Consider the following 72,089-nt stretch of genomic DNA (forward strand, 5'->3'; position numbering starts at 1 on the left):
ATTATTAATTTATTTTTTTTAAATTTGTGACCTTCCAAGTTACTATTAATTATTTTGGGTAGGGCCCTCTAGCGTAATTACTTAACTTTTCTATGTTGTGTGGGTTGTCTGTGTTAGCCATATGAATTACATTTACCCGTATTTGTTTAAAAGGGCTGGTCATCCACTTGTTCAAAGAAAAGGGCTTGTTCTGAACATACTTTTTGTCTATTGTTTTAATCACACAAAAAATCTATTGTTTTTGTTATTTCTTTAACTAAACAAGGATAAACATGGAACCTAAAGCTGCTCCATTTTTGAGGCAGATAATAAAAGACTTCTGTTTATCTGTGCACTGGAATCCTAAAGGCAGGAATACACTGTGAATCATCCACTTTCCTTAGCCTGCATTTTGTATGTTGGAGGATAGCGGATCCACTGTCATACACCTCTTCATGTTTTCCCATTGATAGGCACTGTGTCAGCCTGTGTGGAGCTACACTGAGCGGATGTTTGGATTGAAAAATTGTGTTTCTGTAGCAAAATATGCTCAGTGTAGCTCTAAACAGGTCAACACCATGCCTGTCAATGGGGCTACATTAAGAAGCGGATGACAGCAGATCTGATTTCCTCTACTTGCATACAAAATGTAGACCGAGGAAAGCGGATGATCTGCTCAGTGTGCCCATTACTAAAGCTAGGCAGACAGATTTAAGATGTTGAAGCTGAGTCAGCAGCTTGTTTATACATGTATGGGCCTTTCCTTACTGCTGCACTAGAGATATCTGGGTGAGAATTGACCAGATATCTATCATGTAGGTATGACAATTCCATCAGACGTGGACCACATTGGTTTGGGCCTGCATAGGTCTCATTGTATGATCCAATCATTGGCCCTGATGCCAACAGTTAGATCAGTTTGATTTAACCCAGCATGTGAGTGGCCAAATTAGGTTCAGACCCCCTCCTTTAGTGACCTCTCTGAACAAGCATAAAGGCAGCATAACTATGTACCTCGCAAGACCTTCAAGGATAACAAAAGTTAGGTAATAAGCTTATTATCGGTGAAGAATCAATACTTTTGGCTGAATCTCCATTTCAAGCAAATCGAAAACCAGTTTTCAGCTCAGAAGTTCTCCCAGTTATCTATATGGCGTCAGTGACAACAGCATACTTACTTCCATTCTCAGAGCACTGAGAATATATATATGTGGGTGATATCTTCTTCCAAACGACATCAAGTTCCATCCCCTGTGACTGTACATGGTTGGGAAAGCATCTACTCTTCCCTAATGAACACTTAACTAATTTATGAAGTGGGTGAGGTGAAAAGGGAAGTCTCCAACATTAAAAATAAGAATTATGGCACCACGCCAAGGGGCAGATTTATCAAGGGTCGAATTGCAAAGTAATGGGAGTTTTTTTTAACTCCCATAACATCGAAATTTAAATTTAAAAAAAAACAATCGAAACGTTATCAAAAAATCAAAGGTTTTTTTGTTTGGGCCAATAGCCAATTTCAGTTGAATTCGAATCATACGAATTGAAGTAACAAATTTGATTCAAAGTTTTTCCAAAAAAAAAAGTCCACCAATTGTCAGATAGGTTCTAGGAGGTCCCCCATAGGCTAAAACAGCAATTCGGCAGGTTTCAGATGGCAAAATGGTCGAAGTAGAATTTTTAAAGAGACAGTACATGATACATTTCGATATTCGAATTTTCAAATGTTTTTCAAATTCAAATCGAATTTGGACTATTCCCTAGTCGAAAAACTCTAAAACAAAATTCAAATTTTTTTCATTCAAATTTTCACTTTGACCTTTGATAAATCTGCCCCCAAGTGTATTCAGGAGTTTAAGTACAAAGTAGAAATAAGATAAGAACTCACTGTCCACCCTAGTCTATGGGTGCATGTTATCAACCGAAAAATGAGAAGTGAAATAAGTGAAAGAAATATGTATATCAAATAAGGGTAAAAAATGGCAGTATACATCAGTATATGCACATAGCTATATTAAAAGTATGCTGAAATGTGTAATAGCTTCAATCACGTATTGTAATACTTGTGCAATACAATAGTCATTATTATGCTAATGACAGACCAATACTGGATCTAGATAGGGTGCAGTTGATATGCAGATTTCCATTAACAGGACAATTTAAGACAGATACTAATTGATTTTTCTATATCAACATGCTTATTCAGCTGAACACTAGATAAACTTCCACTCAAATAGTATTGACTGGGATTAAAAACCCCTTGCAGTCAATCATGAACCATACTAACTGTATAATTGGTAGGGTGCGTAATAATATAAACTATTGATTGTTGGACATCAATTATTTGAAAGTTCTACTATTTTTACAAAAGATCATAATTTTCCAACCCCAGAATGCACTCTATGGGGCAAATGTCCTTACCTTCGAAGTTGCGCCAGAGTTGGCTTTGCTGCACTTCGCAAGGCATAGATTTGCCAGGGCTGCACAAATTCACAAAGATCCGAAGTTGCGCTAGCGATGTTACAATCAGCGGTTTGAAGTTACGCTAGTGAAGGCAAATTTGCATACGCGTGCAGTTAAAATACAATGGCCGTACATGCAGCAGCAAACACATTACACTACACAAGGCCAGGGAACCTTAATAAATGTGTTCTAATGCTCTACATATGTGCCCACAGTATAGTTTAGGTGCCATATGTTATCAAATGTAGGGGGGAAGGAGGGTACCCTAAAAAAAAAAATTGGATCTTTTTCAGCCTATCACCCTATAAAAAGTAAAAGACGCCTGCGTTTTTTGGGAATTCGAAAAAATGTCAACTTTTTTTGGACCATTCCTATCTACTCTATTGCACTTCGCCTGGTCTGAGGTGGCGAAGTAAAGTCTGGCGCAAGAGGTAAAGTTCACGAAAATCCTGACGTAAGGGTGTTAAGTAGCGCTAGAGTAGGTCCACTTCGCTAGCGAATTTATGCCAGCACCCGTTAGTAAAGTGGCAATATGACGTCACACTGGCAAATTTTCGCTAGCGTCCACCCTTTAGTAAATTTGCCCCTAAAAGTTATCTCAAAGGTGAACAACCCCTTTAACTACATTTAAATTCATAAGGACACATTCAGCAATCACATTTGGATAAACTATTTTTTCTACAGTGACATGTGTATTCTAATCTCTACATGCAGTGCAGTATATTTTAGTAAATCCTTTCTTTCTGTGAAATTATCTGTGATTTGGGCACTAGGACAAAGAACTACAAGAGCGATTTGGGTTAAACAGAGTGGAAAAACTTGCCCCACAATTGAAAAGTGGGGTCTGATGTGTTAATTGTGAGCACTTATAATGCTTAAACAACCTTTGAGTTACAGTTAGAACCTATTATCCAGAATTCTTGAGATCTAGGGTTTTTCTGGATATTCCATATTGTAGATAAACTATGTATAAACATTTAAAAAACCATAACATTGTTTTACCAGCTACAATATATGCATATGTACAACAACTCCTAGTTTATTTAACCAGAACAGCCCAGTTCCCTGGCAGTATATCTATATAGATTTTGCTCTACAATTAATATTTAGCCGCACTTAGAACATAAAACTCATGACTTTTCATAATCCCATTGCACAAGCTATTCACCACACACCTGCTTTTTGCTTCCTTGGCAAAGAGCTCCAGCCACTCCCATTTTCATCTGGTGCTCACTCATCACTCATGGCACCTGCACTGATCCCCTCATTCTGATTTTTCACAGCTTCTGTTATTCTTCTCATCTGCTGGTTTTCAAAAAGCATTCTAGGAGACATCTGGGGGCCTGCTAGATGGATGTGGCTAACAAAAAGACTTTTGTAGCCACATGGGTCATAACCGGTGCTTTTGAATCTTACCTGCATGCTAAGGATCAATTGCAAACTCACTGAACAATTATGTCCCATGTGGCCTACCTTAAAGTCGCTGACTAACTCAGTGTTACACATCAAGTCACTCCAGCCTCTATATTTTTGGCTAACTAACTGTATTAGAAACATTTTCTTTTTGTTTTGCACAGCGTATCTATTTATCCAGTTTTTATTTTTACACTGAACTGTTCCTTTAATCTGGCCCTCGAACATGCTTTATATTAGGGATGCACCGAATCCAGCAGGATCCAGAATCCTTCTGCCCGCCCGAACCAAATCCGAATCCTAAATTGCATATGCAAATTAGGGGCGGTGAGGGAACTCACATGACTTTTTGTCACAAAACAAGGAAGCAGAAAATGTTTTCCCCTTCCCACCCTAATTTGCATATGCCAATTCAGATTTGGTTTGGTATTCGGCCAAAGTTTTTGCGAAGGATTCGGGGGTTCGGCTGAATCCAAAATAGTGGATTTGGTGCATCCCTACTTTATATGAAATTATTGGCCCACTACATGTAATAAGTTGAACATCACTGGTCTAGGATTTCCCAGTCACTGTGCCACAATACATATGAGCACAATTGATAGGGTGTAGTCAGTGAACTTATATTAAAATGTTGCTTTATTACAAACTGTCAAAATTTCAGTCTAAGCTTTAGAACTTTTGGACTAAAATGCTGACAGTTTGTAACAAAGCATCATTGTAATATATACATGTAGTGCACTTTATCTATAATGAGGATATGGTTCCTGGACAATGAGAGAAGTGCCCACACATTTAACCACTTGCACACAAGTATACAATCCCTATGCACAAGATATTGAAACAGAAAACAATACTAGTTCCTTGTAGTGAAGAATTCATCCTTCAATTCTGCATTAGTCATCATGAGGATAAAAGGTTACAGAGAAACTGTGTATGGCACTAATAACATGTGCAAACGATAATAAAAAATCAACCCATCACAATGCCATATACAATAACAGATTGCTTGAAGCAGACAATAGCTACTCAACTACTAATATGGGAGAGAGGAAGAGGGTATTTAGGAAATGTGGACTATATGTACAAATATGGGACTTAATCACCAACCATAAGCCCATGCGTATTCCAATATTATGAATAATCGAAACATCAAGACAAAAAGGCAATATTTATTCACCACCATGCCATATTGTTACAATTAAAATCAAATTAAAAACAAGCAGCGCTGCAAATGGGAGGAGGGATCCCTCTCCTTTGAATGCTTGACCCCACCAGCCGATTTTAAGAATCGGATGTGAGGAAAATGCAGACAAACAGAATGTATTGGAAGTTGTTCTATCTATATGTAATGTACAATAAAGGGTAAATCAGCTTATATGGTGTGATATATATTATACACACATTCTTACTGCACAGTAGAGTACAAAACAGCATATGTTGTGCTATACAGATTATTAATGATCATGAGAAAAGGGGAAAAAAAACAAAATAATTCACAGTTGACATAAAGATGGAGGGTTTTCCAAAATGGTTGTTCACACAATTAGCGCATTTGAGTCAATGTTGGATTTAAAAATAGGTAATTCCCATGGATATTTCAAGTTTAAGCAAATCTCAGTTTGTTGGGAATGCAAACCCGGTACTCGTATTTGGTGAGTGCTCTTAACAATATAGTCTGTATACTGTGAACAGTGCTCGATTGAACAGGGTTCTCGTGGGCAAAAAGTCCAACAACAAAATTAGCGGCTCAGCAGTCGCAATATTGTGAACAATGGTTCTACCGTTTAGACCGAAGTGTGAATACTGGATCACGAGGTTACAGAGAAACTGTGTATGGAGCTAATAACATGTGCAAAAGATAATAAAAAATCAACCCATCACAATGTCGTATGTAATAAAGCAGAGAGTGCTTGAAGCAGAGAATAGGTACTCAACCAAGTAATATGGGAGAGAAGAAGAGGGTATTTAGTAAATGTATAGCTCTTTAATATTTAACAAAGGTCAGGTACATGTCTGGCTTCTATACAATGCCCTACTGGCATTATTTCATAATACAGTGTAAAGAATCACATACATACAACATGTTCTACAATAGCCTGGGGATAACATTGTCACAACATCTATTAACATATCCAAAATATTCATGATGCTGACATTGTGCTGCAGCACTTATTCACTTTATTCACATTATAAACACTTACTTGATACTACAGGCCAGTACTGTTTGCTGAAAGTGCAACACCCCCGGAAACATCTGGATCTTCGTCCGTTCTGGGAGTGCAAAAAATCTTTTCACTTTCTGTCTAATTCTTTTTTCCAGCAGTTATTCCTCTGTGAATTCCTGCTATGAAAAGTATTACAGGTATGGGATCTGTTATCTGGAAACCCGTTATCCAGAAAGCTCTGAATTAAAGCCTGTCTCCCATAGGCTTCATTTTATCCAAATAGTCCACATTTTTAAAAATGATTACCTTTTTCCCTGTAATAATAAAACAGTGCCTTGTACTTGAGCCAAACTAAGATATAATTAATCCTTATTGAAAGCAAAACCAGCCCATTGGGTTTATTTAATGTTTATATGATTTAAATTAGACTTAAGGTATGAAAGTCCAAATTATGGAAAGATCCTTTATCCGGACAACCCCAGGTCCTGAACATTCTGGATAAGAGGTCCCATACCTGTATTATATTGTGTAAATTTTAGGCATCATTTTTATGTTTTCATACTGATTTGTTTTGCATTACATTCTTAGAATGAAACCTGTGATTAACGGGCCAAACATACAGTAATATAGATATGTTGGGCTATATAGATAAATGGCATTTGTTTTCACCTTTGACACAAATAATGGGAAGACCCTTATCTACATAAAAGAGTATCCATAGCTTGGAATATTATTAGACCATAACTATTATTATTATATGCCAAACTGTAACACACATAGGTTATTTGTAAATGATATGGCACTGTTTGAGTGCCCTAAGGTTGTCTTTGCAATCCTAGTCTTGTAAAGTATCTCTTTTTTTCTCATATTTTGGGGCTATTTATAGTGTTTTCTAGCAGAGACCCAGGTAAATGGTCAGCATTGCAGGCATTACAAGAAGCAGCATTACAAGCATATTATGCATTACAAACTGATATGTTAAAACATGCATTTAAATGTAAATAGCAGTGATGGTTTTCCAATTATGTTTACACTATTTGTAAAAAACAAATCCTCTATGGTTCTTACTTATACCTGAACAGCAACACAGCTAGGGGCTATACCACTATATGCACACTAATATAAGTGTATCAAAGGTCTTTGATCATGAGAGATTACAGTCTTAAAGACTGACCTTGGCTTTTTGTCATCTCCTTAATGACTCCTTAATCCACTTGTGTGTCCTGGTTCATGTTTTCTAGTGTTCAACAGCTGATCTTAATAGCAACAAAATATAAAATACATTTTAAATTATTTAATGCTGCGGTCAGGAGGCACCAGCAGAAATATGCACAATCAAATGTATGCAGCGAAAATAACACACATTCTATCCTTTAAATCCCAAGTGTAGTGACATTTTTCTATTTTTACAATATGATTTTTTTTCTTGCAGTGCTTGACAGACCATCACATCTAATGAACTCAGCTGCAGGATTAAGGCAGAAATCTTACAACATTGCTCAGTTCAGTGTATAACTGTGTTCTCTTCATAAACCTGCTGGATACACTAAAAATAACAGTACTGAAACTGGCAAAATCAAAACAGGGTTTCATTGAATAAATACCTTTGATGAAGATGTGTCTTTCTGTTTAATTTGAGAGTGAAAATTGTAGAGGAAACAATGGGCATTTAATGCTGTCAGGAATAATATTTCAATGACAAAATTACACCTTAGAACTGGAAATATTTGAATCTGGAACTTTAATTGCCAGCGTGCATTGCCTATTTTTCATTGGTAGTGGCAGCTCCCAAAATTGGCTTTGCACCAAACAATATTTAAAAGGAATTAAAAGGGCTTTAAACACTGTATCATTTTCATTATGTCAGATTTACAGCTGAATATTTTTTCTGTGGCTGCTACTCCAGAGAACTGAAATGTCTGGCGTGCCCTTATGAGAAAAAAGCCACAATCATGACATTTTGTGGTAGGTTTTTTTTTTTTTTTTAGACATGGTACAGTAATCTTACCAGGTAACAACTAAATTATTTCATGAGATAATTGTGTAAAAAAAAGCTTTCTTGGATATATTGCATAGATAAATATTCACTTTAATAGTGATTAAATCTTTGCTATAGAAATATAAGCTTTATAAGATCCTTCTATTGTTTTGAAAATAGACTAGAACTCATTTAGCAGGACTGTAGCTGTACATTGTGTCGCTAAGAGAGAAGCAGTAATGAGCCTCGGGAGACCGTTCATTTCCAATGTTTAAAACACAGAACAATGTTGAGAGCAAAATATGTCCCTAGTAAGTGCAGTGTTACTGCTGGCTGGCTATGGAATTTTCACTGGCAGACAGTAAGACGACAATTTTTCCCACTGGGCCGTACAGTCCAGACAAGATGAACACTAGTCCACCATTTTGGGCATCATCTTCTCTGCAGTTTATAACATCACTTTCTTTTCCTTCCTTAATGTCAGCTAGGGAAAAAGAATGAACGATATAACAGTGAATTCTATGTCACTGAAAGGAAATGTGAACAAAGTTTTTGAGGTAAAAATATCTGCAAGCTTGTTATCTACTGTAACAATAACCGAGAATTATTAGATTCTGAATAAGTAATGGTAAACCAAAAATGGAGCAGCTCATTAAATAGAAATGTTTAAAATATTTAACTTCGTATTTTTTCTCTTTATTCTTTTCCTCTTTATTTCTTTCTGTTCTTAAAGGAGAACTAAAGAAGTAGGCTAGCAACGTTGTACATTATGTTTTAGGCTTCTATACCAGCCCAAGACAACCACAGCCATTTAGCAGGGAAGATCTGTACCTCCAAAGATGCCCCAGTAACTTCCTGTCAGGCTTTGCTGGGATTTGAGCCAGGGACCTTTGGGTTTCTGGCTTGGTGCCTTAACCATTGGGCCAAGGGAGCAGCCTGCAGGGCTGCTCACTATCTATTAGAGCAGCCCTAGCCCAGCAGCAGCCTGATTGGTCGTTTGGGGGGTCAACCAATCAGGGCTGACCCTGTTTAATTTCTCAACGGTAGTGATGGGCGAATTTATTCGCCAGGCGCGAATTCGCGGCGAATTTGCGCGTTTCGCCGCCAGCGAATAAATTCTCGAAACGCCCGCGAAAATTTGCGGCAAAAATTCGCCGGCGTCCAAAATTTTTTTTTGAAAAAACAGACGCCGGCGCCAAAAACGGGCGCCGGCGTCGGAAAAACGGGCGCCGGCGTCAAAAACGAGACGCCGGCACCGTTTCGCAAATTTTTCGCTGTTTCGCGAATTTCGCAAATTTTTCGGCGAAGCGAAACGGCGCAAATTCGTCCATCACTACTCAACGGCTGCTCAGAGCCCAATGAGCATGTGAGTGTCACAAACACTTTCCAAGTTGATGACCCCCCTGTGACAAGTCTGAAGTCATTGCTGCTATTTAGAAGCTGAAACTTTAAGCTGGTACAATAAGTTCAGTATGTCAAATAAAAAATAAAATATTTTTAGCCATATTCATTTTTAGGGTTTAGTTCTCCTTTAATGTATTTAATGTTCTGTTGAATTTGCCTTTCCTTTCTTGCCATAACTTTTTCATATCTTCCATTTTTGCTCCTACATCACCTTTATTTGATATAATGTATCCCCCCCTTTTACCTATAATTGTTCTTTCTCTGTTTAATATCTATTTAGTTTCTTCATTTTCTCAATTCCAATTCTGTCAGCTTTCTATCTATCGATCGATCTATGTATATTCTACTATCTTTTTGGCAATTCCTCCAAACGTTTATATTCTCTTAATTAGTTATTCTGATATAGTCTGTGGATATTTCAGCACTCAGGCTACATAGAATTCCATAAGTATAAGTAATATTGGAGAAAAAGTTATTTTTTTTCAAGCACAAATGCAAACTTTATATTTATGATAATGTTTCTTTACTTTTCAATTTGCTACATGTCTCATTTTAGCCTATTCAGTGCCTATTTCTCTTTACCAACCATTTCAGATGAAATTATACAATGGAAGAGAGTTGAAAATGAGTTCAGATGCAATCTTTACAGGCACTGACTCTATCCTTCATGATCATATTGAGGTCAACTCAAAAGACAGTAGAGATATATAAAAACTATTTCTATGCCATCTACTTATGATATAACACAATGGTATTTAATCTCTGAATATCATCTGTAATTATACTGCTATAAAATTAATGAGCAGTTGGCTACATATTTGTAAACTTCTGGTGCCAAGCAGCCTTTGCTATCACTCAGCTGGTCCCTTTCATGACCATGTGGTGATAGCATTTCTTTCTGTTCTTGCTGTTTTTCCTTTTTATTCTACTTTTGTTCCAACCTGTAGTTGGAATTGGTGTATCAGCAACTAGAAAGCAGATTAATAAAGAGCTAGCATCTTAGGGTTAGTTCACACAAGGAGATTCGGGGAGATTTTGTCACCTGGCGACTAATCGCCTCATCTTCTGGGCGACAATCTCCACGAACTGCCTCCGCGTGTCTTTACATCCGCTATAATGAAAAGTCGTCTGCGCTAAAGCACACGCAGTGATTCGTTTTCCGAAATCGCTCGAAGTTGCCTCACGAGGGAAAAAAAAGGAGAATTAAGTATTGGGATAGGGGTTGATGGTCAGCACTGCTGCTGAGCTGTGCACTAACATTCCATAGAAAATGAATTTGTTTTTATAACTGATAAAATAAAAGATCAAACTAGGTGGAATTCTTCTAGATTTCCAAGTTTGATCTTACATAAATGCTGCCCATTCCCAGGTCCTAAACTATCACTCAAAGTTTTTTTTTAAATATTACTATTAATTTTATGCACTTTTAATTAGTCTTGCCCAGTTGTTGTTATTAAGTACATACCATTTACATAAATTCTAATGTTTTAAAACTACAATGGAATTGTTTTCTTTGGCTTGTCTTAATCACTTTGACCCGTATTAATGAAAACAATGGATTTCAGACAGGACCATCGGTCTGAACGGCCGGATATAATGATATTTATAATCTGAGCTATAAAGCATGACAGAAGTGCTGCTACTGTGTGATCTACATGGTTACATTTAATACACAAGCAGTTTCTAATAATCCTTCTTCACTGTTACATGTTATTGTACATTGCAGATTATTTTCAGGTTTCATTTTTTGGATGCTTCTGTCCATCCAACAGACAGTGCTGAGTTTTTAAAACAAATTAAATGATAAAAAACCACCAACAACAAGTCCAATATTAAATTGTCCCAGAACACTATCCTATGGTTTTCCTCTTTAAATATCCCACTAATGTGGAATGAGTGAACAGTCTGTATTGCTTTTCCTACATTGGAGATATCATGCCAATACATAGTTAGTGGAAACACTCAATGGACATGGCTATTTTGTAGTATATTATATACATAAAAACTTATTTTTGATCTTTTATTAAGGGGCAGATTTATCAAGGGTCAAAGTGAAAATTCAGAAGTAGAATTAGACTAGGGAATAGTTAAAATTCGATTCAAGTTTTTTAAAAAAATTCCAATTAGATTTTCAAAATTTATCATGTACTGGCCCTTTAAGAATTCAAATTCGACTATTCGCCACCTTAAACCTGCTGAATTGCTGTTTTAGCCTATGGGGGGGAATTTTTTTTTTCAGAGAGAAAACGCAAATCAAATTTGATTCGATTCGAACTTGCGGTTCAATCCCATTCCCCCTAGTTTGATAAATTCAATTTTCTTGATAAATTTCGATTGGTCTTTTTTCCCCCGAATTTCAAATTCATGGGAGTTTCTACAAACTCCCATGAACTTTAAATTTGACCCTTGATAAATCTGCCCCTATGTCCTGAAAACAATTTGTTATACTAAATACCCACAATTATGGATGATCGAATTTGACCCGTTTCGTTTCAGCAAAATGTCGCTGACGCCCATTAAAGTCTATGGGCGTCAACATTTTTCTTGACGCGCAGTGACATTTTTTTTTGACGCAAGTCTTTTTTTTTTTGACGCACACCGCCATATAACAAGGTGAAAAAATTCGCCCATCCCTACCCACAATGTTTTATTTTGGTGTTACTATTTTAACCATTCTTTAGAAAGTTTATCTTTAATTAGTTTAGTTAAGTTTTAAGGCCATTATTTTTTGTTTTCTATTTTTCCTCCTATATCAAAATAAGTTTCCTTTACCCAGTCTAATTCATGTACAATAGCAGTCTAGTTACTTCATCACTTCCACTGGAAAAATGTGAGGTTGGCACTTTTGGCTAATATTCACAAGCAGCATGTTCTTGCTCTTCTCTCTGTAAACTGAATCCTTACATGCTTTTCTAAATGCACTTATTTTAAAAATATCCACTTATCATGTTGTGCAAATAATGCAACATCTTCATTAGCAGCAGTCACTACTGACTGACTCTTCTATATACATTTTAAGCTATCCTGGCTCTAGGGCTGAAGGTAGGCTGGAGCTAATGTCATAGATTGAAATTAAAGTCAGTTTTACTAATAAATTATGCATTGCCTTACTGATATTATCTGATGTCCTTTATACTATACATGTATCCATGGGCCAACATTAGCTTCCAACTTAGCGACTACAGTTCGGCAACTTATTGGTCCATGTGTGGGGCCAAAACTATGGCTTCCTTACCATTCAACTTTAGTGTGATAACAACAGAGCATTAAAAGCAAAATAGCTTTCTCCAAGTAGCCTTGCGTTTAACAAAAGAGCACTTTAATGCAAACGTCCTCTTTGACTATTCCGGTTTTAAATTCAACTTCAGTTATTGTTGCTATAGTTGCACCAATCAACACTTTAAGATATACAATATAATGATTAAAAGCTGAAATAAAAGGAACAAGGGGGTTCAAGGAGCAGATGAAATAATAGAATGGAAGAGCACTAATAGATTAATAAAATACTCCTCTTTACTTTTAATATTACAATCACACCTTTCATTCTTTTATTTAGAATACAGAAAATAACTAACAGTTAAAATAAATCCTTTGCACTCTGTAACCAGCATCACCCAGGAAACAAATGACCAATTTTACAAAAATCTGATTCTTCTCACTGTGGTTAATCAATTACAATCTCATTACTGATGCAGTTGCTCCAGGAGAGATGAGGCTTTCCACTGCAATCAGTTTGGATTCTGGCAGAGGCGTTACCAAGGATACAGATCCAAGGGAAATGGGGACACTGGGCTGAGATCAGTTTTCTGAATTTGGAAGCTGTAATGTGGTTAGAAAACTAGTGAAATTATATGATAACGGGTTTGTCACACTTTTCCAGTAGAGATTAGTATATATGTGGCGGAGTGCGTGCTTCTACTATAATACATAAAATCAAGGAATCTGTGCGGCTGACATAAGGATAACTAACAATATAAATAGCAAAATATATTCTGAAGTACATTTAGGGTTGTACAGAACTGTACCATTCTGATAAATGTCTCAGACTCTGTCATTGTAACATATAGATGTAATTATTATTGTTCCTATAATAACACAGATTTAGGTCTTTTATAAAAAAAAAAATACAGAACGCCTCAAAATCTCTAAACATATATACATTCTGAATCTGTAATTAATAACCTTTGATTCTGGAACACATTTCTTTTAGTTGTCTAATTTTTCTCAATCAGTTGCATTATTTCCATTGTACTGTTCTGTATTTGGCTTGTTTATGAAAATGAGTAAACATGTTTTAAAAGAGTGATTCAGAAACCTAAACTCTAGTGATGTAATCTTCTCAGGAGCGGAGCGCCTCTCTGGGCATACTTTGTAGTGCCGCCGTCTTTTCAGTATTTCCTGAATTTTGCTATTCGGCTTGTTCGGACTCCTAGACTTGCACGGATATTACTATAAAGCATTTGTGCAAGTCTGAAAACCTCAAGGGAGCCTTGGGAACTAATAAAAAGATGACAGTGTGGTGCTAGGCGTGTATAAGTTTATTTATAAAGTGCTACTAGGATAAGCAACAATGTACCATTTTACAATACAGAAAAGTGCACATAAAGATGACTGCATTATAATAAATACATAGAAATATACAGAGACTAAGTCTCATGTGTAAGAGACACAGTAGGAAGGAAGTCCCTGCCCTGCAGTGCTTATGTGACCCCAGTAACATAGTATCCAGGAATCACCTTCAGTCTATGGAGATCTGAGAAAAACACTTCTCCAGTGCATGCACACACATTTGCTCAGTCCATGCAGTGTTCTCCCCAGACCTTAAGCCCAGACAACTCTCATAGCAACCAAGCAGACTCAGAGAAACACCAACAATCTGAGAGAGGAATCTCCATAAAGGACCTATGCTTCCTTCACCGCAGAGAGTTTATAGTACATGGAGGCCAGATTAATGATGACACATCTGATATCACTTACAAAAACATCTGCAAAAAATAGATGAGGGAATAATGGAGAATTTCAGTGAAATGGTGTCCCAGGTCACAGCAGCTCTTCAACAAGGGGGAAGAGGGAAAAACTATGCTTGCACAAAGTGTAGTAAACAACATCTGTCAAATTGCAACCATTGCTGGGTGTGTGGTGAAGAGAATCACAGAGCTATTGGTTGTTTGAAGAACCCCAGGTTACAGGGAAACGAGAATCGGTCACTGAACAGAGACAAGCAGTGACCAGGCCATCACAAAAGTCCAACATGATAGTTATAGACGGTTAGCTCTGGCAAGAAGTAAACCCCAGGGACAATTCACCACTCTATCATCAAACTCATCAGACCCATCAGTAGAGAGAAAGGATCAGATCATCAAACTTACTGGAAAAAAGGCCCTGGTAATTTCAATGGTCTCACTGTCACAGCCTTATTAGCCACTAGTGCTCAGGTCAGTGTTATAGATAAGCAATGGAAGGACAAACACTTACCGAACTTGACAGTTAGACCACTTGCTGAGCTCACTGTTGGTGAAGATAAACTGCAAGTGTATGCTATAAATGTAGAACTAAAACAATTTGATGGCTGGGTGTGATAACTGTAAACATGCCAGGGAATGAAAACCCTGATTTAGTAATAAATGTTCCTTTCCTAGTGAGTCACCACCAGATGGATAGACCCCTGCTTGGGTTCAACATAATTGATGAACTAATTCTAGGGCAGCCAGAAAAAGTAATACATACCCTTATTAGTCTTCTATGTAGTGCTATCTCAGTGCCAAGTGATAAAGCCAGAAACACAGTGAACCTGATCCAAACCAGGAAAGATGAAAACTCACATGAACGCTTAAGAACTGATAAAAGAGAACATCCCAGCTGGGAAATTGACTTGGTTGAGGTGTAGACTTCCTCCAAACTTTGAAGTGACTGATTAATGGTTCTGTTTGAGCCAGAGGAGACTAGTTTTACTCTGGAAGAATTGGGCATAGGGGAAGGACTTCTGGAAGTCCAGAACAACAAAACCTATGTGGTAGTGCCTGTGGAAAATCATACAAAGCATGATGTCATCTTCCAACCCAGAGCAGTTATTGGCAGCATTAAGGACATTAACAAGATTGTAGAGACAGATATGCCAGCCCAACAGAAATGGGGAATGGAAACACTACTTCTTTATGTCAAGAGCAGGGCAAGGCATCTATTAGTTAACCTAAGTCATCTTAGTGGAAAACAACAAGAGACTGTAAAAGCATGCTATATGAGGAATCTGCAGCTTTTGCAAGATATGATGAGGACATAGGCTGCATACCAAGTTTGCAAAGTCACAAAATCTTAAAGATGACACACCAGTACAAAATGCTTACACATTGATACCAAAACCTTTGTTTAGGGAAGTCAACGAATACATCCAAGTCCTCTTGCCAAAGGGATGGATAATTAAGTCAAAGTCACCATATGCTGCTCCTGTGGTGTGCTTTCATAAGAAGTATGGATATAGAGGTCATAATTTCTCTAAAGGAGAAGATTCACAAGACAGTCGGTGATGTGCGAAGATTGTTGGGGGTTCTCAGCTACTATTGCAGCTATGTTCAGGACTTCTCACAAATTGCTAGACCAATTTTTGAGCTTTTGCAAATGAAGCTAATGCCAGCATCAAAACATTCCCAACATTCCAAAGCTAAAGGACCCATTGGCTTGTTGAAATGCTTACCAGTCCTGGCCTACCCTGACTTCAATCTCCCATTTATACTCTACACTGATGCTTCAGAACAGGGGCTTGGTGCAGTCCTATATCAGCATCAAGATTGGAAGCTGCGAGTAATAGGATTTGGTTCCCATACATTAACTCCTACAGAAAAGAACTACAGGCTACATAGTGGAAAACTAGAGTTTTTGGCCTTAAAACGAGCTGTGTGCGAGAAGTTATTATGCACCACACTTCACTGTTTACACCAATAAAAATCCTTTAACATATGTCATGAGTACGGCAAAGCTAAATGCAGTAGGCCATCACTGGGTCTGGGAATTGTCCGATTTTCACTTCAATTTAAGATACAGGCCAGGAAAGACAAACATTAATGCTGACACACTGTCTTGTATCCCATTGGATATTGATAAATATACTGTATGGTACAGTGTACAGAAGAATTGTCACAAGATGTGATTTGTGCCACTTGGAATGGTAGTAAAGCAGCCCAGAAGGGAGTTGTTGCTTGGATTTCTACTCTCAACATCGATGCAAACACACATGAGACTTCTTCAACAGTACTATCAGAAATCAGCCATGATGAATTGGTGAGAGCCCAGATGTAAAACAGGCCGTTAATGGAGCAACACAGAAATGATTGTATGAGTCGAGTACATTACACCTGGAACAAGGGCTCTTGTACAGGATAACCAGTGAAAGGCGACAATAAGTCCTTCCAAGTTCAGACAGACAGTTTTGAAATATCTTCATGATGACATGGGTCATGCTGGTACTGAGCGAGTAGTATGGTTAGCAAGAGAAAGATGCTACTAGCCATTTATGAGAAAGGAGATTGAAGATTATGCCACCAGAAAGTGCCCTTGCATCAAACAGAAGAAACCAGTCACTCATGTTAGAGCCTGATGTGAAGCATTAAATCCTCAACACCTTTAGAGCTTGTTTTATTGACTTTCTGTACTTGGAGACTAGTAAAGGTGGATATGAATACATTCTAATAGTGGCGGACCACTTCACAAGGTTTGCCAAAGTTTACCCCACAAAAATCAAGTCAGGTCGTACCGCTGCTGAGCGTATTTTCAATGACTTCATTCCACGCTTTGGATATCCAGCAAGGTTGCACCATGACCAAAGGCAAGAGTTTGAAAATTAGTTGTTCCGGCAATTGGCAGGTATCAGACATTCCACAACATCACCTTACCATTCCCAAGGAAATCCTGCTGAGAGATTCAATAGGACACTGCTACAGATGTTATGAACACTCAGAGATAAAGTGAAAGAAAGGTGGAAAGATTACCTACAGCAAATGGTACATGCTTATAATTGTACCCGGCATGAATCAACTGAATATTCACCATTCTACCTATTAATATTACTACCTATTATAATGTTACTAGGTGAACATCCCATCATCATGCCTTGGACTATGTTCTAACCACTATTGTGTCACATTTAAGCCACTTATGATATCCTACTGGTAAAATTTGACCCTACATTGTTATTGTTATTACACTGTCCATCTTGCCACTCAACTCACTACAAGTTGCCCACCAAAAAAAGACCCATTAACACCTCCCAAAGGGACATTATTCCAAATTGCTTTGGTGCTTGCAATGAGATATCATCATGTGTCTATCTTAGGCCTTTTGGAGGACAGTAATCCTTAAAGTATTTTTTTTATCCAGTTTTAGTATATTTAGTTCTTAAAGATGTAAAGTTAGCCATGCACAATTATAAAAATGCATTGTAACATTCTCAAGGTAGCAGTTTATGCCTTGAAAATAATTTAGTTCAGCTATAAGCAGTATATAATACATAATCTAAATGCTAACACAGCCAAAATTACCATGAAGCTTCTCCAAAGGAAATCAAAGGCCATGCCTTCAACATGTACCATATTCAAGTCACTGGGGGAAAGAAAATCATGCAGTTAGTAAGCTTGTTACAGGAATAGAAGCATTATCTTGTTAATAGCAAATTAGTTGTGCATGAAGAATATATCTTCAAATAGAGCAGAGGTCAGTTCATCCTATTGCATGTTATATGAATAGTTATCCTGGCATTAATGTATGTTCTCATCACAAAGGGTAAATATTTTATCTGCAATGTACACTGCTACACTTAATATTGATTAAATGTCACAAAGGCATTTTCATAAAAACACGACTTGGGATTAATCCCACCTGCTCTCATTATCCGATCACTGTCATGGATCGCTGCTGCACTTTACTATGTCTGTTATCTAGGAAGGTCAATGTATGGGGTGAATGTCGCCAAAACAGATTATTCCTTCCAGAGAATATAGTGGGTTTTTTTTTTTTTAGAATTTTCAGGCTGTGCTCTAATAGAACCCATTATGAATAAATAAAGTAAAGTAAAATAACATTGCAATGCTTCTGCAATATGCACTTTTACAATCCATTTAAACCCAAGAATTTGCAGTCAAGTTGTATTTATTATAAACAGAAAACAAACAAAGTAATTCCTATCGATATAAGTGACTGGTACACAGGGAACAATGTATACTGTATATAAATGTACAGCAAAAACACATAAGCTAGACAGAGATACTGTTTTATGTCTTTATTCTTACGAAATGATTGCCATCTGGATTTAGCCTTCTCCTGACATATACATAGGGCCAGATTCAATTCAGTGAAAAAAGTTTCATCACTTGAACGAGATTCAATTTGAGATACAATTCAATTCAGAAAAACTGTCACTGTTTATCATGTGAAAGCTCTATTGAAGTCTATGGGGCAAATTTAGTAAAGGGCGAAATGACTAATGCTGGCGAAAATTCACCAGCGTGACTTCATTTCAGGACTTCTCTACAACTCTATTTTATTTTATTAAGGTTTCCTGAGCTTGTGTAGTGTAATGTATTAGCTGCAACATATACGTCCATTGAAATTTAACTTCCATCTGTATGCAAATTAGTCAACGCTAACGCAACTTCACTTTGCTTACCAAAATAACGCTAGCGAAACTCCACCATCGTTTGGCGCCCTGGACACAACTTCGAATTTTAGTGAATTAGCATTGTCCTGGCGAATTTGCCCCTATGGGAGGAGCGGTGGAGGAGGGGACTGCCCCAGTCTTACCCGTACCCAAACCTAGCCTGAAATGGTTGGCCAAATTGCAACCTGAACCTGCTCAACCAGTGGTCAACCCGCACATTACTACTTTCTTATGTTACTATAAGCACTTTTTATCCTTGGGGAGAAGGAAGAAAAACAATAACAGTATTAAACTTTTCTTTTAAGGAATCCTGAGTCCCTTCTGTGGCATTATTATTTTAATATTATGGGAACTGAAATATTACTCTAAGTTGTTTCTATACCACTTACGAATGGCTCAGCAGCTTAGTCATTTAATTCTGACTCAGCTATAAAATGCTGTATGGAACGAATCAATTAATTTAGCCAGTTATCAAACTTATACTGTAAGCTCTATGACATTGAGACTATGGGGCAAATTCACTAAGATCCGAAGTTGTGCCGGTGACAGCTTCGCCGCACTTCGCCACACTTCGCCAGGTGTAGTTTCGCCAGTGCTACGCAAATTCACTAAAATGCGACGTTGCGCAGGGAGGTGAACGGTAGCAAAGTTGCGCTACCGTTACTTCACCAGGCAAAGCGAAGTTACGCTATCGATACCTAATTTGCATACGGTGCAAAGTCAAAATATAATGGACGTATATGCTGCAGCAACTACATTACACCACACAAGCCCAGGAAACCTTTAAAAAATAAAATAAAGGTGTTCTATTGCCCTACACATGTGCCCACTGTATCGTTGAGTTACCATATGTTAGGAAATGTAGGGGGGAAGGAGGGTACCCAAAAAAATGTACCCAAAAAAATGTACTCTATTTTTCAGCCTATCACCCTTAAAAAAGTAAAAGACGCCAGCGTTTTTTGGGCCTTAGAAAAAATTTAAACTATTTTTGGACAAACTCCTATCTATTGTATTGAACTTCGCCTGGTCTGAACTGGCAAAATAAAGTCTGGTGCAAGAGGTAACATTCAGTAAAATGCGCAAGTCAGTGAATTAGCGTAGTTACGTCCCTTCGCCATAGCGCAACTTCGCCTGGCATAAGGGTGCGAAGTAGCACTAGAGTAGGTCCACTTCGCAAGCGAATTTCCACCAGCACCCGTTAGTAAATCGGCGAAGTAACGAAATAACGTCACTCTGGCGAATTTGCGCTAGCGTTAGCCGCTTCACGCTTTAGTAAAACCTAAGTTGTAAACAGCATTATATAAATTTAATAGCATAGCACTATAGAAATAATAATAATAATACAGTATTGTTAAAAGTAAAAACTGAATCGCTTTCCCAGGCCGCATTTATAATTCATGTGATATCATTTCAGCATTCTGGATTCATTTCAGACCTCCACAAATACTGTAGCTACTAGAACTTTAAATTTAATTGACAAATACGGTGACACACAGAGAAAATGTTGATAAGGTGTAGGTTAGGGTTGCTCTTAAAGGAATAGTTCAGTGTGAAAATAAAAACTGGGTAAAAAGATAGGCTGTGCAAAACAAAAAATGTTTCTAATATAGTTAGTTAGCCAAAAATGTAATGTATAAAGGCTGGAGTGAACAGATGTCTAATAAAACAGCCAGAATCCAACTTCCTGCTTTTTAGCTCTATAACTCTGAGTTAGTCAGCGACTTGAAGGGGGGCCACATGGTACATTTCTGTTCAGTGAGTTTGTAATTGATCCTCAGCATTCAGCTCAGATTCAAAAGCAACAATTATGACCCATGTGGCCCCCCCTCAAGTCTCTGATTGGTCACTGCCTGGTAGCCAGGGTAACCAATCAGTGTAAACCAAGAGAGCTGAAAAGCAGGAAGTTGGGTTCTGACTGACAAGTTATACATCAAATCACTCTAGCCTTTATACATTACATTTTTGGCTAACTAACTATATTAGAAACATTTTTTATTTTGTCCAGCCTATCTATTTACCCAGTTTTTATTTTTACAATGAACAATGCCTTTAACCATGTTGCTAGTACAACTGCCATGTCAAATTCAGTTATAAACATTAATTTATAAAACGCTGACAAATTCAGGAGCAATGTACAATAAATAGATGTACACATTACGCATACAAGAAAGCATACAAAACAACCAATTAGAGGTAAAGAGGTATATGATGCCCAGGCATTTGGTTTAACTTTACAGGTTCACAAGTTAACCTTTACATTTTGGTTTAACCTTTATATGTTAGTTTTGCAGTCTTATTATGACAATTGATACTGCTTAAACCCATGTTATGCCTTTACTGCCCAAGAAGACAACAAAAGGGTTAATCAAGTGTACTTACAGGTCTTATACACTGAGCTTAGACTGGACACCTCCAGTACTGCTAATGGAAAATCTTCCATGAACAAGCTGAATCAGAGCCTGTAGGATCTGAAAAGAACATGTAAACAGTGCTAATCTCTACAAACGCGTGGTTATCTCTAGCAGCTGCTTGCTGGAAGTGCAAGTTATTGCTCATGTTCTGGGCTTGCCCACATACTGTGAAACTTTGGCAAGAGTTGGATTATCAAGCAATCAGCCAGATTCATAGTGTTCCAGTAACAAAACAGCACAAACAGATATTTATTTCTATGTGATCCAAATGGTCACTTTGTGGAGCTCACACAATAGTATAACTATAAAATAAATGAAATGTCGGTAGTGTAGTTAAGTGTATTAAGGAATTTATAAATAGATAAGGATAGATTTTTAGGTATTCTTGGTCAATACAGTATGCCTATACTGTAACCTAAATGATAGATTGTTTTGTCTATTAGTGACGGGCTAATTTTTTGTCGTATGATGCGGTGCATCAAAATTTTTTCACCCATTGGAGTCTATGGCCTTCATTTTGGGGCAAAACTTTCGCTCATTACTATTAGCTATATATTGTTTAATCATCTGTCACTGTAATTCCAGTCCCAGTGTACATTATCTTTAGCTGACTAGCTAAAAAGGATGATCCTCCTACAATCATATGGAAGTGAGTATAAGCTAAACCGGGAGGTCAACAATCAACACTTTCAACACGTGCAATGTAATGGCTCAGATACGAGCTACAGAAACAAGTCAAGTTAACAACAAACTTTTTCAAAAATTGTACACTTTTTGCAATAATAACACGTCATTTTTGTTTCTCCTAGCACTATATTCAATTGTCTATATACCATTCTTTTTGCCACATAATGTTTTATATGAATAAAGAGAAAAGAAAAGAAATAACGCAGATGCAGGCAGAGAAGGGCTTAGTTACTAACCAGCAATGTCTATTGCAAACTGATTTTATTCCACTTTACCCCAGGGGATTATTCAGCAGATCAAGGTGGTTATGAACCAGAAAATAGCTCTGAGGTGAATAAATAGTGGGGAAAGAAAATGTACCTTCCTTTGAATCTAACATAAATGCAACATAAGCCCAATAAACAAGCCCTATACTAAATTGCCAATTGTTTTCATCAAAATATATTTCTTCTTTGTTATTAATGTTATGATTATTGTAATAATTCAGCTGGTTTGAAAATAAGTGGAGATCTAACTGTATGGGTATGTGAATAAGAAAAAAACAACACTAATGAAACTAGAAACTAAACTGTTTTCACAAAATATTATAAATACATTTCCAGCTTATTAGGATAATGTTGACCCCTAGTTCATATGGCCCCTTTAAGAGCTTATGAAACTGGAGCTTTTTAAAGTGATAAGCAACATTTTTTGTGAGGCATGGATTTGCAATAGAATTCAGTTTTTCGCCTTTGGTGGATTTTTACTTTTTTTTTCTTTTCTTTCCCTTCTAATATTTCTAATATTAGTTAGGACATCACAGTATAAATGCATAATAATTAATTATGAATATAACTATTACATGTTTTGAAATAAGAACAGCCCAACATGTTAGATTTTTGTCCATGCAGTGTGGCAAGATGGCCAGAACATCATTAATATGGTGACAGTTAGCTGGAGCTTTTAGATTTTTATAAAGGGCCTTTATGTGTCAGTCAACACAGGTCAGTCCTATGCCTAATACAGTGAGTAAAATGAACAAATACCATCTGTTCATACACAATGATTGTATGTTTACTGTGCTTCATTTTCTTGTTAAAAGTGTCATTATGAGGCTGCTGTATTATATAGAATGAGTTGGGGGAGGATGCACATAACAGATTCCTTTTCAGTATTTAAGGCAATTACCTTACTCTACTAACTGCTCTGCTGAGTTACTATGTTAAAGTAGCTCAGCTACTCAGTCTATGCATATAGGCACATTTATTCTGGGGATTATCATAACTCAATAACTATTTGCCATGTGTGAATTAGACATCACCAGCATAGAAACATTAGTTGCTACACTTCCTAGTCACGCCTATGTTTCAGGCTAATAAGGGCACTCATAAGCAGCAAGTGAAGAGAATCTATTCTACGAAGAGAAACTATTCTCAATGCCAAAATGTATGCCTTTGCAAGAACAAAATTTCCTTTGCGTGAATTTAATATCGCTTATGCAAAACTGGAAACTGTTTAGCAACCATTTCTGGCAGAGGAATAAAGACTGAGAATTGTATAGTTTGCGCCAGTGCGCAGTGCATGTAATAAAGCTTTTAAAAAGTTATGATGTTTGCTCCAAAAGATTATGACACCTTTAAACACATCTTGAAAATGTGCAATTAAAGTTTGCGATGCAATAACAGTCTAAGATTTATTTAGGAATGCAGATTATGGCACAGTGAGGACTTTTTTTTACATGAATCACAATTTTGTGGCATAATGAAGCATTTTCCCCATGCTCTAAGCTGGATTCACAGCAGTTGAGGGTCAAGCTCCAAAATACTTGCTACTTACCTTGTGGGGCACATTTACTAAGCTCGAGTGAAGAAAGTAAAAAAACTTCGAATTTCGAAGGTTTTTTTTGGGTACTTCGACCATCAAATAGGCTACCTCGACCTTCGACTACGACTTTGACTTCGAATTGAACAACTCAAACTAAAAATCGTTCGACTATTCGATAGTTGAAGTACTGTCTCTTAAAAAAAAACTTCGACTACCTACTTCGGCACTTTAAACCTACCGGGCATCAATTTTAGCCTATGGGGACCTTCCCCATAAGCTTTCTATGTTTTTTTTGATCCAAGGAACATTGTTCAATCATTCGATTCGAAGGATTTAATCGTTCGATCGAAGTATTTGCGGTAAATATTCAAAGTCGAAGGATTTTACTTTGATGGTCGAATATCGAGGGTTAATTAACCCTCGCTATTCGACCCTTAGTAAATGTGCCCCTGTGTGTTTTAATAAATGTGGCTAACTTTTGCAGAGTGGGGAGGGCACCACTTCTGACATACTTATACGTGCAACTTTATTAATGGCAATTGCAATTTGCTTGGCGAAATTAATAAGTACCTATTGAGGCATACTGCTAGTGGAACCCTGGTTATACACTGGATATGTATCCATGTTGTAGCTCCCAGTGGTGGCCAATAAAACAACAACCAATTTTGAGAGTTTTAACCTTGAACAACAAGCAAGTTGCAGGTAAAACTTAGTCCCTGGGTAAAATGTATAATGAAGTAGTACAATTCTTAATCAGAATCAGAGAATGTGAGTGTAGGACTGGCCATACCAGGGATGACTTTTATGTAGTTGGCCATCTTAAATATATTGCAATAATTGGACAAACAATCCCTGTTTTGTTTAAAGCTGATGGCATTTTTTTAGTAGCTTAATGCACAAAATGTCTTAATTTCCCTTAATATATTGATAATGGGTTGAGTCTTTCTCCTTAACCCTGGATATACCTCCTTGTCCAAACTTGTAATTTCAGGGTTCCCATGCTTGAAAACTTGCCATTTTCACTGCAAAGAACATGTATGGGCACAAGTACCTTTTATGAATGGCATTTTTGCTTGCAGTCATTTTAGCACAGCATAGTTAAATGCGCCCTATAGATTCTCACAAATTACATAAGGATCTTATTTACTTCACCATCTGTCTTGTGCCCCCACCCCTGAAAATAAAGCTCATGAATAATAGAGTCATCTGATGACTAAAATAATGTTAGACTCCACCACATCTGCAGGAAGGCTATATTAATGTGCTGTATTTATCACCCATTCTATACAATAGCATTTCCTTATATTACCTTTCAGTTTCATGCTATGTTCCACTGCCAGAAAATTCTTTATATCTTAATTCTTTGTATTCCCTTGTGAGTGTTTCTATCATATTACCTCTCTTTGTCTCGTCTCTTGTAAGCTGTACATACTGGATAAAGGCCTTGGAGCCTTCCCTGATATTCTATGTGAATCCATAATGTTGGAGTTAAACTAAAAAAGTATGGTTCTTCTTTGGATGAATATATTTCTGCAGTCTTGAAAGATTACAGACTGGAAAAGCTAGAGGAACTGGCTCATTAAATTCAACCAATCTATAAAGTAACTTACACTGATATTATAATGATCTGATTTATGGTACATAAAATGCAGGTATCGTTAACATTCCTGATCTTATAACGTTAACATGTTCACAGCTGACAGATGGAATGTAACAAAATGACTTTTGCAATACAAAAATGGCATCTTCTCCATGGCAAGCTATATTTTGCATTTACAGAATAGTGTGCAAATATTTATCTATGGAACTTTTTGCATATACAATGTAACCATTCGTGTATGCAATAATTGATATTGGACACAAATGTTATACAAACAAAAAAGTGTTATGGTTTCAAAAGCTGCCCAGGCTAGCCTGTTGCATCAAGTACTGGACGGTAAATACTTGTGTTGGTTAGTACACCTTTGGCAAATAAGTGCAACTTGTGCCTGTGAGGTTTGAGGCGACACGGACGTGGCATGAATGGGCACCTAGATGCCCTTTAATTAGCTATTGATAAACTGGTGCAACATAAAGTGCCTACACACACAAAATAAGTGTGCAGAATCAGTATAATATGCAAATTGGTGTATAGCTCTAGAATAAATCCCCGCAATTAGAAACAAATCCTTTGTATGATGTATGTATATTTTTATTTATACAGCGCTTACTTGTGCAGCACTGTAGAGCTGACTGGAAGGCATTGTTTTGTTCTATTGGATTTGTATCCTGCAAATCCTATAACATCTTCTGTTATTGCTATATTCTGCCATGTTATTGCTGTAGTTATATTTTTATTCCTAATAGGACTCCCTGAGGTATAACCCTTGGTACCCAGTGGATGAGGAGACCATGCATTTGAGATGTTTGTGTGCCTTCCAACAATACTGCTGAGGGTTTCCAGGTTAACACATTCACCAACAGATAGACACTCTGCATATATATGATGTATACATTGATGTGTATATATATATGCATATCAACCTGATGTTCTCTGTTGACCCAGACCTGATCCCCACTTGCAATATTGTCTTTACCCCACTACCCTTTCTTCCCTAAGTGCAGTGAAATAAGTATAAAGTGTGCTTGCAGTGGGGGAGGGGCTGACAGTGGGTTAGTGAGTGGGCGGGTAGCGGGGGGCCCCAGTGGTAGTAGCTAGTGATGGGCGAATAAATTTGCCAGGCACAAATTTGATGCAAATTTCTGCGTTTTGCCGTCTGTGAAAACATTTGCGAATCTGCGTCAAAAAATCCGCCAAAACAAAAATTGGCATGTTTCAAAATTGACACACGCATAAAATTGACACGCATCAAAATTATTCGGATGCCCATTGACTAATGCATTTGGACAAAATAGTCGCACGCATTGACTTCAATTTGTTTCGGCCTTGCACAGCCCACTCCCACACTGCTGTTTAGGCTTCATTATTGTTACCTTTGCCATTTTTGTTCTCATCTTACGGTGCAAGCTGGCTTGAAACCTGCAGGACTCGTGGGTCGGGGGGGTTGTTCCAACTTCTACACAACTTTCACGAGCTGTGGTCGGGTTTGGGCTGAACTTCACCATGCACCCACCCGGTCAGTGAAACTACTATGCCCCTCTTCAGCCTCCAGTACTTGCTTTTTATAGATTCTCACCTTCATGCGCTGCTCCTTCCATGACTTAAGATGGGGGCGGGTCAGACTCTGGTCTATAAATACCGAGGCTTGCCGGGTTAGGGTCGGGTAAGGGTTGACTTTTTTCAACCTGCACATCAATACAACCAAGGTGCTCAGTTGGAGATATAGACAGCACACAACTCTTCCAGTATGGGCAATGAAATAATATAAATAAAACCTTATATGACAAGTGTCCCATTTACTGCAGCAAGTGATTGTTGGTAAAACAGTAAAACTTTTTATATAAAATATATATACATACTAAGGTTGGGTACTGTCTGTCTCATATTTAATTCTGTGGCCACAAATGATGGACCCCTATTGTGTGCAAAACTTTGCCCCTTATGTCCCATCCGCACGCGTGTGTTCCTAGTGCAAGGTACAGAACAAAGAGAAGCAGTGAGTTGGTGAACAAAGCTCTCCTGCACCTTATGGTCCCTGATTTTTTTCTTACCTTTATATATCAGTGTATCTCAGCCAAAACAGGCAAACTGCATTCAGCTGCATTCAGCTGCATTTAGAACTGAGCCCATTTCTTGCACTTTGTATTTCTTACCTCTGCATCTCTGTATTGTATCCATAATTGCATAGTGCTGTTTGTTGATGTGTGTTCATTTTCTATCATGCTATGTATAACTATGAAACTACATTTATAAGCTTATAAGAAATACAAACTCCTTCACTTAGTTGGAAAAAAATTATATCTTTTGCTTCTACCATTTTCTAGGTCAGAAGACTGTAGCATACTAAAAAATAAGATAAATAGTGCAAAGAAAATGCTTCTCTGTTCTGACTTAATAACTGTCCATCCAAAAACTGCTTATAAAAGGATTCAAGAACTTGATGTGCAGTCACATTATACAACTGTATGTGATTTTTATGCAGTCCGCAAAACAATTTGCATTTGATTTTGAACGCAACAGACCAAAGCTGCAGCATCCAACAACTCCTGATATTAAGAGTTGGTTCACATACCTGGGCCCATGCGTCAGTCACATTAATACATTGACTGTCAAGAATGGTCCAACTGCTGACATTGCCAATAGAATTAAACCGATAATGTGCATGATGTCTACATAGAATCTATAATGCCACATGGTATTACTCCCACAGACTACTGTTGATATGAGAATCTATTTAGTAGGCAAAAGTGTACATTTTTTTTTTCCCACGACAAAACAGAATCAGCGATCACATAGGTGACATTGTCAGAAGAGAATTAACTCCCAAAGGCAAGAATGTAGCTTTTGTGTTTAAGCTACAAAAGGCAGAAACCCCTCTGTCAGCTTGAGAAAAAACATCTTGTGGCCTTAGGCCTTGTGGCGCTCAGTAGTGCATTGTGAATAGATCTTTAGGTTATGTTCACCTTGGCAGTTTTTTTTTTAGTTGGCAACAAATTGTATAATGCTTTTAATCCCTCAAAATGGAAACGCAGAACAAATGTTGTTTTTTATCGTAACTACTGTTGGTGTATCGTTAAATAACATTAGTTAAAATAGATATTTTATAGCAAAAAATCTATATTTAATAGTGGAGAATATGGAACGCAACAATAATGACTGCATTTCTGAGGACCTTTTCTGTTTTATTCTTATAGCTGCTGTCAAGCTGATTAAAAAAAATGTTTTTAAAGGAATTGTGTTAGGCCAGGAAACTACAACTCCCAGCATTCCCTAAGTGTGTCCTTAACAGCTGGAGGTCTGTGCACATCAGAGACTTGCATCTCCCCTAGCTGTTGAAATGTGCGTACTGTTAATAAGTGATGCATGGCTGACTCTTGCAGTTTACTGGAGCTGTAATGATTGTTAATGAAAAGTTACCCACAGATGGGTTTGAGAAAAAGCCTAATAGCCTTTATTTAAAAAAAATTATTTTAAAGAAAACTACATCCCTACTATTCCTACCATGTACAAGCCATGTTGCTATGGAAGCACAGATGGCACTTAACTGTAGGCTCCAGCAGAAGGTGAATAATAGACACACACATTCTTTGTTGAATAAGCAAGCAGCTGGTTTTCGACACAGCCCATTCAACAAAGTACAGATGGGTTGATTATTCAAAGCCTTTCAGTGGTCCCCCTTTATTCACATAGGCACTAATTACTCTGGATTGTCAGGCAATGACCTGCAGTACATCTCTGCGAAGCAGAGCATTCTGTTCGGCACACGCCACAGCCGCAAAGCTGAAGCTACTCTTTGCTAAGTACAAACGATTTTATAGATCGCCTCTCGCGAAGGTGACTTGGATATATTCTAGCATTAAAATTTAATAGTATCTGCAGCAGATTTCTTTCACCCCCCATCCGTTCTCCTTTCTGTACGGGCAGTGCTTATATGGAGATCCGTTTACTGAAAAGTGGGAGGAGATTGACAGACAAAATCTCTCATCTATTTTTTTTTTCCTTGAGAGCGAAGCTAAAGCACAAAGGAAGGAGCTGGGTATTTGACCAGAGAACATACGCTTGGTGGCTGCCTTCTCTTCAAATGTGGGAAGACTTGCCAAAATCAGGTAACCTTTCATTCATTTCATAGTGATCTCAGCTAAAAAATACGTTAATTGATTTAGAAAGTCATCCCCTATGTAGCATATATATAGTGTGTGTATACATACATTTTATTAGTGTTTTATTACTGGTAGACATTTGTTCTGGATTGCCTTTGTGAGTTTGTTATATACACTTTTTATAAGTCACTCCCCACCTGCCTATTCTATTTTTAAGCCTAAATAATAGGAAGCAGTCAAATCCATTCGTGCTCCTAAAAATATTATTCACCTTGTTTCTGGCACACAGCAATACTATTTGTGATGAATTTACATCGAGAGTACATGCTCCTGGAATAAGTGTGCCTTATAATATGTTTTCATTGGGGGAATAGCCTTCAATGCACAATTCTACTTGTCTTTATTAATACTAATATATATAACATCATTTTTATGCCATCAAACAATTTCCCCTCTCATTAAGATTCTTTTGCAGAATATGGTTCAACATTATCAGATACATCTGGATTGGCACTGCATGCTGAGCACATGGATCATGTGAATTTCCCTTTATAGATAAAGAAAAAATATAGGCTTTTGCTTTTTTGTATAGTTTACATTCAATAAATCTATACCTTTTTTTGTGTCCATTCTTGCATTTAATCTCTCCCCACCATCATTATCTTTCTATGCAGCTAGTCATAATGTAATATACATCTCTATGTTATAATATTGCTCTACTTACCAGAATACACCGTATTCAGAATTGTTTTGTTATATAAGAAGCAAATGAATGGAATACATATTCTTAGAGGCAGACACCAAAGAGTTATCTATATTTTATTCAATAAAAAAATGTTTATGTTATCAGAAATAGCCCATTTCATTGTAGGGATCTTTTTCCCTCCCTTACAGAATTTACCCTGGCTTCCTCCAGTTTTATCATGCATAAATTGGGCAGGTAAATATGACTTTTCTTTTCCAAGATTATCTACTTTTTCTGCTCAAAGACCCCTGGTGCAAGACATGCTAGCTGCATCCAGCAGCCAAGTGGTTAATGCAGAGAGAAACTCATTATCTCTAAGTATTTTTTGTTGTGTGTAACCGTACACCACCATTTTCTCTTACAAGCAAGGATAAAGGCAATAGCTGAGAGCAATACACTGAGGCAGCACACCAAATTTAATGAGATCCTATTACACTGGATAGGAGCGATGATTTATCATTCGGAACTGCACATGATTTTATAAAGATAATGTCGCATTTTATAACAATGATAAGTATAAATACGCCTATATAACTGTAGAATGTAGCATTATCTTGCATACCCTTATATATATTTTTAGGCATTATTTACAGGTGCAGGTATAGTATATTTTATCTGGCATAATAGGAGTTTTACTGATAAGGGGTATTTCCGCAATATGGTGCACCATGCCTTATCGCCAATAATAAAGCATTTAAGAAATGCAATTTTTGGATAATAGTATACATTTATGCCAGCCAGTCAACATCTAGTAAAATGTGCTGTTTTATTACTACAATATGGGATCTCTTATCTGGAAACCTAAAATCTTGAAAGACCTGAATAACGGGAAGGCCTTCTTTCATAGAGTCCATTTTAATCAATAGTTCTAATTTTTAGAAATTATTTCCTTTTTCTCTGTAATAATAAAATAGTACCTTGTAGTTGATGGTAACTAAGCTGCATGCATTCATATTGGTGGCAAAACAGTCCTATTGGGTTTAATGATTTTTAGTAGACAAAGTATGGTGATCTATATTATGGAAAAACCCTGTTCAGAAACACCCCAGGTCCAATGCATCCCAGATAGCTGATCCCATAACTGTACAAATAATAAAGAACTTTTTGTTTAAATAAGACACTATGACAAATTGGTATTGCCATATTTCAAGAGTTTTTTTAGATAATAGGTTTCTAGATAACAGATCCTACGCCTGTACTCATTACTAATGGAAATCGGATAACTTTTATCTAGCCATCTATCTGTGATCTTGTATTGAATGTATATGTGAATGCATTTCTAAGGTTAAGATGTGAAGACATAAGACAATGGAACTGCATGGTTTTTCTCTTTTGTGTTTTACATTTTACTTGTAACATGATTGATGACCTTTCATATTTCACTCACTTGTGCATTTTGTCATAAAAAAACAGGGCATTTGTGACTTTGCACTTGTTCAGCTCTGCATTAAGATATAAGAGATTTGTAATTACCCATAATGAAATGTTACTATACACAGTGACCTGTAGAACTCATGATTGATGGGCAGTTAAAAGCAGACTTTAATTCTCTGCAAACTACAGATGGTGACCAGTGCACTGTATAGTACATGCTTTTATGAGCAATGTATTTAACCCGTTATTGGCTCATCATTGCTTGTGAGCGAAAAGGGTTAATGTTTTATATTGCAATCTTTTTATTTCATTATAAGTCTAAAGTTTATTTACCTATTCCATTTTGATTTGGCACAAATGTGTATCAAATTGTCCTACAATCTCATGGGAGTAGAAGATTTGCGGAGCTATCTGCTCTAGATATTTGACAGCTGCATAAAACCAGTACTATGCAAAAATTGTATATCACTGCATCAACACCTTAGAAAAGCCATATAAAGCATTTGCATTACACTCTATAAACTAGTGAGTTGTTTTCTTCTTGGATAGAAGTGATTTAGTTAAAGCTACAAATCAATTTTAATTTATTTTCATCCTCCCTCTATCACCAAATTCTAGTTTCAGCTGATATCTCAGATAGAAATGACTGCTCCAGCTGCGTTTGTTAATTATATTGTATTCCTTTTAAGTTCAGCATGGGTTTTAATTGGTCTTCTAATATGCCTAAGGGTAGAACACTTTAATAATGCTAACATAAGAATGCACAACTGATTGGTAGTTACAGCATTGGCTTGGTATAATAAAGAGAATTCTGCATTTGTAAGCAACAATTAAAAGGGATTTGCTATTTATAATGATGTGCTGGTTTATATTTTTAAATGTATTCAGTTCAGATGCATACAAGATGCAGGAGAAATGTTCACTGATGCATCCTAATTTTAATGAAGCTATTTTTGTAGTGCCACTTAAATTGGGCCTCAAAACTAAATATATCATAGTGCAGGATGTATTCCATCTCCCTATGGAGCCACTAGCTAAGGTGTCTTATTTCTAATGTTCTGTAGCATTACTTTACCTGCTGATTCACTCTTTTCTCACTATGGAAAAGCATTTTTCTTCCTTTGAATATTTCTTATCTTTATTTAAGTTGGGAATGAGAAAGAAATATATACTGCTCAAATCGTGAGTTTCTATACTGTAGAAAGTCTTGACTTCTGACTTTATTCACAAATTTGAGTAGAAATCCAAGCCATAAGTAAATAACTGACTTTTGATCCAAAGTGAACAGCAGTAGCACTTTTAAAATTGCATTTTTATATTTTTGTAAACTGATACATGCTTTCAAGCGGCTGTTTCCATTTCAAAAGCCATTTTAAAATCGAATGAATAGACCATAATAATTATGAAACAGTCATGATAATGTGTTTATATTTATCTAATGTTTTCCAAGGGTACTTGTAAAACCATTTGATTCAGTTTTTACTTTTAATTCTTTTTTTTTTCCTATAAACTATAATTGCACAAGGCCTTTCCATTATCCATCTGAATGCTAATGTCTTGCATTATGGAAGTTTGAATTTCTTTCAATTATTAATAAAAGGCACCTGTTTGCAAAAACCATAAAAAATGCTTGTGGATGGCACACTGAGCACTTTTCAGCTGGTGCTCTTGAGAGATAAACCCCATGTTGCCTTCCATAGACCTGAATGAGAAATGTCTGACAATGACATTTTGGTGATTTTCAGTCCAAAATTTCTTCCTGTTAAAGCAATTTTTCAGTGTGTGTCAGATTTAACATACTGTTTAAAATATATATTTAGGCAACAGAGGAAGACCTATTGGGCACATTAAATTCAATGAGAATATTCATGTTATTATTTAACATGTGAAAACTCTTTGGGGAAATCTTGAAGTGAATTGGGAGAGTTTTTCATATTGAATCTGGTTCATTGTCTTTTTCTTTAGGAAAGTGAGTTGTAGACTGGTACATGATTTTATACCTTGAATTATTTTCTTCTTTGGATTCTCTTAAGATATTTTTTTTTAGACAGTCATCTCTTAGTTACTTAGTTCTTGTGCTCTAGTACCATTTGTTTAAGTGGTTATAAAAAGAGAAAAAGAGCGATAAATGAGCAAATCAATGCAGACAACGATTCTATGGAGTCAAAAACTATAGCAGAAATTAGAAAGAAAGAGAAGATATGATTTAGTTTATTATTATTAACACATATTTATCTCGAACATAATCTGTAGACCAGTATAACTGTACAATAGATGGGTGTATATCGAACATACAGATTACATGCAAAGAAACAACAGATAACTGATACAAGGGGCAAAGAGGGTAGCTATGAATATAGAGTTAAGTACAAATGATGAAGAGAGGAATGTGGACACATATTAAAAATAAATAAACCACTAACTAATTCACTGTTTTGCAAAGTTTTAATTGGTCCTTGAAACCACACAGAGAGGTTCTCTATATGTTCATTCTCCATGTTTTTCCATCTCCCTGCATTCTTTTATTTCTATACACTGCCCTCATTAATCTTTTCAGCAAAATGACTTAATTTTATATGCGCTCTTCTAACTTTTGCTTCGAAAAGCATCTTATGTATGTGTTCATTCAAGATCCAGATGTATGGCCAGTCCACATTTAAGCATTTGATCAAAATATTTTTTTTTTATCTAGGGAATAATGTACTACCTAGTAGTCACAACCCAAAGAACATCAATTTGTCTTGAAATAGGCTTGTATTTCATTTTATGGTGGGGGCACTTAAAGGGGTGGTCCACTTTTAAGTTAACTTTTAGTATGTAATGGAATGGTCATTTCTAAGCAACTTTTCTGCTGGTCTTAATTATTTTTTTTTTTTTTAATTATTTTCCTTTTTCTTCTGACTCTTTCCAGTTTTCAAAAGGGGGTCACTGACCCCATCTAAAAACACATCCTTTGTAAGGCTGCACATTTATTTTTATTGCTTTTTATTACTTTCTATTCAGGCCCTCTCCTATTCATTGTACAGTCTCTGATTCAATTTAGTACATGATGGCTAGGGTAGTTTGGACCCTAGCGACTAAATTGCTAAAAATGTAAACTGGAGAACTGCTGAATAAAAAGCTAAATAACTCAAAAACTAGAAATAATAAAAAATGGAAACCAGTTGCAAATTGTCTCAGAATAGCACTCTCTATATCACAATAAAACTTCATTCAAAGGTGAACAATCCCTTTGACTTATTTGAATACGGGAAAGTCATAACTATCCTGTACAATACATCCTTATAAATGGGGCTTAGTGATGTTATTGGTTATAATAATAATAATAATTGGCTCTGTGTAAAGATATTTGTGTCACAGTTCTCACCATTTCTTGACAGTGTCACTTGTGCCACACAAAATCATATATTGTAGAAAATAATGTACCCCTGTTGAAAAATGTGTGGATATTAGAAGCCAATACTGCCTTTAACATTGGGCTTGTATGCGGTCATGGAACTCTTTGGAGAATTCAAACATTCATTTATTTTACAATAGAGGGGATATTTTTCCCTATATAATATACAGGTTTCAGTGAGTCATGTTACACAAGTGACATGACTAAGCTTTGGATAGAATGAATAGCATGACTAAGGGCCATTTATTGTTTATGAAAAATGTGCATCATACATATGTATGTGCATCAACATGTGTATCACATTGTTGATTCATTGCTCAAGAAGCCACTGAATTCGATTGCATTAGTTCAAATAACCACAAACAATTTCTGTGCTCCTCCAAATTCCTATTAGATTATTTTCTTGCTCTATTTGATTTTGTTTTGTTCTCTGAAAAATAAATAAAAACAGTTGTTAAAAAAAAAAATAACCACAAACAAGGACACATTTTATTTTAACATGCCTTGTTTGTAAATAAAGCAAGTTTTAATTAACCGATCCTGGTCCTGTTCAATTCTGTGGCATTTAGTGAAGAAGCTGTGCTGACTACTGGTTTATTGCTTAAGACATACCCTTGTCTTTTGTATAGCTTCCTCTTAAGTTGTAAGTAAGACCTTTGTTACAGTTTTGTATTGAACCCAAATTTATATCACATTACAGGTTTAGCCAATGCCTAGCAGATGCTACGCTTCTGAAATACTAAATGGCAAAGGATGATGGGAAATTAGGTTGAACGTGTACTAGAAGTCCTCTGTTATGACATCCCAGTTATAGATAATGATTCTGACATTTGTTTTGATACATTTCTGTATCTCATAGGCAGTGTAAGTAATTGGTGCAATAATATGTTTCTGCAAAACCCTGGGCAATAAGTAGACTTGGCTCTTCAGTCAGTCACAAAAATTGTCATTTTAAGGAATTGTTCAATGTAAAAATAAAAACTGGGTAAAGAGATAGGCTTTGCAAAATAAAACATGTTTCTAATATAGTTAGTTAGCTAAAACTGTAATGTATAAATGTATAAAGTCTCGAGTGACTGGATGTGAAACATATTAGCCAGAACACAATTTACTGCGTTGGTTACTAGTCAATAACCAATCAGTGACTTTTGGGTCATAAACATTTGCTTTTGAATCTAGCCTGAATGCTGAGGATCAAAGGCAATGTGGCCCCCTTTATAGTCGCTGACTAACGCAGAGTTAGAAAGCTGTAAAACAGGAAGTAGTGTTCTGGCTATTATGCTGAACATCCAGTCACTCCAGCCTTTATACATTACATTTTTTATTTGCTAACTATATGAGACATTAAACATTTTTTTTATTTTACACAGCCTATCTATTTACCCAGTTTTTATTTTTACTCTGAACTGTTCCTTTAATGTATACCAAATCAAAATTTGTACCGTAGTAAGAAAATAGGAGACAGAAAACCAGATTAATTTGAGGATGAAAGTGATGACTACTATACAGGTTCCACTTAAGCTCAGCAAACCATGGATAGTTTATTTACAATGAAAGGTAGTTGCCACCTAGCTTTCAAATCAACCAGCAATGAAGCACATGAGCTGTTCCAAACTTGGCTCATTGACTGCATAACGTCTATATTATTGAATACTGACACAGTACTCCTGTAATGAGATAAGCTGTCATCTTCTTTATTGGTTTTTAGTATAAAACCTTTTCTCTTAAAACAGTAAGGTGTATCATTATGTTTAACCAATACAATTTTTTTAGAATGTTGGCTATTTTATTCAATTTATATTCACTCACCTTAAAGGGATGTAACTTATTAGTTACTATGTGCTTTCATTACTGAACATTGAAAATATATATATTGAATTATTGAAAGAGTAATATAATAGTTTTGAAATAGTAGATCAGACCAGCTCTATAAACAAAATATTCATATACAGTATATATATATATATATATATATATATATATATATATATATATATGTATTTATAGCTATGGGATCTGTTATCTGGAAACCCATTATCCAGAAAGCTTTCAATTACAGAAAAGCCATCTTCCACTGACTCCATTTTATGCAAAAAATCAGAACTTTAAAAAATGATTTTCTTGTAATAATAAAACAGTACCTTGTACTTGATCCAAACTAAGATATAATTAATACTTATTGGAAGCAAAACCAGCCTATTGGGTTTATTTAATGTTTACATGATTTTCTAGTAGTTTTAAGGTATGAAGATCCAAATTACAGAAAGATCCATTTTCTGGAAAACCCATGTCGTAAGCATTCTGGATAACAGATCCCATACCTGTGTGTGTGTGTGTGTGTGTGTGTATATATATATATATATATATATATATATATATATTTTCTTAGTTAATGAAACAGGTGCAGGCAAAGAATAAAACATATGGCATACCCCTTAAGATGGCTGTACACATTCTGATAAAACCATACAAAGTGCACTTGTATGGTTTGTATATGCTGGCTTGATTACTATGGATATCAGTATATTGGAAATGCAATCTACCAATCCACCATGCAGGCTAGTGCATGGTATATTGGCAGATGAGGCAATGAAGCTGAAAAAACGTGGCTGCTTTCTGTTTTTCAATCATCTGGTCTTAGTCTGATAGAGCAGATCAATAGGGAGGTAATCATACTGTACATGGCTCCTGTTAGGGTATTTGTGTTTTTAGAACACAAACTCGTCAGTCAGATACTGTGTGAGCCTGTCCACTGTATGGCCACCTAATCAGGTCACCCTGTTTTCTCTTTATCTTACTTTAAACTAAAACCTTTGTCAACTCATTTCTGTATGCTCCATGGTGATAAGTATAAATCAGTAATGATGTTTTTGCAGCATTCAGGCTTTACTTATAGTCATCCATGCAATTTAGCTTTCCTTTGATTGATCATAATATAACAGGTCTAATAATCTCATTTACTAACATGAGTGCAAATTTGTCACAGTGCAGTAATCCAGAGTGACCAATAAGTAAATACCTTTAATTGGTCTAACGCATGTTCCATTATGAAGCAAATGCCTGACTGGTGCTTTCTGCACTAGTGAATAGTAAATGAATGGCACAGTGTTTCATAATTACGCAGATATCATTCTGTGTTAACACTGTAGAACCTATGCTGCTGTATGTGCCATTTAAAATGCTTTGAATGTAAATGTACATTAAAATAATTGCCCTAAATGGTACACATTGTACATTGCAATTATAAATCTATATTATGCATGCAGGCTGAAAATGGTTAAGTAGTGAACATTTAGTACACTGAAACTTTTAATCTGTCTAAACAGATTTGCATTCATGGTATCCAGTATCTAGTAAAAATAAGTCTAAAGCAACTGGACTTTCTGAGTGTTCTTGAAATGTTTTACTGCTCATCCAAATGGAGTGATAGGGAATTCCCTGGCATTTAAGACCATAATTCATAGACATCCCATTACAATGGTTCTAAATTTAGTCCTTTGTCAGCTGAAAATCACAGTCTTTGGTCTGTTTTGGAATGGGGTAACACTTGAATAGGAACAAATAATTGACTGTGATCCATTCACAATGGTTCCATGATTCTCATTGTGACAGGTGCTAATTTTTCAATGTACATGCCTTGAATTGGGAATTGTTGTGAAACTGTTAAGGTAAGAATATAAAAGTGGCATTGTATGTTGATGACAAGTGGTGTTGCAGGACCCCTCCTCTGTTCAGGGATGGTTTTTCCAGTTTGGCATAAATGGCCTCCCTCACACCTCTTCTTCTTGGTCCAAAATATGCTTTTGAAAAGTTGATGATAGGGATGTATTTAGAGCCTTTGGTTTTAAATTCTGAAAAATGTATATGCATATATTCCCTCTTCAGACAACTCCTTCTTAATCTCACGTTTTAATATGGGGTTATGATCAATAACCATCAATGTTTATATTTAGCACACAAGGCTTGTCTTGTATATACAGGTGGCAAAAAAAGACAAAGATGCGTGATAAAATAAATATGAAAGTTGTATGACAATCATAATGACCATGTTGTAACTATAATTGTTAACCACTGTTCAGCAGGATCTTCATTTACTAAGAATTTTCAAAGTTAATTTGCCATGAAATATACAAAATATAGGAGGACACCATTAATCTTCTGACTCAGATTCCAATCAATTCTCTCTAAAGGACTTGCCAGTTCTTTCTAAATGACTTGCTAATAACTGCTCATATAGTAAGCTCTCCCTCCTTTAAAACTTCAGCATTAGACCCATATTTTGCACTTTCCTCCCTCAATTGTATGTTTGCGTGGGTGATTTTGTTTTTAACCAGGTTCCATTTTTATTTGTAGATTGTTTGAATTGGATATGATGAACCATGATGAACATTTTTTTACTGAGCTTTTAAATATCATCTTGCCAACACTTTTCTACAATGGATAAACATGAGGTGGGTCACACCAAATACAATGCGACATGGTAATTGTATGTCAGACAAGGGCATAATTTTTGGTTATGTGATGAATTTGTTTTTGTGTTTTGGAAGAGATGTTGAAAAGAGGACTTGGATATTCTACATTTTTAGCAAACTATTTAGTTGTTTTATTTTAACATATTGACCTCATATGCGGTAATGACATTTGGCCATTTTGGGTCAGTAAAACACTGTAAAAAAACTCGGTACTATATTTGCTAAAAGAAGGCTTTAACTAATGTCTTTTTCTCCACTGAGTGACTATAACAAATATGGCTTAATATCCTTCTAGGGAAACCTTGAACCATGCCCTAAATTCTGAATACAAATTTTAAACTGCTTTCTTGTAAGTCAAGTAAAAAAGAAAGGCAGAAATGTGCCTTTAGCTCCAGTTGTAACCATGAAAATAGAGTTGTTTAATGTCATGCATACTCATTGTAGAAAAGGTCATTTTATTCAGTGGAGAATTCAGAAGGTATATTTAGAAAATGGAATTAAAAATGATGCTGAAAGTAGCCCATTTATTTGTTTAACAGGAATTATATTTAATATGAAGCGAATGAGGCCTTCAACAGGATGGTAAGTGGCATGTTTTGAGAATTTTTATATCTACACATTGGCATCTCATACGTTTCAGCTATTAATTTTCAGTTTTGTATGTGGGACCTCTCTGTGCATGAATATATTTTTGAAAATGCATTGTATATTGGGATTAACTGATTTGTGTAAATTATCTTGGATAGTGATGCAAAAAAGTACATTATTTCTTATAGTGCAGAAGTGAGCACCAAGCACTGGTAAGATTGCATACACAGAGCTGCAAGAGAGTCCTGGTACTTATCCATACAAGACCTCCAGAGAAGACAGTAGGTGTGCATCCACCATTCTTTATATTATTTAGTGCAGGCATTTCACACTGTAGGTTCCCAAGGGCAACTTTGATCATGACGAGCCTCATGTTATGAGCCAGTATCCTCATAGCTTACCTGGGATCCCTTAAGATGTTATAAATATGTAATTTTACTGCAGTTTTGATATGTAGACATCCTTAAAGGTTAATGATGAGAAAAGACTAAACCCTAGTATTATCACAATATAAGCAAGGCAGAAGTTAATTAGCCTTTATAGTTAAGGCGTTTTCTAGTTCTAAGGAATTGCCTGTAAAAACAACAAGCACCCAGAAAATGTAAAATGAAATAGAGGTTTTTCAGAAAGAAAAACACATGGAGCTGTGCAATTATATTAAAAACAAAGAAACCTACTCAAAGTATATGACATTCTATGTCACCCAGATTAAATGACAAGCCTAATAACATTATACCAATTATAAACTGCATTAACCATATGCACTTATAAATTAACAAATAATATGTATATATTTACAAATATATCATAATGCCACATATGGGATTATCTGCCTAGTCGGCAGAAGATCATACTGAAACCATTTCAGGACACTGCCTTCAATAACTAGAAGCAGCTGCATGCATTTCGTTTTTTGCTGCGTTGGTTGCTTTGTGTTTTTTCTCTTCCAGCTTCTATTATGTGACCTGAATCAGGTATATAATTCAGAGTGTTATAGCTGCACTGGAAAAGATGATGTTCTTTGGAATCACTAGCTGCAAGGTGAGTACTTTGTGATTATCATATGATTAAAAAAAGCAGCCATTCTGGACAATTGTAAAAATTCTTTGTTTAATGCACCAGTGTAGTTATGAATCCAACAAACAGTAAACATGAAATATGTACATAGATCAGTATTAATTTGCACAAAAGATCCAATGCAAGCCACAGTTACCTCTTAGTGATTGAAACATTTTATACAGTTATGGGATCTATTATCTGCAAACCCTTTATCTAGAAAAATGTGAAATAAGGAAAGGCTATCTCCCATTGTCTATATTTTATCCAAATAATCCAAATTACTAAATTATTAATTTTTCTCTGTAACAATAAACCAGTAGCTAGTACTTGATCCCAACTAAGATATAGTTAATCCTTTTTAGCAAACAAAACCAGCCTATTGGGTTTATTTAATGATGTTCTAGTAGACTTAAGGTATAAAGATCCAAATTAAGGAAAGCTCTAATATCCGGAAAACTCCAGGTCCCGAGCATTCTGGTTAACAGACCCCATACTGTATCTAATAATGGTTTCCTTTATATTTGTCTAGTTAGCCTGCTCCCTCATTGAGAGGCATCCTTTGGCTTGTACTAAATCCTGCAGTATTTACAATAAAAGTATACCCTGGAGTGCTAAGTATTTTGCAGTAGGTTAAATTAAATGTAAAACCCACATTTCACCCTAGTGTGTATAATATATTCTTCATATTGTGCAGTGTATGGTGGATAATTCTTGGTGAATGACATTGTACCATCTTAATGGAACTGAAACCTTAAAGGGATACTGTCATGGGAAAAAAAATGTTTTTCAAAATGAATCAGTTAATAGTGCTGATCCAGCAGCAGGGGCAGCTGGGAAATTGACAAAATGTCTAGCCCCATGTCAGATTTCAAAATTGAATATAAAAAAAATCTGTTTGCTCTTTTGAGAAATGGATTTCAGTGCAGAATTCTGCTGGAGCAGCACTATTAACTGATTCATTTTGAAAACATTTTTTTTTCCCATGACAGTATCCCTTTAATCTTAAAGGGGAACTATGGTGAAAATGAAAATTTAATATACGCTTCATCACACTGAATTAAATAGTTTTCTAAATATAATCGATTAAAAATTCTAAAACATTTCTGCAATATTCAAGTTACTTTTCAAGATAAATCCAATATACAGTTTCTTCTAGGGGGGTGCCTTTTGCCAAGATGTATTAGAGCTCACTCTATTAAAATCACCAGAAATCTTTCTCTACATGCTAAATTTGTACAAAGGCATTTATTTTGTTAGATTTTGTCATTTGAATTATCTGTAATTCATCTGCTAAGAGATATTGGATCTGTCAATGAAAATCTGACACCTATCTTCTGCATGAAGAGAGAATGAAGAGAAACAGATGCTGAGAGAGGGATAGTGAAGATAAACTTTATTATTTCAGAAATGATACAGAATTGATTGTATTTACAAAGTTTCTTATTTCAGTACGATGAAGCTTATATTACATTTTAATTTTCACAATAGTTCCCTTTAAAACACAGTCCCTATAAATAATTCCACTGGATTCACACATAACAGGATCTTTCAAACATAGCTAGTCCTAGCAGATGACACGTCAGACCTGTTGTGCTATTTTTTCCAATACATAGATTCAGATATAACTGAAAGGGAAGCTTACCAGAAGTGGGCTGACATGAATGCTAGTGCTTTCACTCTCTGATGCTGTCAGTAATGTTTTTCATGAGTACAAATGTAGAATGAGAAGAGTTAAATAGGCTGTATTCACAAACAGGATTTCGAAAACTTTTTTGTTTCCTTAGAGCTCACAACATTATCCTAATCAACACACAGGGCAAATAAAGAGCAATTACACTAAGGGGCAAATTCACTAAAGGGCAAATTTTTCACCAGCGACAGCTTTGCCATATTCCTTGCCACTTTGCCAGGACTAAATTTGTTACCACTACACTAATACACTATTATGCAAAGTTGTGTCTCAGCAGCCGAACACTGGCGAATTTTCATTAGCGTTACTTTGGCTGGACGAGCATTTCATAGCAAATTATTGCTAGCGTTCATTTCTGCCTAGCGAAACTTCATTAGCACTCTTGTGTTTAGGTTCATTTAAATAGGGCGAGTACTAAAATTCATATGGACGTCTTTGATAGTAATGTTGGTGTAAATGCTTGAAGTGGCCACTTTTTTAAACACATGTCCAATGAGCCATAATAAAGAGTAGATCCTCTTATGCCCTAGATATGAGCCCACCCTTAAAGGAACAGTGTATAGTGTACAAATAAAAATGTCTTACATAACAGAACAAAAAACTACTTCCTGCTTTTCAGCTCTCTAACTCTAAGTCAGTCAGCGACTTGAAGGGGGGGTCACATGGGACATAACTGTTCAGTGAGTTTGCAATTGATCCTTAGCATGCAGCTCAGATTCAAAAGCAACAATTACAGATGCAGCCACTTTGGTTTGTCTGTTTGACACAGAATAACTAAACACAGATATCCCATTTATCTCATTTAACACAGAAAACTGCGTCACAACATCCCATCTAATTAAAGCATTCACCATTGTTCACAATGGTGCTTTGGTATGCTAATGGAAAGGTTAAATGCATTAAATGAGTTAAGATGACTTTAGATAACGCAGTTTCTTCAATTAACCATGAGTCATGACGCATTTATCTCACAAATCCAAGTGGCTTCATCTGTATGACCAATGCCGCCCCCCTCATGTCCACCGATTGGTTACTGCCTGGTAATCAACCAGTGGAAACCAAGAGAGCTGCAAAGCAGGAAGTTGTGTTCTGTTCTGTTAAGTTAGACATCCAGCCTTTATACATTACATTTGTGGCTAACTAACTATATTAGAAACATTTTGCACATACTGTCTGTTTACCTAGTTTTTATTTTTACCCTGAACAATTCCTTTAAACAAATGTGGCATGCCCCTCAAATTAGTTTTATAAAATTCCTCACACTTAAATCTTTAATAGTTTGGACTTTTGAAGGCAATCCCACTTTAAAAAAAGAAAAGTCACCAGAGTTTTTTACAACTTTAATGCATTTCAGGCATACAGGATACAATGTCACTGACACATGATTGAGGAAGATGTAGCTTCGTTTTATCAGTTTGCCTGGTCTGAGTAAACTCGGGGTGAAAGAGGTAACGTTCAGTAAAATTTGTATCTTAGTGACGACCGTTCACGAAAGTGAAAAGACGCCTGGCGATAGGGTGTGAACAAACGCTATCAATATTCTTGTTCACTAGAGAATTGTCCTCTACGCCTGTTAGTGAATTGGCAATGTCCCTGTGGATGAGATTTCTGGGGAATTTTTGCTAGCGTTGGTCATTTTGTGAATCTGCCCCTAAATCCTTGCCATAGTAAGTGCTGAGAATTGCTGTAGTTAAAACACTGAAATGACAACATTGCGCGAAAATGTTAAAATTTAAGGGGGTTATGGGTGGAATAACCTATACTATAAACTATATACTATTACTATAAAATCTAAATTTTTAGCGGGAAAAAAAAACCTCTACATTTTTGAGATTTATTCTTCATATTCCCGAGGATGGAAACAGTCAGAATACAATAATCTGGCATCTCAGACCTACCGAGGTTGTGTATAAGTCAATGGGAGAGGTCCCTATCCTATTTGAAAGTTTTGGAAGTCTGTGGTTTGTTCTGGATATAGCCCGAAAAAATCAAGAGTTTCAGGGAAAAAAATTCTGAAAAAATCGTACGATTCGGATTTTCACTCAGTGTTTTTGTGTTTGTCCCCGATCTGATGAAATCTCGATTTTTAATAATACATAAGGCCCAATCGTTTGTTTAGACTTTTTAAAATAAAATACTCAAATAAATTCAGACTTTGATAAATAAGGCCCTCCCCGTGTTTTCCCTACAGCAATTCTCAGCATCGACTATGTCAAGGAATTTTTGTTGCCACAGCCAAACACTAAACACCAACTCTTGTGTCACTGTCCTTAAAGTAGGGACTAAAAGCAAACACAGGGGTAAAATAATCACACACCTCTCACATAGTTATATCTATTTTTTCACTTTCTCATCCGAAGCCCTTCAGAGAGAGTCTTCTATAGCCAATTAATATGTATTGACTTTGCTATTTCAGTATCTACTGTAAGTAAGCAGGAACAGTTATTTAACTTACATATGATCCACTTTTCCAAGTACTCATTCTGAATGCTTCCATGTTCTTAAAATAAATATCCACCCAATTGAACCTTCAGTTTGAATGTGTCACATAACCGAATCATAATAAACAAAGCTAAAATAGCTATAAGAATCATCTCATATAACAACCTTTTGCTTTCTATTTTGCAGAAGATAAAAGATTCAGTTCTGTTTCCAGACTTTGCAAACCTGTCATCTTCCAGCTGTCACAACTGTACTCTGGTATGAGGAAATATGTTTTCTGGTTTTTGTATTACTTTTTTAAATACATCTTATTTTACCGCAGTGGAAAAATATCCTCATAAGGCTTTAGAATAAAAAAATGCAGAAAGAAGAAATTTACATCTCTTGTGGCACTAGTAGAAGTGAAAATTGCCCTCTAAGATATTGCAGCTGAAGTTAAACTGATCCTTTAAACAACAAGTCACTTAATTTTACTAATCAGCTAATGATCACATGCTTGTCAGCAACACCACAGAGCATATATTATGATCATTTTGGAGGTGTCATTTTATCATGAGGAAAAGCTAAATTTAAACTTGCAAGCATAAGTCACACCTTCACTGTGTCAAGAAAATGAACGAAATGTACAATAATCTGCTGAACCAATTATTCTCACTTCTGTGTGAATGTCAGCAAGCGTTAATCAATATCATCCTTTAAGTCTTGAGGACCCAAGTGTGTATAATTTATGACGATGATCTGCCACCTACTTAGCCAATCAACTTGAATTCGAGAAGAGAGTTAGGGTGAAATGCAATTAGGAGGAAGCAGCATTAAATTACTTGTACATGATACTGCATGCACAACTGAATAGCTTTTGATGGTGTATTTATTTCAATTCTTTTCAGGGAATAGGTTTCCCTGGACTGCCATCTCAAATGAATGAATATCTGCATGAAAAGCCATCCGATTCTGTTACTTTGTTTCTACACTGCCTCCCCACTATTTGCTTTCAAGAGATGTATTTTATTTTCTAAAACCTCTACAGATACATGTTTTTAAATGGCCTTTCAAACTACTAATATCTATTCCAGGTCAACACAAGAAAAATTAAAAGAGTGTAAGAATACAGTCAAGATCTGCTTTAGAAAATACATAGCAAATATGCCAAACTAGTAAAACAAATACAACCATAGAATCAGACATAGGTATCACAGTTCTGCCAGAAATTACTATGGTTTCTAGTGTTGTTTAGTTTGTGTTTTGTTATAGAAAAACATTTCTGGGCAAATGCAGTAGGTAAGAATTCATTTTGTCAAATGACTAACAGACATAACATGTTTTATATTGGCAGTTTATTTGGTAGGTCTATGTAAATCCACTACCAATCTGTTTGTTTGCTTGCGAGTCCAAATTAGAATCACAGAAGTTATGCTTTGCTTAAAAAATATAGTAGCCACAAATATAGCAACACAATTCCAATAATTTGTCATCAAATAGGATTCTGCACTCAAGTACTATATATCACTTGTCTAAAGAATTAAGATACAAAAATGGTGTATATTTTTATAAGTTTGGAACTTATTGCGTTTAGATGTTGAATATGTGAATCTTGAATGTGGAGAGAACACGATCAGTTAATATGTTAAGACAGAATAGAGTGAACCCTGATTTATGTACCCACATTTTAATGGAGAATGAGCTTTTCGAGGATGTTGTGTTAATTGTGCAAATGTTCTATATCAGTATCCTTAAGCATGCATCACTTGTCGGTGTAAAAACGCTTATTAACTTTTTCAGAGCATATTATTTTAAATAACATTCAAAAAGAGCTGGGTTAAGCAAGAAATGTTAAGAAATATTACCAGGAGATAAAAAATAGATTCATATGCTTGGATTGGTGTTCAAGGCTAGCAAGCCATTACATGTTGTTACATGTTTTATACTCCACTTACTATCCTACCAATTTGCAATCCTCAAATAACAACTTGATGTTTAATATTAGTCTTTAGAATATGGTACAGTTAAAAGGAAAAAGCATCAAAGCGCACAATATTGAAGTATGCGACAAGGTTTAGGTATTTTGATCTGCTATTAGGCTTAAAATGATCTGCAGATGTTGCTTTTGAGCAGATTATCTAGCGAAAGGCAATTTACTTTGTGGGGATAATTAGCAGCCAAAAGTCAGAAAGCACATTTGATTCTGAAACAGGCTTTTCACACTACTTTTATGTTTGAGACAATTAAGCTAATTGATTTCACAATGCAATAGGATCATGTTTGTTTATTTATTAGTTTGATCTCCATTTACTCTTTTACCCAATAATTCTCTTCAAGAATGATACAACAGCAATTTATAGATGACTTAATATATATATCTAAATATAGAGGAGTGAATATTGGATTTTTCAAATTTAAATTACGACTATATAAAGGCTTATTAACAGTTTCTATTATTTCTGCTTTAAAGGGAAACTATCGCGGAAATGAAAATTGAATATAAGCTTCATCATACTGAAAAAATAAACTTTCTGAATGCAGTCAATTAAAAATTCTGTACAGTTTCTGAAATAATCAAGTTCATCTTCACTTTCCCTCTCTTGGCATCTGTTCTCTTTATTCTGTCTTGCAGGACCTGGGTGTCAGATTTTGATTGACAGTTAGATCTAATATATCTTTTAGGGGGTACTCCCTTTCCTGGCAGTTGTATTAGAGCTCACTCAAATAACTGATTCCAGTACAAACAAAATCTAACAAAAGGACTGCCTTTGGCACAAATTCTGCATGTAGAGAGAGAGAGAGAATTTCTGGTGATTTTAATAGAGTGAGCTGTAATACATCTTTTAGGCAAAAGGAGCCCGCTGTATTGGATTTAACTGCCATTCAAAAATCAGAATCCCAACTCCTGAGAGACAGATGCTGAGAAGGGTTAGTGAAGAGTATCTTGAATATTCTAGATACTGTTTTAATTGATTATATTTAGAAAACATTTTATCTTAGTATGATGAAGCTTATATTAAATATTATTTTTCGGGATAGTTCTCCTTTAACCATTCTCCATAAATCTCTATATCACCTCCCAAATCCCTCCTACTAATCTAGCTACATCCTGTTGATTTAGTTTAGGTTTAATGACCCCTACAAAAAAGGCTAGCATTGGGGCATGGACAAAGGGGTCTGACATCAGTCCCCACATCACTATATAAAGCACTGCGTATCTTGACAGCGCTATATAAATAAATGATGATGATGATATTTACCACTTGGAACAATGTTGTCCTCTCAGACCAAGACTCTAGTTCTCACAATGCTTTATATGTTTTGTGAATCTTTTTTTTACAGGCCTGTTAATCACAGAAATATGCAAGGTACCATGGGAACTGGAGTCTTGGCTAGAGAAGCGTTTACTGCTGTTAAATTATTTCAATGGTGCATGTAGTGAGAACTAATGCTGGGAAATGTGCAGGGAATTACAAGTTGAAGACAGATACTGCTTTAAACAGTATTTACCCTTTAAAATAACTAGCCAATTCCGTTTGATCAATCAATCTCACATCACTTTGGTAAAAGGCCTATTTGATCCAACCTGCAGCTTGACCCCTTTAGAGCTCGCTCAGTGGCTTCTGTTTGTGTTCCACTTGCATGTCTTGCAATTACCTTTGGAACATTTGTGGAAACCTTTAACAGCTAGACACAATAAAAGCATGCACTGGAAGGAAATTAGAACATTAAGCCCAGGTGAGAGAAACTGTTAAAGACTCATTTAGACTCTAGGAAGACAGATCACAAAAGCACTGTTTATTTGTTTCATGTTTTTTATAGCCAGTAACTGAAACTTGTTTTATTTTGGCAAACACTGGTAATTATCTTCCGGTTCATAGAGGGTATAAGAAAATAGTACTGCTCATGCTGTGAATGTAGCTATTGAGTGAGAAAAAATATGTGGTTGATTTACAGAGGAACCAAAGTAGTTTGTACTTTAAACTCATTATTTTTTAGATATATACTCTGTCACATAAAGATTTTGCAGTGCTGGTGCTGTGCAAAAGAGATTCAGGGATCACATTTAAATAAGAGTTGTCATTATTTCAGGGTTGTGCTCTTCTGCACTCTAAACTCTTCATTTATTTAAAGAATACCATTATTCAATGTGCAAAAACTATAATCATCAGCAAGATTAGGATTGTAAATTCTATTTTGAAACATAATTTTCTCTTGAGATGCTACACGGCCTCTTCAGTAGCTGGCATATGAATACCATAGCTCTTAAAATATAAATTCAGTTTTTTTTTTCATTTCAGTAACGTTATATATTCTATTAATTATACATGCTTATTTTGCTTCTGCAGTAATAATACACAAAAATGCAATGCAATTGTATAAAAACAGCTCTTTAGAAGAAATGTTATTTTTTTCTACAATTTGTAATTTGTAACTATTTCTGTTGCCTTCTCTGAATCTTTTTCCATAATTTTGTTATGTGATCCGTACAAAATAAGCTATAGTATTTCCTTTCTGTTGATGTATGGCACTAATTTGAAATGAGCCCTTAATCCAGAGCAGGGGTGCTATTTGCTGGTACAACTTTTACATCTTGTGGTGTTTCACCCTACTACTACTACTTTTTTAATAAAACTGTGCCAAGAGCATTTAAAAAGAATCAAGGATGATGGGGCCCAGGTACATGAACCCATCACCCAACCCACAAAAAATGTGTTGAGAAATGTAAACTCTAAAAGAAAGTTTCCATTGATGAAGCTGGTGGGGTGATTTGGTTATCTGTTGGTAAAATATCTTACATAATAGCTAAGAACCCCTTATGAAATGAAATTTGCTACAGAGATCCTAGGAAAAAAATGTCTGTTTATCTGTTCATATACTTGTGTTAAATAATCAATTTATGTGTGCATCCGCGTCGTATTATTGGTAAAAATGCATGTGTATTAACATACTAACAACTGAAGACACACAGTAAATACAACCACTGAGTCTACAGCTTTGATTAAATTTAACTAACACCACTTACAAATAACTAACCAACTAACCAGGAATTAAAGCATGCTCTACTAACCCCCCCTTTCTACTAACAATGCAGAGAAACAGCAAACTTCTGATTTCTGACTCTGCTTAACCCTCTTCTTGCTACTAACGTGTAATCCTCGAAACGACTAACCTGGACTGCTTGTTTTTTTTTTGTTTCTTTTCTTTTTGTTTTGTTGGTGTGGTACAATGGAGTGTGAAAACTCAGAGGAAAAGATGTGGAGTCTGCAATGCTGATTTACTAACACTTGTACTAATTCATGCACTAACTCTTCTAAACATACTAATGAATACTGGAATGTGCCAAAAAATATCCTGATGCTCTTCACAATGACAAATGGACATGGGATCAGCCCATCTGCAGGCTAGTCCAAATGTTGGGTTTCTGTAATGCTGCTAGTCAAAATTACTTTATAGAGGTTTCCAGTTTTCATGGGGCTAAGTATCAAGCATACATTTCCCAAAGTTACCAACATATTCGGATCACTTTTTGGATCATTTTTATATACAGTTCATCCCCCCAATAATTCTGTATCTATTGGTATGCACTTTTTAATAGAAACAATTTCCATGTACTTTGTGCACTTTAAATGAACTTTAAAGTAAATCTTTTAAATGTAGGTAGTATAAAATTGACCAATGCAAATTTAATGCCTGCCAAAATGCATTTACATGCATGAAGGATCCAAAAGCCTAAGAAGTATATTTTTAGATGTATATAAAAATAGAGATCATAATCACTGGAAGTACAGTACTTTTCCATGAGTTCAGCCTTGCCTTTGTAACTGTTTTTAATAGGCCACATACAGTTGATCAATTTTGATATAGCAATCATTTATTAGACCTCCTCCAAGAGGTATATGAGAAGTATAAGCATAAATTAATTCAAATTAAAGGAGCTGCAGGAATGAACAATCTGTATATTCCAGAAATTAAAAATATTTTAGACTGATCTTATTGTAATGGACTCATTAATAATGCAGATAATTTTAGTCAAATAAAAATAAGAAGCGGCTTCAGGAATGAACAATCTGCATATTTCCTGAAATTAAAAGTATTGTAGACTGATCTTATTGTAATGGACTCATTAATAATGCAGATAATTTTAATCAAATAAAAAGACTTACACTGTATTTTATTGAGCATTTAATGAAAATTAAGATGTTTGTGGCAGCATGTGCACATAACTGTGATGCTTGCGATTAGCTTGAATTTAGGCAAACACATTAAACAAGAAAGGTTACAGCATGGAGTACAAGTCAAGTGCACAAATAGGTTTTACAAGAATGCGTAACATTTTTTTGATATTGTGAAAACTGGGCTTTTCTCTATTTAAATAGGAGTGTGGTTATCTTACCCTTTGGGAAATTTTAAAAGCCAGTTCACATATAGGGGCTGATTTATAGATCAGAGGTTGGAGCATTAATAAATCAGCCCCTTAGTATTAGAAGAGCTTGATACATAGCCTCTGTCCTTTTCTATGGAGTTGTAAGATGGCAGTGGTTTTTACTAACATTTCTGCTGTGTTCTGCAAGAGATCTCACAAGACCTTTAACCCAGCATCCCTCTACAAAATGGATAATTGTTAACAATAATGGCCTTTACTTCTGTAAGAGAAATAATGAATACATAATTTTTAAGACTTTTTTTTTCAAATTTGGGCAGATTGATTCTAAAGCATTTTATCTAGTGGTACACAAAGTCTTTCCTCTGACTGTTAAAAATTTTAGATCAGCTTGCCACAATGTTCAACTGTCTTGTGAAAGTATTTTGCCTTAGTGAAATGAATATCTAACTCTTAAAAGTGCGCTTTCTATCTCTTTGTGGAGCTGATGTTTTTCTTTTGCCCACTGTAAAATCTTGCATGTTCTTTGGACTATTCAATTCTCAGTGCATGTACAAGCATCAGTTGTAAGCGTTTGTGATAGTTTTTAATCTTTTGGTTGCCAGAGAGGTCCCAAACACAGTGCCATACAAAGTGTTTGCGGATTTCTCTGTCATTTAATGAGTTGAATAGTACTGGCCTATTGTGACAATAATACTAACAACAAATGCACGCATAAGACTTTATAGAAAGCGTTCTTTCAAATGGATAAAGAAATTATAATAAATTACTAATATCTACTAACTGTGAAAGCATGCTGAAGGCTCCATGGAGTACCTTTAACCCCTTACCTGCTGGGTGCACTTTAATCTTGTGTGCTACGTGTTGCAAAGCAACATGCAGCATGGTATAGATCAAAGAGCAATAATGTAAAATCTATGCCGTCGGAAGTGAGGTTCTTGAAAACCAGTGCATTGGATTTTACGAATCTACAGCAGGCAATCGGTTAAAGTATTATATGCTAACATTAATTTTACTCTTAGCATGGTGCCTGAATTTCTATTTATCTTTCTAAGTCTTTATAATATCCTTACTAACTGACTTCAGCTTTACATTATGAACTCGAGTTTATTGTAATATGGAGCTTATTGGACAATGTAGTGAATAATTAAGCACAATTTAAAATCATGTTACTGCTCAAGGTCATCATAACCTTATGCAACCTCTTTTTCAAGACAGAAAGGAAAGATTTATATTAAGCATCACTAGACATGTTAAAAAAAGAAAGCATAGTATGTGCAAACCCTGTATCCATTTAAAGCTTTAATGTTTGGATGTATCCCTATAATGCTAACACCTATTGCATGGAAATACAAAGTTAGATAACATTGCTGATGTACATCTCAAGTTGCAAAACATCTCTTATTTGCATTAACATTGAACTAGTGCACTTTATTTAATTTAATAAGTTGCCAGGCATTGGTTTATTAGACTATTTATATATGGAATAGACCGGAAGTCATCAAACTCTCTATTGTCTCATTCTGTCCTGTGCTTATTGGTGTTATCTCTCTTTTTACATTGTTGAATGTTTTACTAACACAATAGTGCTAATGATGCAAATCTGTATGTTTTAACTACTTTCTTTTTGCGCATGAATTTTTAGGGGCTTATTTATAAAGCTTTATCAATTATTTTGCTACAAATAATGTGTTAAAAGCATGGCATATTTCTGAAGTGCCAATGTAGTAAAAAATGAAGTAAAATATTTCAAAGCCTAAAATTGAGGCTTTATTTTAACAAATGCAAAAGGTAACAGAATAACAGAAGTAAATATAATGAGTATCAAAAAATAGGATAGAATTAATGTATATAAAGTTCTGCAACCTATGGCTATAACCTATGAAAGTGAATAAACCCACCAAATGATTGGGCATAGTCTTGTTTGCAGAACACTGCAGTAAAGGGCTTCAACTCTATTTAGAGGTTGTGCAACCTTCTTTGCCATTGGGAAAAAACTACCCTGGCCTGGCATACCAGTAAAATGATTATGAAGGCATACTTCCAATGAGAATAAAAAAGATACTTCCTGTTAATAAAATGGCCATCAATTAGCTTTATTCCGCACAATAAAAAGTTTAGAGGTACCAAGGCTACACCGTTTGCAAAAGCATTGCTTCTTCAATTTTCTCATTGCTAATAAAAAAGATACTTCCCCTTAATAAAATGACCATATATAGTTCAGACTACAAAATGTTCACTTTAAGACAGAGTTCCGTATGACTAGTGATGGACGAATGTGGCGCGTTTCGTTGAAAAATTTGCAAGCCGGCGTCTTGTTCTTGACGCCGGCACTAATTCGCTGGCAAAAATGCGCCGGCATCCAAAAATTTATTTGCGGCGAATCGCTGGAATTCGCTGCAAATTCGCACCTGGCGAATAAATCCGCCCATCACTACATATGACTCCTAACTACAGTAACTCCTTGGAGTATGGGTATTGTCGTACTATCCATGAATCAAGGTACACCTTTGAGGAAAGGCATCTCTTATACTGCTATAGTTAGAGAAGAGATACAGGACAGTCATGCCAGTCTTTGGTGTCTAGGGTACTTATAACCTATAATCAACCTGTAAACCTGTTGTAGTTCAATAATATGGGTGGGTTAAGATTGGGAAGCTTTGATTTACTAAAAACATCTAATAAGTTACAAAACATATGACTCTGTATCTATTTTTCAGTCCAAAGGCAGATGATGATGGTGATAATGGTGTGATGCTGAAAACCTATGACAAATTCCCTCTCTGCTCTATCCTAAAACTGTCTCTAACACCTTGTATATAAATGAATGCTTGCAGGGATAAAAATCACCCAATGTAGCGCAACTTTGATCTGAAAAAAGTCTGTAGATATAACTACCGATATAAATGTTAGTTACTAACTAGTTACCAGCTTTTCAAAGAAGGAAATCAGTTTTCTTAGATAACCTACTAATACAAGTCTTTTATTTACTAATGTTCTGAGCTATTACAACTTGATACTAACCACTTGTTCGACTTGAAAGACTAACATGTATGTAACACTTTGGTGTGAGCTAATGCATGTTGGCACAAATGTATATATGGTGCAACTTTGTCATGGAGATTATATTAATACATTGAAAAAACTGGACAAGACTATTATATATGTGAGCGACTCTTGAAAATACACATATATTTCAAATATCTTTACTACAACAAATGCTATAAATCAAAATATAACCTATAGTTATTGCTTATTAATGTCACTTGATGTCAGCCATATCACTAACTTAAAGCTGTATATAAAATAATGGGCCCACTGCCATCATATATAAGAATTTCAGAAATTAAGCTCCATGACCTGTTTGAAAGCACCCTAAATAAATAGTCATAGAACGCTTAGGTGACTTCTAATTAATGTCATTTTTGCAACTGGGGGTATGCAGTTCCTTGTACATTATTTTATATTTTTCCTCTACTTGCTTACATTTCATTTTTTTCATTCTGAGAAAATATTTTGCTAGTTATTTTTCAAGCATATTCCATGACAAACTTGTTTGTATTAGCATTACTAACTAACAGCAATCTGAATTGACATTTTGACCTTATACTAATGTATTTATGTATGAGTTTTATATTACTAATAAAGAAACTAATACAACTCAAATACAATCTAACCAATCTTTATTAACATACTAACAATGTAACATTGCAGCAGGGGTGTATATACAAATCTAACATCATAGCTGCAGTCCTTGGGCGTGGCTAAGAGAGTTTTTCATGGGGAGAAGATCAGATAAACATTGTGGCCACCAGAAAGCATTTATGCACCATAAGTAGATATGTCCAATATATCCAACCATTATAAAATAGTACAGGTAAAAACATTCTACAATGAAAAATAAGATAGTTTGCCAAAATTTTTTTAGAAAACAGCTTCAATGGCAATTTTTCTATCTTGCCATTGTCTACTTTGATCTTTAACTTGTTATGATTGTACATTGTGACATATTACATATGTACAGAGTTGCCATCAGGGGGACAGATGGGAGTTCTGTCAGGTGTCCCTTCCCAGTGGGGGGGGGGGTGTTGGAGAAACACCAGTGATCTTGCAATGAGGTTTTGATGTCTGGCAGAGAGCTAATAACTCCCCTAGGTCGCCCTGCCTAGGAAGTATTATATGGATTCATGATTGTTGATGGCATCTCTGTATGTGTAAAATATTCTGCTCTATCTGGTGAGATTCCAAGCAATATTTAACTGATCATGCAATTCCCTATGCTGCCTACATGTTGACATATCAAACTGCTGGTTGCTCCTGTGAAATATGTTCTTTACTGTTCATTGTTAAAACCACTGTACAGAGCAATTATTGGCAACTGGGTATTCCAAAGAGGAATATGATGTTATTGAGGGGGGAAAGACAACTCTAGAATGAAAAGCATGGCATAAGCATATAGTGATTTGCACCAGTTATTTGCATTTTGTACCCTGTGACCCCTTTAGCCCTATAACCTATAATAAAAACCATGTGTGTTTTTTAGCTTAATTTGAATGTTTGTGTGACTAAAAAATAACAGGATAACAGATCCCATATTCTAAGTTGAGCATATATTGAGAATTGACAATGTATAAAAAAAAACAGTAGTTAAACAGTGTCTTTTCCCTCTGGACTAACATCATATCTTCTGATATTGAAGGGTGGTGTTAAATGGGAGACAATATAGTATACTGCATGATTATCTATATAATGTAAAAACTGGAAAGTGTTTGTTGCTTTTGAAATGAGTGGAGAGGAATATATTTCATTATGTAACATAATCTGTACTTTCTAATATGCACAAACTAGTAGGAACATTCTACTAGAACACTAGTAATAGCCCTAGAACACTTTGGGGTAATGTAACCAGGGGGAGGGGGGGTTTGGTCTAGTTCTAGTAAACAATACCAGCCAATAAGCAGGAAACATTAACCGGTCTGTTGTTTATAAACAAAGAACTGGTTCAAAGCAACCAAAACTTTACCTATAAACAGCAGAGCTGCAAATGTTGGTAGGCTTGGAGCAAACTTTGCACCACTAGTTATATGTCATGGATACCCATCTGTTGTAATATTAACACACTGAATGCAAAAAGAAATTGATCTTTTACATTTCTTGTGGTTTCTTTATACACCATTTTTACTATTTTACAACTAATTATTTTCCATATTATGAGATTTTTAAAGATTGCACATAATTATTTAGTCACTTATGTTGGCTTACATACAGTATTTATTCATATTTGTTAAGGTGAAAAGACAAAACACAGTGCATGAAAGACAACATCAAAAATAAGTAAAGTAGGGGCATCACACCATGTGTATTTAACAGTTCATATGTAAGTGGAATAGAGTAAAATTCCACAGTCCTCCACAGTCCACCACAGTGTGAGGGTGCATGCCAACAATGGGAAATAAAGGTTGCGTGGTGGGATTTCCCAAAAATTAAAAAACAAAGTATATTAAATGTGTTAGGCCATCTTTTGTCATAATAAATAATTATTTGTTCTTTTAATATACTACTACTTTTCAAGGAAAACACATTTGCTTTGAGAGACATTTATATATGGTTTTAAAGACATGCAAAGAAGCTGCTTAATACAGATGCAGATATCTGAGAATAAATGCCAAACTCTGACTGTAAGATGACTTTATAGAAACACAGATGAAGGTCAATGGCTGAAAGATTTTGCATTGTAATTGATTACAGGAATGTTGGTTATTATTTTGAGGAGTGATGGAAATAGGGGTGATTATGTGTTTAACCAGCTTTATGCAGATTAAATAGGCAGATTTAAAGAAACCATTCCTTCCAAGAGAGACAGTTGTACCATTTGTGCTACTAAATCCAAGATCTAAGCTTTAGAGATGGAATAGAAGTGCGTGGTAATGGGCTGTTGGGAGGTTTTTTTTTATCACAGATATACTGGGGCCCATTTATGAACATTGAGCACCCCAATAACCCATAGCAGACAATCCGTGATTAGCTACTTTCAGCCAATTGTAGGTAAAGCAAGAATGAAAGCAAAAATGCAATTGTCTACCATGGGATACTACCAGGTGTAGATTTGCCTTGTGATAAGCCTCACACATTTTAAACTGATATCCAAACCAAAATAATGTAAATTCATGGAATAATAATGTAAAAAATTCTTCTGGAGAACTAATGTAATGACCTGCTTATACTTGAGAATTTGTGCAAGCGGATTCTGACCTACTTCATTTGTTTGGTGGATTAATCATTCAGCAAAGAAATCAAATAAATATGTACGTGTATCCTGCAGTGTACTAGAACAATTACTAATGGCTAAATCATTGTAAACCTATGCTTGTCTGTTAATGAATACCTTGTAATTTGTTGTCACAAATAAAGTGATTGGTTGATATTGTACTGATATTTGTAACCCTGGTTGGTTCTTACTTTTAATGTTATATTTTATATCTTTGTAATGTTGAAACTTGTGCTATGCCCTGTTAATATTATAAAATACTTATATAAAACACTGATTAATAAAACCAACACTAATTAACACTACTGTAGCTACACTAATTAATTTCCCCAGAAACAACTATATGTGAAATGTGCACTGGATACTTCAGAATTTGCATAAATATCCACTAAGTAGGGTTTCTGGGGATCCCCTGGGTTTAGCTCACAATTTCACATCAATCAGCCAAAGATGAAGCTTGGACATTCTGCATATTAGCTGCCACACTGACGACAGGCTGATCAGTTGCATCTTGTGGTCTATTGTTCACTGTTTTGTATAGCTTTAACTATGTGTAAATAGAATAAATATTATTAGATTTATGTCTATACTTTATATTGTTCAAGTGCATTTTTGCAGCAGTTTTTCAGCACCATAACAACACTTGCTGTTTAATAAACTGTAGCTACACTGACAATAAAAAATATCTTTTTCTTAAGATTTTTTATTTTGCAATGCATTTATTTATTACCAAAAAAGTAGAAGGAAAATAAATGGCTACAAAAACACTGGACTTTGTGTAGAAGATGTTATCCCTTGTAATCTGTGATAGCACTGCTTTTAAAATGGAATAAAAGCACTGTGCTAACATATATAGCTTTACAGTTTAACATAACAATGATCAACTGTTACCAGATGGCAGCTGTTAAAGGAAATAGGTTTCTAAAATGAGAAGATAGGCTATAATCCCTATGTTAAATAAAGTGTTTACATTGGCATATAAACACAATGGCCTATATTTTTAGAAAAAAAAGTTTTGCTTGGCCTCTTGAAAGAAAGAAAGTATTATGAATGAGTAGACTTAACCCTTTAGGTGCTTTAGTTTGTATCTAGTATAATGTATGGTTCTGATACTCAAAAAACAGAATGCCAGTACTGTAGATTCTTCATTTTCAGGCAATAGAATTGAATGGTCCTGCCTGAAGTCTGGCACATCCAACACCAAAAGCCAAAGGGTTAAAGAAACAGTAACATCAAAAAAATCCAATAAATCAAAGTGTTTTAAAGTAATTAAAATATAATGTACTGTTACCCTACACTATTAATAATGGTATGTTTGTTTCAAAAGACTACTGTAGCTTATTAAAATAAAAAGCTGTTATGAAGCCATTTAGGCAGCCCAGGCTTAACATAAAAGATAAAATCTGTAGAACACAATTGTATTTTATTACATAGCTTATCTGTTATCTGCTGTGTAAACCAGTGCCTTTTCTACTTTTTCAGATTAAAGGGATACTGTCATGGGAAAACATTTTTTTTCAAAATGAATCAGTTAATAGTGCTGCTCCAGCAGAATTCTGCACTGAAATCCATTTCTCAAAAGAGTAAACAGATTTTTTTATATTCAATTTTGAAATCTGACATGCGGCTAGACATATTGTCATTTTCCCAGCTGCCCCAAGTCATATGACTTGTGCTCTGATAAACTTCAATCACTCTTTACTGCTGTACTGCAAGTTGGAGTGATATCACCCCCTCCCTTTTTCCCCCCAGCAGCCAAACAAAAGAACAATGGGAAGGTAACCACATAACAGCTCCCTAACACAAGATAACAGCTGCCTGGTAGATCTAAGAACAACACTCAATAGTAAAAACCCATGTCTCACTGAGACACATTCAGTTACATTGAGAAGGAAAAACAGCAGCCTGCCAGAAAGCATTTCTCTCCTAAAGTGCAGGCACAAGTCACATGACCAGGGGCAGCTGGGAAATTGACAAAATGTCTAGCCCCATGTCAGATTTCAAAATTGAATATAAAAAAATCTGTTTACTCTTTTGAGAAATGGATTTCCGATGAGAGGATCCCTTTAAATGGCTGTCCCCATGACTACAAAGCAGCTTGTTTAAACTATAGTACTTTTTCTGAAGCAAACATGCAACCTTTAACGGTGCAGGGCAATAGTACATCATATTTTAATTACTTTAAAATACTTTGATTTGCTGGACATTTAAAGGTTGGTTCATTTAAATGACAACAAAGATCTGAGTGAGTGTGCTATTTGTGCTATTTGTGCTATTTGTGCTATTTGTGTTAGAGGGGTGTTTTACTTTTAAACTATGGTTTATAAGTTATAGAATGTTATAGTATGTCCTATTGCTTTTGGATTATTTACTTTATTTTCTCTTTCTTCTACTACAAATGCAAGTGGAAAAGTTGTGCTTGAATTACAATATTGGTGCACTGTGGACAAGTTAGCATTCTCCTGCAGTTACATTGGGATTCTGTAAAAAATCCTGCATTGTCGGTAAAAACTATGGAGCTTTATATGGCAAGGGGTCCTTTTTTTTAAAGCAATTTGCAGTGTAAGTAATAGTGCTCATAAAGAAACCCATAGCAATCCTGAAAACACAGTACTCAAAACTGGGCTGTGCAAAAGAATCACATTTATTAATAATACTTGTATAAAGCTGCTCCTTGTAGTTTTATAGAATTGCACTCACCACTACTTCCGTTCTGAATTGAGGTAGGCTAACATTGGAGCTAGGCTAACCCTGGAGCTATCTCCACATCAGGCACACCCCCCACCACCACCACTGCTTTTTAGGGATGCACCAAATCACTATTTGGATTTGGCCAATCCCCCGAATCCTTCGCAAAAGATTCGGCCCAATACTGAACCGAATGCAAATCCTAATTTGCATATACAAATTAGGGGTGGGAAGGGGAAAACATTTTTTACTTCCTTGTTTTGTGACAAAAAGTCATGTGGTTTCCCTCCCGCCCCTAGTATGCATTGGGTTCCTTCTAGGGATGCACCGAATCCACTATTTTGGATTCGGCGGAACCCCCGAATCCTTCGTGAAAGATTCGGCCGAATACCGAACCGAATCCGAACCCTAATTTGCATATGCAAATTAGGGTTTGAAAGGGGAAAATATTTTTTACTTCCTTGTTTTGTGACAAAAAGTCACACGATTTCCCTCCCTGCCCCTAATTTGCATATGCAAATTAGGATTCGGTTCGGCTGGGCAGAAGGATTCAGCCGAATCCGAATCCTGCTGAAAAAGGCAGAATCCTGACCGAATCCCGAACCGAATCCTGGATTCGGTGCATCCCTAGTTCCTTCTCCCAGAACAGTTGGCTTACATTGCAATTATTATAACTCATGAAGATGTCCTTAGCAAACCTCAGAACGCACAAAACTAGAGGGGTTATTTATTAAAGGTCGATTTGTGTTTTCTCAAAAATATTCAAGTATTTCGAAGTTAGTTTCACTAAAAAACTAATATTTTTCGAGATTTATTATGCCCCAAAGCTGCTAAAAGCGCAATCAGAAAATACTCCAGCTAAAACCTGTAAAATTCATGTAAAATTAAATGGCAGAGATCTCTTTAACCATTTAACCAAAAAGGGCCATTTACTACATTTACATTGGCATGAGTGCTTGGCACAAGAACATGCCCTTTAGTGGTCATTCTCTACTTGCTTCTGAGATCTGGCTGCCCTCTAAACGTAGTGCCAGTGTTCCCCAAATTGCATGTTTAAATGGCAATTTAAATGTGGTGGTATTTTAAAAGTTCCCACATTGGGTAAACACACAAAACTTGCATACTTGCACCAAAAGTTTCATGCTACTTACTTTTCAATGCCTTGCTCTGAAAGTGATACAATCCCCACTTTAAAATGATAGCTGCAATTTGACACGTAATTAAGGTTGCCACCTGTCTGGTTTTTACCCAGACATCCTAGTTTTTTTGAAGTGCTGCCCGAGTCAAAACTGCCTGCCCGGTTTTCCAAATTAGGAAAATCGGGCAGGATTCCCTATGATTGATCCATGTTCACCACTTCATAGCCCCACCCCTAACATCACTACGTGTCCTCACACATCCAGTCCCATTGCATCACTGCCCTACTCCCTGCCCAGGTTTAACTGGGCCAAAAGGTGGCAACCCTATACCTAATTTATTAAAAATGTATTGAATATGAATATGCTATTAGGTTAATTTTGATGATATTGGGCACTACTGTGGCAGAGGCAGCCATAGCATTGTTGCAATTATTCTGGGATTCTGGTATAAATGACACTGTGTATAGAATGCCAACAAATCATTAATGAACTTGCTGCTTATGCTGAGCAAAGGCTTTGGAGGCTAGTATTACTGAATAATCTATAATGGAATTGTAGACATTCCAACATATTACTAAGGGCCCCGTTTTCTCACAGGCTGCCTGATCCATCTGTGCAAGGATGTCCAGAAAACATACATTAATGGTTAGGCGTGAAACGTATTTGGGAAGTGCTTGGTGAGGTTAATAGTAACTAAATCTGCTTTCATTCTATGGCCAAAATAAGCTTATGTTCTGTTATAAAATAATAGTACAGGTAGGTATATGTTGACAAACATTTTGCCATGCGTTACCAAAGCATGGATAGCATGGAGGTACTGACCCTGCTGTTAATCATAGGTATGACCTGATGATGCTCTGCTACTATAATACTTGTAGCATTTAGCCCTGCCATTTGCTATCCCTCACTCTCCAGACCTATTGTTTACTGAGGTCTCTTATTCAGTGGTCTGTACTTACATATTACCTTCTCACTGAGTGGTATCTCCAAGACTGGTCATAGGACTTTCTCAGCCCTTGCTATTATTTAGCTATGTCACAGGGAGCTAAACTCTGAACTCCAATACAGGATGAACCTTGCCTACAAGATGAACCTAGCCCATAAGGATTCCTACATTTTCCTATTATCTTTATCTAAGTGAAATCTCTTTCTGCAGGGTAGGTCTAAAAAACATTTTACACTGTAGGGGCACTTAACTGGGATCACGTGAATATTTTAATGCATTATGGGTCCTATTTAATATACTCTGTAAAACAATTAACAAAAGAAAAAGTATAAAATGATGTGAAAAATAAATGGTGAATGGTATATACTATTTTTTACGCTGCCTGAATGCGGAATCTGAAGCTGTTATTTTACACCAAATCAGACCTTATGTAATCCATTACAAGCAGCAAGTAAGTTCCCGTGGGAGACATTTTTGATGGGTGATCACTATATTGTCTCATAGCACTTTCAAGTGGTTGTTTCCAATTACATTTTGGTAGTTAGGGAAGGACAAGGTGCTCCAGAATAAACTGTACTCACCGAGTAGTAAAAGTGGTCCGAGTGCTCCAGCCCCAGACCCCCAGCTTTAAGAAGCGGTACGGCAAAGAAGAAAGAAATATTATACCTCTTTTCTACTACATTCCCTCTGTGCATATCTCCACACATTAAGACAAATGTTTTTTTTTTTTAAAAAAAAACATTTTTTCTACGATATTTAATTCTTAAAGAATTGAGAGGTACTGTCTCTTTAAGGATTTTTTGTTCTGTTTTTTTCTATCATTTTTTTTGATTGGTTTGGTTGTTTTCTGTATAAATGCTCATATCCTGTGAACATCATCATGACGAAGCACCCTAAATGGGTGCAAAATGCGTAGGGTGGATGGAGATGCAGATTTATATAACTTTGTATAAATAAAATGTTCTTTTAATTAAATTTCTCTGGCAATTTCATCTGTTGAGTGCTGGTCGGCCCACCCTACTCCTCATGAATATAGCATTGTTGGATGCCAGTAACACTGCATTAATGAGGGGAGTGTGGGTACTATGTCTGTGGAGCAAGGTTCTTTTCAGGATGCAAATGTGCGGTGCAAAAATATGATGGGTTGCTCACCATTTTTGCACCTTGCCCTGTGCTTTGTATATGACCCCTATAGAATCTGTCTTTCATTACAAGTTATGTTTTAAGGAGGAATGTCACAAATTCAGCAGAAACAAATTTGTGCTCTTTGGCATGCAGTCTAGCAAAGAACCACTAGATGACAGTCAAGCTATGAAATATAGTAGTGTTTCTTAAGCTAAATTATAAACAATTCATTTTCCATCCATTTTTTGAAACTACTATATGCAGTGGCCACAGGAGTCATAGTTATAAATCTGTTATAAATCTGCAACATTTTCTGTCTTTTTACACTGACATATTTCATTTATGTTTTTTTTCATAATTTGGATCACCATACCTTAACTCTGCTAAAAACAATAAACAAATGAATAAATGCAGTAGGGCTGTTTGCCACCAATATTGATTCTTGCAGGTTAGTTACCATCAATTACAAGGAACTGTTTATTATTACAGGGAAAAGGGAAATTATTTGCTTAAAATGCATTCTATAGGATATAGCCTTCCTGTAATTTGATGATTTCTGTAAACCAGGTTATTAAAGGAGAACTAAACCCTTAATTTAAAAAAAACCAACCCCCCTACCCTACATAGACCCCCTCCCCCAGCCTAGCTGTTACCCCTGGTAAATGCCCCTAACTCTTTACTTACCCCTCTGTGCAGATTCAGTGCATCGGAGTTCACGTGCGCCATCTTCTTCTCTTGTGTCTTCTTTGGGAATTAAGTGCCGTATCGGCACAAGCGCAGTTGGAGCAGTCTTCGGGTTTTCGACAACTGCACATGCGCCGAAATTGATGGAAATTACCGAAGTGCTAGAAGAAGACACTGGTGAGCTCCGCTGCACTAAATCTGCAAAGAGAGGTAAGTAAAGAGTTAGGGGCATTTACCAGGGGCAACAGCTAGGCTGAGGGGGGGTAAGGTTTTTTAGTTAAGGGTTTAGGTCTCCTTTAATATTCCAATACCTGTATGAGGTGTAATCTAATCTACTGAAAGGTCTAGAGTTACTAGATAAATATATGTATTACTGAACTTTCTCTGGAACTCTGGTGCTCTATTTAGGTCTTAGCACGACTCAACCACATTTTAAATACCTGCCTTCAGCAGGGTGACACAGCTAAACAATATTACATTTACATCATCTAACAGAATCTGGGATAGAAGCTATCCTGTATGAATCAAAAGAAGCTTTTATATATGATTACAGATTTTACTTTTCCCAGGGGACCGTGACTAAATTGTGTAAATTATGGGAAAACGTTAAATCCAGAAACAAAAAAAAACGCAGTGTGCCTTAATGGGACCACAACAAAACGGTGTCAATTCTGGGAAAATAAAATCTTAATAGTGATACAGGTACCTACACAAAATGTGTTTTTCAGATAGTATCTATGGTTCTAATCTGTATTACTGCAATAAAGTTATAAACACAAAGCATACAGTAAATACACAAACACATATCTATACTTTGTATCTATACACATATATAAACTGTGCATACAGGAAAAAGTAGTTGGGATACATATCTTAGATTTAATTGCTAATTACATTTCTTAAGGCAGTCTTTATTTTTTTATTTCTTAAACTGTATATTATAGGATTTAATAGTGGCGTCACTATAGAATACATTAGAGACACAACCTTATTAACAATCTTAGATTTTCCTCTGGTAGGTATCACATAGACAGTTATTAGCGTGCCATAATATAAAGAAACAATAGCTAAGTGAGAACTGCAAGTAGAAAATGATTTTCGCCTTCCAGTAGAAGAGCGCATGTTAACAACAGTAATAATGATAGCGATATAGGTGCCGGTGATGAACATAAATGGAAAAAGAGTCACAGAAGATGTGAAAATGAAAGTCTCCAGCTTAACAGCAGATGTATCTGAGCATGAAAGTTCCAGAATTGGTGCAAAATCACAAAAGAAATGGTCAATAAAATGGAGACCACAGAAATGCAGCTGACAAACCAGAATAAGAGTTGTCATCATAGAAATGAACCCTCCAATCCAGCAGCAGGCAGCTATTTGCCTACAGAAACTGAATTTCATGATAGAGGCATAGTGTAATGGCTTACATATGGCTACGTATCGGTCATAGGACATCACTGTAAGGAGAAAACACTCTGTGGCAGGTAAAGACCCACAGAGATAGAACTGTGTAAAACATCCATAAACAGACATTTTGCCCCCATCCTCCCACAAAACATTTAAGAAATTGGGCAGAATGTTGGTGGTAAATATAATTTCAGATGACGAGAGATGAGCAAGGAAAAAGTACATTGGAGAGTGAAGACGACTGTCACTGAATACCACAGACACTACCAACAAGTTGCCAGTGATAATAACAACGTATATAAGTAGTACAACCATAAAAAGAAACTTCCTGCTTTCATGGAGATCCTGAAATCCTGCTATCCAAATATAGGTAAAGCCAGTTTGGTTTGAAAATGTTTTAAACTGTTTAATGTGAAAGACACAGCAAGAGTATTGGCATTACCTGATGTTAAAAACAGATTACTATTTGATATTAAACATTTCTGAATAAAAGATAACACCCCCCCAAAACTTATAATATAAATTAAAATGCGCTAGAGACCTTTGCTGCTTCTCCTTGCCCCTAAAATGCCAAAAAGTTGCCAAGTCACCAAGCAACATCAAGGTGAAAAATAGAGGTAAAAACAGTATTAGATTGGTAAAGTTGCTGGCATGTTTGGAAAAACTGGCAACATGGGAGCCTTTTTTATATAAAAAAACAGTTTCAGCATAGTGGAAAGGAGCTTTGCTAACAATGTAGGGCAATGAATACTTAAGAGTATATAGAGATAGAAAGCTTTAACTGCAATGTTAAATGACTTGCCATTGATTACAGTCCATGTGAAACACTGCAAGTTTATTTATTGATAATACTAATATCTCACTCTTTGTATGAGAAAAATAAAGATAAGGATTTATGTGGAGTGTCCACCTATTAAATCTTTCAGCGATGCATTTTTTTTTTACTTTTAAAATGAACTGATTCAGAAACTTTGCTGATTCACTGCTTCATCTTTTTTAAGTATACAGTATAGTTTAAATGTTATTTGTGGTTCTAAATGTAAATCTACTGTGGATATTATATTTTAAGTAGGAGGCCGGCCAGCTAATTGTTAATAAAATTAAGCGAAGAAGTAATGTTCTGTTGAATCAACTAGCAGTTTGAATTGATGGGCATGTGTTTTTTTAACCTCTACTATCTTACAAGATTAACCTTTTTATCAGTTTGAGAAATGCAGACCCAGTTATAATTTCGAATATATTTTTAAAATTTTGCACTACATTAAAGCTTAATTCAATGTATACATTGTGTATATGTATGTACGTAAAATAAAAACGCCAACAAAAATGTTATAGAAATAAGTCATAGTAATATGCTAAGTTTTTAGAAGAATTTTATCATGTCTCTATTTTTCTTACCTCATCCATTTTTTGTTTGCTGAGAATTACTGGCTGCATGGGGCAGTTATCAGATTTCAAACTTTTCCATTAATTAAGAAAATTGGTGTTGTACTTTATGTCAAACCTCTCTAATATGCAGTTATGGGACCTGTTATCCAGAATGCTTGGGGCCTCATGTTTTCTGGATGCTGGATCTTTCTGTAATTTGGATCTTCATACCTTAAGTCTACTAGAAAATAATTTTAACATTAAATAAATCCAATAGACTGGTTTTGTTTCCAATAAGGGTCAATTATATCTTAGTTTGGCTCATGTACAATGTACTGCTTTATTATTACAGAGAAAAAGAAAATCATTTTTAAAAATTTGGATAAAGTGGAGTCTATGGTAGACAGCTTTTCTGGATAACAGGTTTCTTTATAATGAATCCCATACCTGTATATTGTCGAGATGTTCTGTTTTTAAAATATCTTATCTAGAAAGTTATGGTGTTTGGTTGAGACAATTGCCTGTGAAATTAAATTAAGAAATACTTACTATTTAACAGCAATAATAAATAGGTTACTGAAGGAGCAGTTTTTTTAATCACAAACAGTTCCAAGGCACAAAACCAAAATGAAGCCCTCTGGGGTTAATTAGCAATTCTATTTATACCCTTATTGTTAGCACTTCAAAACATTATCTTCTCTTTTTGTAGTAAGTTTTACATTCCATGAACATTTTAACTTATTCATTTTAGAGTTCTGCTGCCATTCTTCTCATCAAAATCAGTGATGGTTTTTAAACTGGCTAATATGGGCAATTCATTCAAGGAGTTGTTTACCTTTAAAAGCGACCCGTCACCCCACAAAAAAATATTCAAAATCCTATGTAATCACATTAGGCAAGCAACATTTACTTTAATTACACTATAGAAATTATTTGAATCTTGTTTCCTAGTCTGGGAATTCATAATTATAGCAAGCAGGCAGCAGCCATTTTGTGGACACTGTTATTAAGGCAAGTGTTGCATCATCTCAGAATCTTGTTTGTGCACCAGAATGGGGGACCTGATGTCCATCCCCATGCCCTGGTTACACAATTAAATGGTGAAGAGAACGGGGGAATGTGTGGAGAGCAGTGACATCTAGGAAGTGCTGAATGAAAAGTAAAAGTAATTGCCCCGCCTCTATGCCTAAGGCATAGAGGAGGGGCAGACAATATTTGATTGACAGCTGAGATTTTTAAATGAGCTTACAACAGCTATGATTGCTTTAAAAAAACATAGTTTTTAATTTGAAAAGGACTTTTATTATACAGCATTTTTTGTCTGGGTGACAGGTCCACTTTAAATTAAATTTTAGCATGATGTAGAGAGTAATATTGTGAGACAATTTGCACATGCCATTAATTTTTTATTATTTGTGGTTTTTGAGTTATTTAACTTTTTATTCAGCAGCTCTCTGGTTTGCAATTTCAGCAATCTGGTTTCTAAGGTCCACTCTTCCTTATCAACCATGCACTGAGTTGAATAAGAGACTAGAATATGAACTGTAGAGGGCCTGAATAGAAAGATGAGTAGAAATAATGAGACATTTGTAGCCTTACAGAGCATTTTTTATTTTAGAGTTAGCAGCTGCTGAATGCTGAAAAGAGAAGGCAAATAATTAAAATACTATAAAAAATGAAGGCCAGTTGAAACGTTTCTTAAAATTAAGTGTTTTCTATAAAACACTTAGGGGATTATTTACTAAAATCCAAATATATCTAATTTTTTAAATAAAAGAACCATGACCAAACTCCCATTCTGATTTGACCTTATTATTAAAAAGATTTCGGGGGTTTTTCCTGAAAAGCTGAATTTTTCAGGATATTTGCCTAAAACAAAGGATGGTCAGATTTTTGGACTGAGCACCCAGCAGTGAGGCAAATCACTAACCTTATGGCTCAGGCCAGTGTGTGTGCTCCATAACAATTATACCACCTTGGGATACTTTCTTCTAGGGCACCCAATCATCATATTTATTAAATTTCCTAAGTATCCCCTGCACTGCCCTGGAAAGCTGCATGCACAGTTTATTACTTTTGACAAGTTCACATGCACCTGCCAAAGAAAATACTTTAAATAACGGCCTTAATGAGAATCATGGTTCCAACACCTACCTGAATAAGTTCAGTGGAACAATAGTGATTGGATGTTGGTGACTGTATTACCCTAAGGGGCAGATTTGTCAAAGGTTGAAGTGAAAATTCGAATTTAAAATATTAAAAATTTGAGCTAATTTTTGTGTACTTCGACTAGGGAATAGTCGATTTGAATTTGAAAAAAATTAGAAAATTTTTATTTCGAAATTTATCATGTACTGTCTCTTTAGAAATTCGACTTCAACCATTCACCATCTAAAACCCTGCAGAATTGCTGTTTTAGCCTATGGGGAACCTCCTGGTACCGATTGGAAGTCAATTGGTGGACTTTGAAAAATCAAAGGTTTTTTTGGGAAAAACTTTGAATCGTACGATTTGAATGCGATATTACTTCAATTTGTATGATTTGAATTCGATTGAAAATGGAAGTATTTAATCAAAAACTGGCCTATTCGGGCAAAAAAAAACCCTTTGATTTAATTTTGGTTGGTCTTTTTAAAGTTTTTCAGATTTGAAATTCGACCCCTGATAAATTTGCCCCTAAGAGTTTAAAATGCTAAGGAATTCCCTATCACTTGGGTAAACTGAAGAAGCTGCTCAGAAAGTTTAGGACAAGATGTTAAAATTACTTTATTAAAGAACTATTTCTGAAGAATGGCATATATTCCCCATGACTTCACCATGGGATCTAATTATTTGTTCTATTGGTTTATTGATAGTTTATGTTTGGTTTATTTGTAAGTTGTCTTTGTTTTGAAATGTCTTCACTGGGAGCACAAACATGGAGAAAACTGATTTACCTTAGTGAGACTGCACTTTTATACAATATAACATTGTTGTATGACAGTAACACTGAATTAATGAGGGGAGCGTGGGTACTATGCCTTTGTAACAAGGTTCTGTTCAGGATGGAAATGTGCAAAGATATGATGGGCTGCTCCCAGTTTTGCACTTTGCACCTTGCCCTGCACTTTGTATATGACCCCTAGTGAATCTGTCTTTCATTAAAAGTTATGTTTGAAGGAGGAATATCACAAATTCAGCAAAAACAAATCTGTGCTCTCTGGCATGCAGTCTAACAAAGAACCACTAGATGACAGTCAAGCTATGAAATCATAAAAAATTAATTATTTTCCAACCATTTTGTGAAACTACTATATGCAGTGGCCACAAGATTCATAGTTATAAATCTGTTGTAGAAAGCGGTAACATTTTCTATCTTTGTACACTGCCATTTTTCATTTATGTTTTTTATCATAATTTGGATCACCATACCTTAATTCTGTTAAAAACAATAAAACAATGAAAACATTTAATAGGACTGTTTGCCACCAATATCAATTATTGATGGTTAGTTACCATCAATTTCAAGGAACTGTTTATTATTACAGAGAAAAGGGAAATTATTTGATTAAAATGCATTCTATAGGATATGGCCTTCCTGTAAAAGATCATGTTATTTAAGGAGAACTAAACCCTTAATTAAAAAAACCATACCCCCCCTCCATACTCTACGCTTGCCGAAGCGTCAGAAGAAGACCCAAAGATCACCAAAGAGCCAGAAGATGATGCCTGTGAGCTCTGCTGCACTAAATCTGCAAAGAGAGGCAAGTAAAGAGTTAAGGGCATTTACCAGGGCTGGGGGGGGCAGGGAGGGGTTTCTATTGGGTAGAGGGGTAGGGGATTTTTAATTAAGGGTTTAGGTCTCCTTTAATATTCCAATAACTGTATGAGGTGTAATCTAATCTACTGAAAGGTCTACAGTTACTAGATAAATATATGTATTACTGAACTTTTTCTGGAACTCTGGTGCTCTATTTAGGACTTAGCATGACTCACCACATTTTAAATACCTGCCTTCAGCAGGGTGACACAGCTAAACAATATTACATTTACATCATCTAACAGAATCTGGGATAGAAGCTATACTGTATCAAAAGAAGCTTTTATATATGATTACAGAAGAACCCTGATTTTACTTTTCCCAGGAGACCATGACTAAATAGTGTAAATAATGGGATAACGTTAAATACAGAAAAGAAAAAAAAATGCAGCGTGCCTGAATGGGACCACGACAAATTGGTGTAAATTCTGGGAAAAATAAAATCTTAGACAGGTATCTATACAAAATGTGTTTTTCAGCTAGTATCTATGGTTCTAATCTATATTACTGCAATAAAGTTATAAACACAAAGCATAAATACACAAACACATGTCTATACTTTGTATCTATACATATATACAGTATATACTGCACATACAGGAAAAAGTAGTTGGGATACATATCTAAGATTTAATTGCTAATTACATTTCTTATAGCAGTCTTTATTTTTTTATTTCTTAAACTGTATATTATAGGATTTAATAGTGGCGTCACTATAGAATACATAAGAGACACGATCTTATTAACAATCTTAGATTTTCCTCTGGTAGGTATCACATATACAGTTATTAGCGTGCCATAATATAAAGAAACAATAGCTAAGTGAGAACTGCAAGTAGAAAATGATTTTCGCCTTCCAGTAGAAGAGCGCATGTTAACAACAGTAAT

The 72,089-nt window shown here is 35.7% G+C and overlaps 2 protein-coding genes and 1 long non-coding RNA gene across 4 annotated transcripts in view; 1 reads left to right on the forward strand and 2 right to left on the reverse strand.

The window, feature by feature from the left end:
- The first annotated feature begins 29,272 nt into the window (after positions 1-29,272).
- LOC108715827 lies at positions 29,273-47,191 on the forward strand. 2 transcript variants are annotated; one of them, XR_001935593.2, is made up of 8 exons: positions 29,273-29,655; positions 30,544-30,589; positions 39,519-39,616; positions 40,177-40,219; positions 40,414-41,266; positions 44,329-44,422; positions 45,603-45,674; positions 46,304-47,191. It is a non-coding gene; the product is annotated as an uncharacterized LOC108715827 (long non-coding RNA). The 2 variants fall into 2 exon arrangements; XR_001935594.2 differs by lacking the exon at positions 44,329-44,422 and having other exon boundaries at positions 29,282-29,655.
- An 18,318-nt stretch (positions 47,192-65,509) lies between these two features.
- Positions 65,510-66,708, reverse strand: LOC108695653 (olfactory receptor 11H6). The gene has a single exon (XM_018224478.2). It carries the CDS (start codon positions 66,347-66,349, stop codon positions 65,510-65,512), a length of 840 nt encoding a protein of 279 aa, XP_018079967.2. The 5' UTR covers positions 66,350-66,708.
- Positions 66,709-71,609: 4,901 nt separating this feature from the next.
- The window catches only part of LOC108695654 (olfactory receptor 6N1), a gene marked incomplete at its 5' end in the record, with an annotated part of 1,182 nt that continues 702 nt past the window's right edge, over positions 71,610-72,089 (reverse strand). The window contains one exon of the mRNA XM_018224485.2: positions 71,610-72,089. This exon is cut by the window's right edge and continues 702 nt beyond it. Within this exon, the coding sequence (XP_018079974.2) occupies positions 71,832-72,089 (258 nt within the window).

Source organism: Xenopus laevis, chromosome 1L, assembly GCF_017654675.1.
Source record: "Xenopus laevis strain J_2021 chromosome 1L, Xenopus_laevis_v10.1, whole genome shotgun sequence".
In the NCBI taxonomy this organism is placed as follows: Eukaryota; Metazoa; Chordata; class Amphibia; order Anura; family Pipidae; genus Xenopus; species Xenopus laevis.

What these genes read in the sequence shown, in the direction of transcription:
- LOC108695653 (XM_018224478.2), bottom strand. Translation starts at nt 66,349, where the DNA reads ATGGTTGTACTACTTATATACGTTGTTATTATCACTGGCAACTTGTTG.